The 72,089-nt window shown below is 34.7% G+C and overlaps 1 long non-coding RNA gene across 1 annotated transcript; it reads left to right on the forward strand.

Annotated features, from left to right (window-relative positions):
* Positions 1–41,968: 41,968 nt before the first annotated feature.
* LOC144318013 (uncharacterized) lies at positions 41,969–57,533 on the forward strand. Its single transcript, XR_013383876.1, has 3 exons — positions 41,969–42,142; positions 52,190–52,301; positions 57,309–57,533. It is a non-coding gene; the product is annotated as an uncharacterized LOC144318013 (long non-coding RNA).
* Positions 57,534–72,089: the final 14,556 nt, after the last annotated feature.

Below are 72,089 nucleotides of genomic sequence, written 5' to 3' on the forward strand. Positions count from 1 at the left end.
AAGAAGTTGAGGTTGAAGATGACAAGCAAATGGAATGATATTCTATGCTTATGGATTGGAAGACCACTGTTAAAATATCCATACTGTGCAAAATTATCTACAGATTTAATGCAATCCCTATCTAAATACCAACAGCATTTTTCACGCAGCTATCATAAACAATCCTAAAATTTGTATGGAACCACAGAAGACCCCAAGAAGCCAAAATTATCTTGAAAAAGAAAAAGCTAAGGTATTACAATCCTAGATTTCAAGATATATTACAAAGCTATAGTAATCAAGACAGTATGGTACTGACACAACAATAGACACATAGATCAGTGGAACAGAGAGCACAGAAATAAATCCATAATTTTCTGGTCAGTTAATCTTTGACAAAAGAGAAAAGGCTATGCAATGGGAAAAAGATAACCTCTTCGATAAATTGTGCTGTCCACAACTGGACAGCTATATGCAAAATAATGAAACTGGACCCAAAAATTATACACTTACACTATACCCAAAAATAAACCCCAAATGGATTAAAGACTTAAATGTGAGACCTAAAACCATAAAAATCCTAAAAGAGAGCACAGACGGTATCCTGTGATACTGACCATAGCAGTATTTTTCTAGGTATGCTTCCTCAGGCAAGGGAAATAAAAACAAAAGTAAACTACTGGGAGTGCATCAAGATTAAAAAACAAACAAACAAACAAACAAACAAAAAAGCTTCTGCATGGAGAAGGAAACAGTTACCAAAGCTAAAAGACAACCTACTGGATGGGAGAAGATATTTAAAAATGACATATTTGATAAAGGGTTGGTTAGTATCCAAAATATATAAAGAAGTTATACATCTCAACACATACACACACACACAAAAACAAAGAAATCCAATTTAAAAATGTGCAGAGGACATGAACAGACATTTCTCCAAAGAAGACAGACAAGTGGCCAACAGGCACGTGAAAAGACCTCAACATCACTATCACCATAGAAATGCAAATCAAAACTACAATGAGATATCACCTCACACTTGTCAGAAAGGCTAAAATCAAAAACACAAACAAGTCTTTGCATCATTGGTGTAATGGCAAAATGGTACAGCCACTGTGGAAAAAACTCTGGAAGTCCCTCAAAAAATTAAAAATAGAATTACCTTATGATCCAGTAATTGAACTACTGGGTATTTACCCAAAGAATATGAAAACACTAATTCAAAAAAGATATATGCATGCCTATGTTTATGGCAGCATTATATACAATCACCAAAATATGGAACCAGCCATATCCGTTAGTAGATGAATGGATAAAAAAGATGTAGTATATATACATAGTAGGATACTACTCAACCATAGAAAAGAATGAAATCTTATTATTTGCAACACCATGGATGGATCTACCAGATATAATGGTAAGTGGAATAACTCAGAGAAAGACAAATACCACGCCATTTCACTCATATGTGGAATTTAAGAAACAAAACAAAGGGAAAAAAAGAGACAAACAAACCAACAGACTCTTCACTACGGAGAAGAAATTGATCATTACCACTAGGGTTGGGGGGGGGGGGTGGAAGGATGGGTGAAATAGGTAAAGGGGATTAAAAGTACACTCATTATTATGAGCTCTGAGTAAGGTATAGAGTTATTGAATCACTATATCGTACACCTGAAAGTAATCTAACACTGAATGTTAATTATATTGGGATAAAGATTTAGAAAATGGAATCAGGAGGTCAGGAGGCCAGAAAGGGGAGCTCTTACACCCTTTCACTGGCCATCAATTGCAGATGCCAACAGGGACACATTCTAAACTCTCAACAGGAAGAAACCTATAATGCACAATCCTAACGAGAGAAAGAAATAGCTTGCCTGACAATACTCAGCCAATGACAGACAGACTGCCACAATTCAGTAAATGAAAAGCCACTCTGTATTCTTGTTTACTCAAATTAATTTGTTTATAAAAACCACTTCCAACTCTCCCATTCCTCTATAAATTGGGATTCATCTCCACTGTTCTCTGGGCTTGCCTATGGTTTTACAATAGCTCGCAGGTCCCAAATTGTACTTCTGTGCTCTTCCCGAATAAACTCAAAAAAAAAAAAAAAACTTTTTTTTTTTTTTGCTAGTAAATAACTGACCATTTTAAGATTAACATTGTGCAAATGAATTGATCACAATTTGAGAAAGAAACAGAGCATTGTTTACTATCACATCTATCATATGAATAGGGATATTTGTGAATAGTTTTGACATATACATACTTCTTGAGAGGACCATAGGAAAACATTACCTTGAACTTTTGCTTAAACTGACATGCTATTTTTTTTTTTAATTTTTATTTATTTATGATAGTCACAGAGAGAGAGAGAGAGAGGCAGAGACACAGGCAGAGGGAGAAGCAGGCTCCATGCCGGGAGCCCAACGTGGGATTCGATCCCGGGTCTCCAGGATCACGCCCTGGGCCAAAGGCAGGCGCCAAACCGCTGCGCCACCCAGGGATCCCGACATGCTATTTTTAATAGCATACTCAATGACTGGGGTTTTCACATCTTTCTACATTGTATGCTGGGGCTGGTGTGCTAGAGCCCATGCAGATGTCTTCCTGATTCCATGTTCAATGAAATCATTTTTGTAACCTGAGACAGGTCATGGCAGTGGTCTACACCACGAAACTAAGTGGACTTTCCTCCCACATAGAACCAGTTGTTAGGTTGCACTTTCCAGGAATACTGAGTAAAAATTCTGGGTCCTAATTCCAATGTGTTGGCGGGTACTTTCCCTACACCATCAAGTAATTCTTGGACAGCAGCTGAGGGTCCTACAATTCAACTCAATTTTGACCCTATCTACACAGATATAGCATTTGATTCCATAGGTTACAGGCTCAGTCCCATAAGACTTATCCCTCAAAAAAAAAAAAAAATTATCCCTCCACCCTGTATATCAGACACTCATAAGCCCAGGTGGTCATCTGTGACAGTTGTCTAAATGTGGAAGCTTCCCATGCTCCCCCTCCTTGCGTTCAATTAATTTCTTTGAACAGCTCACAAAATCCATAGGAACATTCAATTTATTAGATTATTCGTTCATTATAAAGTGACATCATTCAGGAATAGTCAAATGAAAGAGATACATGAAACATGGTGTGGGGAAAGGGCCTGGAGCTTCAAAGTTTTCTTCAGGTATGCACTCTCTCAGCACCTCCACCAGGTATTCACCAAAACTGGAAGCCCTCAAAACCCATCCTTTTGTGTTTTTTAATGAAGGGGGTGTTTCATTGGCACCATTGTCTCAACCAGTAGCAGTTAGTAATGGAACTCAAACCCTAGCCCCTTCCCCTCTTCAGAGGTTGGCTCCCCACTCAACCAGCCCACATCTTTAGGTGCCTTCCAGAAGTCCCCTCATTAACATAACAAAAGACCTTGATCAATCTCATCACTTAGGAAATTCCAAAGGTTTTAGGAACTCTGCCAGGAATAGGGCCTAAGATGGAATCTATATTCTCATTATAAATCAAAATACCATATTGGAGCACCACAATTTCTTCTCCCAATAAGCCTGTATTTCTATGAGGTTCTAAATGCTGCAGTGTATAGTACCGTGCCTAGATATTGGTGGGCATGCTTGATGCAGAAGCAGGTCACATCCACTGGTTAACTCTCAGTTCTTACCTTGACCCCTCAGCAGCATTCTCTACAGTTAATGCCATTAATGCACTTTCTTCATATGGCTACACAACCCTCTTCTTACTTGGTATCCTTGATTGTTCTTTCTTGGTATTCTTTGGTGCTTTCTTCTTTTGTTTCCTCTTTCTTATATGTTTGTAGTAAAATCTCATTTGATTTTAATCTGCATTTACTTCATGGCTAATGATGTTGAGCATCTTTTCACGTGCTTATCTGTTAACTGTATATATAATCTCTTAGGTGAAATGGCTGTTCATTTTCTTTGCCAATTACCTAACCCCGTTTGCATAAAGGAGGTAGCTGTGTCCCCACCCCCAGTCCCACAAAATTGGAGTGAGGAATAGACAGAGAATGGCAATAGCTCTATATAAAAAAATATTTTCAAAAGCGTTTTTATCATCTATCTATCCTTCCTTTCTTTATCTTTACTTTAGCTGATGGGCCCAAGGGTCATGGAAGTGGTTTTCACAGATTTCCTTTGAATATCTGCAAGCGAAGGTTTGACACTTCCCTTGGTATTTTATATCCATTATATATCCTTAATTGAGATTCAAAAGCGAATATGTAGTATAAGTGAGAAAAAAATTCCAAATTGTAAAATTTAAAAAGTAAATGACAGCAAATACTTCAAATATCACATTTCAGAAAATAATATTTGCATTGAGTTCCTGACATAAATTTTCTCTGTATATTTTGCCTGAATACTTAAGCCAGTAAAATGCACAAAACTCCAAGGTACAGCTTGATAAATTTTTACGTAGATGTATAATACCCACATAGTCACAACCAGATGAAAATGTCCATTCTCAGCACCTTAGAAGGTTCCTTGTTGCTCCTTTCAGTCAGTACCCATCAAGATTAACACACATATTCTGACTTTTTTCTCCACATCTTAGTTTTGGCTACTTTTGAACTTCCTATAAATGGAGTAATACAGTATGTACTCTTTTGTGTCTGACTTCCTCCCTTTATCATCACGTGTATAAGACTCATTGATGATGTTGTACATATCATCTATTGCACATTTGTACTTAGTTGGAACCTCAATTTTAACATAATATGCTATCATATACTATTACTCTGAGGGTATTATTGTTCTCTCAGTTGCAAAGAAACAAGTCTGCTAGTTTCTGTAACTTATCTATACGATCAATAATGAAGTCTTATATATACTCTTCTGAGATAAGGACCCTTCTGGGTATCTTTTTCCATTCTCTCTGCTATCGTGCTCATTCAGAGCCTTATCATCCCATACCTAGAGTACTCTCATAGACTTTTCTACTTCCACCATCTCCCCTTGAAATTTCTCCCCTGGAAGATTAAAATCTGTGGAGCAGAAATATTTGTCATGCCACTCTCCAGGCTCAAAATAATCAAATATTCTATTTTGTTTGTAAGAAAAAAAAAAAAAGAATCTTGAATAATTGCCCTGCCCCTTACTACCTTCCCCACAGATACTTAGAATTAGTCATGCCCAGGGACAATTCCAACCATCATCCAATGCTCAGTTTAAATCCCACTTCCTCTAGGAAGCTTTACTCCAACAACTAATATGTAAATGAAGTCTCTCTCTTAAGTCTGTACTGTCCCTACTAATTTGACATATTTTACTCTTTGGTGGGTTGTTACTTAAAATGCTTGTTTTATCTCCCTGATGATACAGTAAGTTTCTGAAGAGGAATCATCACTTCTTTGTTATTTTTTAGTTCTACAGAGGACCTTTGGTAGGTTTTAATAAAGAGCCTTACAAAACATTTAAAAGGCCATGGATAAAAGCAATAATGGTTAAAGTGGCAATAGATGAAAAAAATTTTGCTCCTTTCTAAATCTGCTATAATCAACCCTGATAAACATCAGCTAACTCACTAGTGAAGGTCATTTCCATGCTGTTGTCATAAACGTAATTCCTGGTAGTTGACTGAGAAAATACACTTACAGTAGAGATTTATTCCAGTGGTGTAGCTTTGTCAGAGATGTTCTATGTGACTCCTTCTCCTTTCTCACCCTTGAAAGATTTACCCAGGAAGTTATCAAGATAATTTGGTAATGTCTATAATAACTTCTGTCTGAAGAGCTAAAAACGTGATAACCTGCCATTATTGTGAGAATGAAAAGCTAACAACTCAAAGTCCAAATTTAAAATTTAAATGAGAGAATGTTTAGCACAATGACCCTAGATCATCTAGCAACTCTACGGCAGTTTTTAAAGCATAAAAAAAGTCATCTATCTATGCGGAGTCTTACATTATAATGATTTAACTTTCTTTAAAAATAGAACTTTTTAGATTTATTTATGAAACAAAAATATCAAACTACCATCAAGGAGCATAATATAAAAAGAAAATATAATGGTAACCACTGTATAGCATTTCACTATCAATAATTTGGTAAAGTTACATACTCTCGTTCTCACTGATATGATGTAAAATCTAGTTCATATAACATTATCACATATGTTTTCAAAATATAATGCTTCCTTTGTAGAAGGAAATCTGCCTATGTAATATTGGAACAAATTGATTTTTAAGGCCCTGAAAATGATAATATAATACTCTAGAATAAAAATATATCCTTATAATATCCCTTGATACTATGCAAAATTGTTACTGACGAGAGCTCCTTGCCATTCCCACCTCACATTACTCTCTTGGAGAGTAATTCTCTTTGGAGAGAAGAAAACAGATTCCTATGTCAACATCTCTTTTCTGGGAAAATGAGAAAGGGAAGAATAAGTTGTCCATAAACATAATGAGAATCACTTGGCAAATTCCAATATCCTATTGTTCTTATTTAGAATTGCCAAATAAATATCTAGTTCATATAGAACTTTGAGAAAAGTTGAAACTACATGGTTTTGAAATGATCCTACTTCCTTCACCCGGTTTTCTCCCTGCTTCCTTACACACAACCTTTCATGTATTTATTTTGGTGTCCACATTCTTCTTGAAGTATGCTGTTAAACCTAAAACCTCATAAAGTAAATCCTTGCAGTTATGAAAAAGAGAAAGTGAGGTCATTTTGGAGTTGTGTGGCTAATTTACAATCTGAACGCTTTTGCATTTTTCCTATTTTAAAGAAACTTTAGAAACTTATCAATAGATTTCTTTGTGGCTTTTACTAATGAAGTTGTATTTTTTTTCCACCAGTGGTAGGTGTTGAATAATTTGAATGGGAATTTGAAGGTTCATGGCTTCCAAACCAGCAGGAGTTAAGGCTTAATTGCTTGGAAATACATTTTCATGGCTGATACCAGTAACAGAAAAATGTCTGTATGTCAAAAGAGTCTCTGTGCTAATCAGTTAACCATAACATGTGCCACCCCATACCTAGGGACAATGTAACTGTTAACAGCTTGAAGCTATTAAAAATGTACCAATAGGGAACTTTCTTATACTTTTTTCACTAATATGCTTCTTCACTCTAAATAAAGGAATAGAGAAAGTTTGTACTTAACTACTATCAGTGAAAAGGAGGGTACATTCACCTAGTTTGAGCTTCAAAACACATTACATCACATGCCGTTCATTAAGGTAACACTTTGGAAGTCACTCATTTGCTGATACATTTTCTCTGTGTCAACTCAGAAGCTGCCTATTAGATCTGGTTACACTCCAGAGACACGGATTTGATTTCTAGCTCTGGAGATCAGGTCAAGAATTGCAATAACAATTAGTAATTAGTAGTTAGATCTCAATTTACTGCTTTAGAAGGTCATTTCTCTAAAGCATTTGGTCTCATGAGAGGAAAGACATACAGGAGGCTATAAACTGTTGAACCTTTGAAGTCTAGGAAAGACCATAGAATCTCAGATGCTCCTTGAAATCTTTAGACATTCTAAGTATCATGAGGTATTTCTGAAGATCTCACGTTTCTAAAATTAATTCTTGTCTTTAGGCCTTAATTCTGGGTTTTGAGTTAGCATATACTGTGTAACAAAACAGTACTCTTGGCTTAAGATATTTTTGTCATCTTTAACATGGTGATATCCCTGTGAACAGAGATAAAAGACAATATATGAATATGGTTTTAAATACTTCCTACTATCCTCATTGATATATAAGATTAACTTATATATCAAAAAAGCTAAGTAGTATAATGTATTTTAAAGTAGAGTAATACTTTATGGTACGATGCAAATGATTTCTGATAATTTTCATAAAACATAAAACTCTCAGTAAACACTAAGATATATGGAAAATACATTTTATTTTCTAAATTAACTTAGAGGTCTATTATCTAATCTACATCCCATTAAATTAAAACAAACTTAAACTTAGTCACTGTTGGATCTTCTATCCAATCATCACGTTGACATCATGTTCAAGGTTCCTGCTCTGGGTCCATGTAGCTGGATGGGATTTACCTATTTGTGCTTGACCATCAGGTCTGGGAGATATGTTGATTTTATGTGGTGTCTGTTGGTATATGGCGATCATATGTGACAGAGAGTTGTTGATGCCCTTGTTCTTATATCTGAGATACTTTCTGGAGCTTAATCTATCTGAGGTCTTGCTGTCTCTACTAGGACACTGTCAGAAAATAGGGCCCCAGTTCTAACCATTCCAGAACCTATACATCTCTCTCCTCTCAAGAGCTAAGAGAGTCTCTTGAGCCTTATGGCTTTTTCTCATTCCTACTTCTCTAAGACCTATTTTCTCTCAGACCTTATCTTTTTCCTTATACTGAGATTATTAGAAAACAAATTTCAGGACATTTTCTAGGTAACCACTGCTTTCAATGTCTCTACATACTCATTCTGAAGCAATAAAGCACAAGGCCAACTACCTTAGTAGAGAGAAGGGCCAAAGAAAAATGCAGATAGAAGATCAAAACATAAATTAATATTCCCAAATATCATCCAAAGAAAAATGCAGATAGAAGATCAAAACATAAATTAATATTCCCAAATATCATCCAATAGATAATAAATACTTAGGAAGTTTTAAAAATAGCTTACATTAAAAAGTTTTGATTATATAATTCAGTGGAACAACGTGAATTATTGTACTAGAAATTCTATAGATAGACATTAGTGTTACACTTGCAAAGTGGTGGTACTATTAACAATTAAAGGAAGAACTTTGCTACTAAAATCTTTTATAGAAAGTCTTCTGGTTTCTTTGAGATACTAGTAAATCCTAATAGGAAAGGATAGGTTATCTTTATAGAATGAAGAATTGCATGTGTTAATCATTTTTGGATGCAAGAAACAAAGGCCTCACTTAGATTACCTCAAGTAATGAGGTTTTATTGCAGAGATCTTTGGAATTTCCTAATATCAGGAGCTTTTCATAGGATATCTGGTTGGAAAAGAGAGTTAAGCAAGTGGTCTTCTATTTACCTTTCATAACATACACAGAGCTTTTATTTGCATTGTATGAACTCCTTAATCCTACTGATAGGTAATAAAGTTGATAGTAAAATATATTAGTATGTTGACACATAAATAGCAGTAGAAAAATCTGTGACTTTTTGAAGAAAAACAGGTGTAAAACTGAAATAAACCAACAGCACAAAGACAATGAAAGATAAAAATTGGTCAATTTCACTTCATCTGTCTCCATAAAATATAATAGAAACTAAAAACCTGCTTATTTACATAAACAGTATGATATGATATGCCCGTATTTGAACATAAAGTCAAGGAGCTTTAGGGTTAGCACAAGCAAGTAGCAAAATTGTAAGGGCCAAACAAGATGACCCAGGACATTTATCTATTCCTTCTATTTTGATGTCATGTTTCTACTTGGATAAGCCAAATTCAGTAAGCAGCACTGTAGGTAACCCAGAGGTAGTACTGACCCTCTCAAGAGAAGTGCTAAGAGGAAAGACAGATATAGTTAACAAGGGGATAGAAAGCATGGCTCTCTGTATTTTACACCAATGTCTATATCCAATCATATGTACTTGACAACTATGAAGATATTTATAGCAAGTCTTTTCCCAATGGCTGGCTCTGGACAGGTCAATATAGTTGAATGGAAGAAACTATAGGCAGAGGCTTTTCTTTCTTAGGTCCCAGGATTGCAGTGATCCAGACAGTCATTGTCCTTTCCTGACCATCAGCTCTGGGGTGTAGACTTTACTAGAGTAAGTTGAATAGTGAATATTGCCATCAGGGCACAGTGATAGTTCTAGAAATCCAATAGCAGCTTAATATATTGACAATTTTCTGTTACTATATCATCCAGAAAATTATATTCTCAAGCAATTAAACCTTATCTCCTGCTAGTTTAGAAGTCACAAACCATCAAATTCCCTATTTCAGCCAATCAATTTCTATTCTTAGTCCAAAAAGTAATGGCTGGGGAAAGAATGATTTGGTACAGAAAGTATATAAAGAGCTATCTAGATTTGCTGCAGTGCTGCAGAATTTTGGGCAAAGCAGTTTTTCTCCAAAGCAGCTCAGTACATTTCTGAAACCTAAAGTGTAATAGACTACTTTGTAGTACATGAATCTGTAGGAAAAGAAACACAAAGGTATAATAACTGAGAAAGAAATTCCTTTTTTTTTAATAATTATATATTACAGAAGGAACTTAGAATTCCTGAATTAACTTTAAGGCAAAAAATGAAACATGAAACATATAAGGCAAAAGTAAAATTTTAACTTAAAATTTCTTGCCTAAAAGTTCTAGGGGTATAAAATAATTATATTTTAGGTATCTTTGATTAATACAGAAATTCAGTATTAATTGTATATTAATCTTTCAATGTGTAGACATTCAGAACACTGAATGAATTCTGGGCCTTCAATATTGCCGAGTGATACACACACACACACACACACACACACATACACATAATATGTACATATATATACTTCCAAGTTCTATTTAACATGGAGCCTAAAACACTTCCAAGAGTATGTTTCCCTTCAACAAAAAAGCATACTAAAACAGACAAAAAAATCATCAATAGCTAATCTATTGTGCTATCCAGGAGACAATGGAAATGTTCTTTAAAGGATAAATTATTGTATCTCTTTTCATTCCATATTCACTTTTTAATTCTCAGTGATTCTCATATTTTTTTATCTTCAAAATTTCCTCTTTGTCCTATGGTTTGTTTAAAAGTATATTCTTTAGTTCCCAAGTGTTTGAAAAATAAAGTAGCTATACTTTTTTCTATTCCTTCTCCTAAGTACAATTATAAGCTCTGGGCATTACATAAAACAAATGTAAGAAGATTCTGAAAGGTACATAAAAGGTAGAAGACTAGATAGGGACTTTGGGACCCAAAGGAACAATATGGTGGTAAGTTTGTTCTGTTTTCTTCTCACTTCATACATCCCAGACTTAGAGCAGAGAGGTTAGCAACGTAGCCACACCAGAGTGAAGATAAAAAACAAACAAAAAACTAGCAACAATGAAAGTATATTCTCTCTAACCAAATGACTAGTAAATAGGCTAGTTTTTTGTTTGTTTTTTATCTTCACTCTGGTGTGGCTACGTTGCTAACCTCTCTGCTCTAAGTCTGGGATGTATGAAGTGAGAAGAAAACAGAACAAACTTACCACCATATTGTTCCTTTGGGTCCCAAAGTCCCTATCTAGTCTTCTACCTTTTATGTACCTTTCAGAATCTTCTTACATTTGTTTTATGTAATGCCCAGAGCTTATAATTGTACTTATAATTGTACTTATAAGTTCTTCTGTGTGTGTGTTATTTATTCCATTCAAACACTGCAGAAAAAATAGTGCCCTACCCTCACCCATGACAGCAAAGGCTGAGGGGTGAGCTTCCACCCTCCTCATGTTATAACATAGTACTCCAATCCCTCTTCCGGTATGGCATCATGAAAAGTCTCAGGTTTCTTTGGAAGATGACTGAGGAACCTGGAATTTTACACACATGTGTAAAAATGAGGCAACACAACCACTTCTTTTGCTGGGGTGGTATCAAAGAAAGCCAATTAAAATGCTGAAGCTACAGCAGTGACTAAGTGAGATCATGACTCTCATTCCTGAAGCTAATATTCTAGTGAAGATCTGGATCTAAATGTTTGTGATATTTAAAAGAGTGTGATATTAAGGGGATATATGTTAAACAATGAGGGTGCCTTGCTACAAATTACAAGTCAAAGACAGTGCGTATCAGTTGAGCAGATAACAAAAATTCATGTGCCAAGATGAAGGAATAAGGTAAGAGATAAGGACTATAAACTAGATTACCCAAAAGTGTCCACATTTCTTTCTTTTTTTTAATAATTTATTTGAGAGAAAGAGACAGAGATAGCAATAGAGATAATAAGAGAGAACACTAGCAGAGAGGAGAGGGAGAAACAGGTTCCCTGCTGAGAAGGAGTGTGACTCAGGGCTGGATCCCAGGATCCTGGGATCATGACCTGAGCCAAAGGCAAACACTTAACTGACTAAGCCTTCCAGGTGCCCTTGTCTGCATATCTTGATAAAGAACAATGATTACTTTCCAGATAGAATTTCTTTGTCTCCTGCGGAGCATATGTTTTATGGATTATTTATATAACATAGGACAACTGTGCGTTTCAGGAGTCCCGCACAGCTGAATAATTATTGAGTTATACTGATTATTGATATATCCTGATTTCTAATGAAAATATGCTAATTAACATTTTTTTTTCCATAATTACAATAGTTTTTTTGTAACTATGCTGTAAATTTTCCTGTGGACAAGTTGATGTTAACTGTAACTGGTCAATGGTGGGGATTAGAATGAAAAGACAAAATTCTCAATATTTTGAATTATAAAGGAATTATCATCTCCTTTTTCTAAAAGGCGGATCTCTTCAAGATCTCAATCATAAAAATTTATTATGAAATAATCACACATATAATGCAGAACTAATACATGGATTATAAGGATAACATTAAACAAACATAATCAAGGGTATGTGATTATTTTTTAAGTAACATCAAAAGTCAAAATTGTTTTACAATGTGATCTTAGAAGTAAAAAAATGTAAGTCAAGGATAATAAAGACATCAAGAGCCATACATACAAACTACTTTTAGAAAATCTCACTTCCTAGCTTTTCTCTTTAGTCTCTTTCACTTAGAAGAAAAAGACAACAAAGCTCAGTTGTGCAAGTATTATTTGTTCACAGCAAGTTGGAAAACACCTCTTATAGTAACCTTGAAAGTAAAAGAAGTCTGTTTATTTTTAGTGGAATATTCATTAGTAACGTTGATCCTGCAAATTTTAATCCCAGAGAGATAAAAATGTATGAATAATAATATTTTCTGTGATCTTGAAAAAGGAGATGGTTTTAACATAATAAAAAATACACATTAATATATTATCACAGCGTTTTAAAAGTTTCTGTAAACAGGATGAATTGGAAGTCAGATAATTAAAAATAAAAATAGAAGACAAACGATCAGTTAGGGAAAGGGTTTACTGAGGAGCCACAGCTGCTCTTATGTAGCACTGGATGACTGGCATTTAATCTGGAACTAGGCCATGGTGCACTTATGTCCAGAATGAACACGAAAATAGATTCTCATTATTAATCTTGCCAATGACAGAACAAAAACACAGAAGCCAACCTTCCATATTATGCCCATCTCCAACATTCCAGTTTTTACCTTTTTCGGTCCCTCATATCTATAGAGCCATGCCCATCTGTCAATAATGGTGGTATAGGTTTATTCCTAAATCAGTGGAAAATGTTATTGGACATCATTCATTTACCTTCATTCTGCTCGTTGATACTTTATGCTTGTGGGATCTTACCGGATCTTATTCTGATACACTAGAATGAAACTCACATGATATGACTATTTTGTTTAAAGACTTTAACAAAGTTGCCAATTATCTTAAAAACATAGTCCTAATTCTTTGGCCTAGGAGTCAAGTGAATGCCAATTTTTGTTGCAATAGTGTTAATATAGTTATCTTCCACTCTACCTGCTTCCTCATCACACCTTAATCTCCAAAATAGCAATCACGTCTTACATGTGTGCTTTTCCCTTCATTTATGCTGTCATTCCTCTTGCCCTGCACTTTTGTTTCCCCTTCTTTAAATCAATGCCACTTTTCAAGGTCTGGCTCAAATGTCACTGTCTCCAGGTACCTCCTTTCATGTTACCATGAGGATTTTCCTCTGTGCTTCTAGTGTTTTTATTTGCAACACTATTATATCACATTATACTTAGCCTTGTATTAGAATTTTATTTGCTTCTCTCCCCTATTAAGCCTTGTGCTGCATTTGTTTTTCTTTACATTGCATCACCTTTTATAAAGTCATAATAGTTGTATGTTTCATAGTTGGCACTTAATGTCTGTTGATTTTTTTAATTTTTTTAATTTATTTATGATGGTCACACAGAGTGAGAGAAAGAGAGAGAGAGAGGCAGAGAAACAGGCAGAGGGAGAAGCAGGCTCCATGCACCGGGAGCCCGACGTGGGATTCGATCCTGGGTCTCCAGGATTGTGCCCTGGGCCAAAGGCAGGCGCTAAACCGCTGGCCACCCAGGGATCCCCTGTCTGTTGATTTTAATTGAATTTTAGAAATATATATATATATTGCTATTAGAAACATAGATGCTAAAATAAAATACTGAATGGGAAGTTAAGACAAGGTAGTTGTGAAAGATTCATGCCTAGATAAGACTAAATTAAGTGATGCCCAAATATCTTTTCAAAATAAGGAAGAAAACAGAAAATTAAAACATAACATGCAAGTATTTTAGACTCATAATTTAGCCATAGGACAAGATTCTGAGGCAGAGAACACAAGGTTAAATGCCTTTAAGGAACACACAAGTAACAGATATGTGGGAAGCAGGTTGATTTATGATGGATAACCTGCTAAAAGAGGGAAGCCATTATCCCCACCCAATTGGTTTTGCCATGAGCTAACATGAGCCTAACAATACCTAACTTTAGATATTTTAAGAGAAGTCAAAGTCCAGATTTTTATGTGAAAATTCATTTTCTTTTAAAATAGCAAATATTTCCAAAAAATATTTAAGGTAGAAAAAAAAAGGAGAAAAAATCCCAGTGTTAACTGGTAGTCTCTGATCTCTGTTTAAAGCTTTTATAAAAGATTATTGAAATGAGGGGGGGATAAAATTAAGGGCCGCAGCTGGAGATATGTAAAAAAGTCCAATTTACCTGTTCTGAAGTAGAGGCTTGAAGATCGTGAGTGGTTTATGGAAATTTAAAGAAGGAATAATGGCAGATATAGTTGAAGTAATGATGAAAAAGAGCAATTTTGACACCAAAGGTTGATTTTAGGACTATAAGGTTTAATCCAATTATATTAACTAGTCTTTCCTAGCGCTTTGTTTATGTGCCTGGCATTGTAAACATAACACAATATTTTTTCAATCTTCCACATGGGCCTATATTGTGTTACTATTTCACATAAGGAAACTGAGGCACAGGAATTAAAGAACTTTCCCCAAAGTCCTCATCTAACAAGGCGTCAAATCTAGTTCTGGACTACAAAGCCTGCCTCCAATTATTTGGATCTAAAATTAGGTATGTGTATGTTTAGCCGACTAACATGAGCAATTCATGGGGCTCATTGTCTCTAGGAGCTTACAATTAATTTCTTTCTGGGCCTGGGAAACTAGTGACTACTCTTTAGACACTGATGTCTCAACTGAGGTGGCTCAAGGAACTCTATCAGTAACTAGCTGGTACACTAGTTGACACATCTACAATATCTCTAGGACAGCTGCCAGGTAAGACTGGAGGATTGATGACTGAGATTTCTGTACAGTTGAGAGGGGAAAAATGCTGCCCAAAGCCCAGCTTGAAGCAGTCTACCTAAGGATAAATAAAGAAGGAACAAACTTAAAAGATGTATGTAGAATAAATAAGTAGTACTGATTTGGCAATCAGTCCAATGTGTGCAGTAAAAGGAAATAAGAGTCAGTGATTAACATGACGTGTCTCTTCTAGGATTCTACTGAGTAGGATGGAAAGGATGGTTATAAGGTAGTGTGATAAAAGGGAGTATTTTGTGTCAATAGAAGTAGATTAAATAATATACAATACACAGTTTGATTATGTACCATATCGATTCTAGCTATATTGATGTTAGTTGAATAAAAATCATTGTTATCAATTTCTAGTATAATTGAGCTTTCCAAGCAGCTTATTATTCACCTATCACATTTTATTTTTAATCATTAAATCGAGGTTTCTTATTTGAATTGTAAAGTTTGACTTTTATTCTCTTGACAAAACATTGACAAGTTGAGAAAAACATTCACTGAGTGCATTTGATGGGCAAATATGCTTCATGCTGCGTTGGATGAGTAACCTATGAGTGGATTTTGGCCATTCTGTTTTGAGCTGTCAGATAAATTTCTCTTGGGCATCTTTCCTATTGCTGTGCATCTGAGCAAAATAATATTTTATTGTTGGTCATAATTAATAATTCATTGAAATATACCAAATGAATGCACTCAAAATATGGATGTAAATCTTATTAGGTCTCTGAATATAGCAGTCCCAGTCACAGTGTGATTTTTGCAATATGAATTGCAGTTATATGTTAGATCATTCACTATCAGAACAAGTTACGAATTATAATATAAAAAATTGACAGATTCTTTCTGCCTACAAATGAGAAAACAGATTTGTAAAATGTGAAATGAGCCATTCTGGCAAAGTAGAATTTGAGCTTCAAGTGTAAACACTTGAGTTAAGGGCTGGGGTTTCTCAATCTCAGAAGCTCTGGTGCATGGGGAGGGTGAAGCAGAGGTTATGGGAGCTCTTCAGCGTTTTACTTAGAACATCCTTATAGGACTTAATTAGGCAGATTACCTGTTATGCATGGTGTACTGTGCTGAACACTTTTAAACTGGTATGTCCTCAAGGCAAATGGAAGGCAAAGTCACAAGGAATTACACTCTACACAAATAACTCTGAGCATTTTATTAGTGGGCCTCATAGAAATGAAATCGTCCTTGCCAATGCACCATTTAATGTTTAACTCAATTGAGTACCAAAGAGTTTGTTAAATGTTGAATGGCCATCTGGATTTATGGATCCAACCTGACTACCCTTTCCGTGGCTTTTTTTTTTTTTTCCCCCTAGTTACAGCACTGGAGCTTTGAAATAAAACAAAAAAACCTTCCGTTTTTAACACTATGGGTTTTGTTCTAAATTACCAGATAATACTTCCAGCATAACTATTTACATAAAAGACAAATTTGCTTCTTGAAAAACAATATTTTATAATTAGAACTTCAAAAAAGTAAAATTGTTTAAGATAGGCTCATGAGCAGCAACTGTTTGCTAATCATTTCGGGATGCAAATGTTAACTTGATATATATATATATATATATATATATATATATATTGAATTCCTGATTCTATTTAATCACTTTATTCACCTAACCACCTACAGGGAAGGGTCACTATGTCAAGCAATCCTGAATGGTATTTTGTGTGAATTGGGAACAAAGCTTTTAAAGGCCAGAGGTTTAGGAACATAAACCAGATGTGCTCATTTTTAAAAAGTCTACTTAGTTTGGGGGGGGAGAAAGGTCAGCCTCTTAGATCTTTTAAAAATCTTACTGTCAAACACATTCCATGGAAACTAAGCATTTTACTATTCTCAGAGTGCTGCTTTTTTTTCCCCTTTTGGATAAAGTATTTGCACTGATCTGTATTGTACATGAATCTTTTCTACATTTAGAGCACAGTAAGATACTTGAAGATTTTCTTAACTTAAAAACTCTTAAAATATATCAGAATATTTAAACTTTCATTTCATATCAATGTTGAATTATTCTTAAAAATTATAATTCTCAACACAAATGTCTGATTTAAATGTCCATAATCAATTATTTATGGGGCATAATTTAGGTCATAAAATGACTCGTAAAAAGAAGACTTTTATGAAGATATATTTATATAAAGTTGAATAACTACATCTTTAGGGTGACAATACTTGTGTGCTATGCTCATTTTCCATAATAAATTAGATTTAAAAGGAATTTATCGACATTCATACTTCAATATTTTTATAGGATCTAAATTACATTCAGAATTTTTATTTAGATAATTTTTAATACTGTGTATGCAACTCTCATGAATAAATGGGTATTTCTTTATGGTAGCTCCCTTGATCTACATTTTCTTAAATCTTAAAACAAATTATGCTAGTGTCTAAGCTGTTAACCTGGTTCTCATCTAATTTTACTTCCAAAGACAGCATTGTGTGTTTTTAGCAGTATGTGCCTTGATGTCTTATGGCCTTGGGCTGAATCCTGCTTATTAGCTCTATGATCTTGGGTAAATTGTTTAAACACTTTAAGCCTCAATTTTATCAACTACAAAATGGAGATAACATACGTATTTTGTGTGGTCAATAAGAGGATTAAATGGGAAACTGTCCAATATGCTAACCTAGTGCCTGGTACATTGTAAATACTGTAAATATATTTTAGCTACTCCATCCAACCACATAATAAGTTAAACAGTATCTCTCCTTAAGAAATAGTGGTAGAATTTGAAAAGCACTGAGCTTGTCTTCTAGTTTCAACCCTCTGATTATTGGCAAAATCTTTAAAATCCCTTAGCTTTTTAAATGTCCATATTCAATGACTATATTAAAACAAATATTTAGATGCCTGTGTTAAAACTAGCCTTATGACTACTTGGGAAATCCAGTGAGATAGTGTGTGAAATTGCCTAACACCGTTGCTCCATAAAGTTATATAAGCATTTAATTTATAATGCTTTATAAATTTCACTTATATCTATTGTTAAAATAATTTGAATTTAAGCTGAGACTAGATTTACATCTGCATCGCTGGATAAGTATCATGGCAGAGACTACAAGTTGCATCCTGACATCTTCCTCAGTAATAAAATTCTTAGTTTCTAGCTGGCCACATAAATACCTGGAATATATGTTGTATTTTCTAGCCTCAGTTCTCAGTTTATTGGCAGAGAAAAAAGGAGTGCTGAACCTCTAATATGGCACCATAACTGGGGACAACCACCCACTACCTGGTAGTGTTGTTTATCTTGCTCTCCTTTGATAATAGAATAAGTAGCGATTTGCCAGCATTGGAATACATATTTATCCTGCATACAAATTTGTCTTCCCTGACCACAATGTTTCTGCAAACAATATCCATAAACTTGCTGAATGCCTTCATCACTCTAAGAAGACCATATTTCTGACCAAGAATATCACTTTATAGCAAACAAAGTAGAGCAAGGGCATAGTTATGCCACAATTCAATAGTCCTCCCACGTGCTCCATCATCCAGAGACAGTGAGCCTTACAAAAGAACGGAAGACCATATTTACTACTCTGTAATGGTGTCAACTTAAAAATAACCTTATAAGAATTGGTGACGTATGATAATTTTCTTAACCAACAACTGGTGTAATGGTGCTGTTTTTGCCACAGCTCGAACACATGGATCTGGGAAGCAACTCTGAGAAGAGGAGTTGCATCCCTCCCTATTCCACTTTATGACCCATTTACAAAATGTTGCTTCCAATCCCTGTGATCTTGGCCTCTCTGAGTTTAAGGATTTTAGTCCCCAAGGAAGAAATTCTTCCACAAGGGAACATAATGATACCTCTACTAGACTCGGAATTAAGCCTGCCACCCAGGCATTCTATAGTCTCATGACATTTAATTAACATACACGAAAGAAGGTTACTGTGTGGGCTATGGTGATCAATCCTCATTAATCATGGGAAAGAGGGTGGCTGTTGCACATAGAAAAGATTTGGAACCCAGTGAATCATCTGGTGTTTCTGACAGAACTGTCATATCTTCTGCTAAAAAGTTAATGGAAAAACTATAGCACCTCACCATAGAGAGGCCTTCTGAGAGCTCACACCCTCCAGGTATGAATGCCTGAGTCATCCATCCAAGTCAAGAATCATGTGAGGCTCTGGATGAGAAGCAAAGGAAACATGGACTTGAAAGAGGGGGAGTAAGATTATAAATAACCATGGCATCACTATCAGCTGGATGAATGAGGTCTTCAGTAGATAACCACATTTTCTTCCTTGTTCTGTGGGGTATATTTTTTATATTAGCTGCACTTTCCTCCATAGCTTCCTTTGTCCCATAATTTTATATTCAGTGTGGGTAGTGGTTAACTTTATACTTGTATCCTTGGTTTACAAGATATTAAGATATTAAGATTTCTCTAAAAAAGAACTGATCACATAGAGATGGGAACAGAGCTTGATAGGAGTAATTTTCATTTATAAAGGGAAAGTTGCATCATGTTAGCCAGGATCACATTGTAGCTCCAGTTGTTCTTCTTTTGAAACTTAGATTTAGGATGAACAGTAAATAGGATGCAAGTACTTCTAGGAGACGACTTTTAGGTACCATGCATTGGCATGCAACCTTAGCTTCAGATACTCTTTACTGTGCTATCTTGTACTACAGAGGTTGGAAAAATGAAAAATTCTATTTCCCAGTCCCCTCATATCTAGAGTTCTGTTGTAATTTAGTTTCTGCCAAATGCATTTTGTGTCTTAGATTTGGAACTGAGTTATGTGGCAAGAGACGCTGAATATGATGCATCCATTTTGGTGATAAGGTTTATAGCAGAAGCATCAAGGATCCCAATTAGATGACTCCCTGCAATGGTATGGGCAGCATTCCCCATTGGATCAAAGACAGTGATGTTCTATAGCCTGCAGCTTCCAGATTTGGTGGTTTCTTAAAATGGCAGTGGCATCTTTGCTGCTGATATCAGAGGCACTGTGATTTGGGGAACTGGGGAATTTATTTCTTCCATTCTGAGCTTGACCAAATCACTCAGTCCTTGTAATAATTCTGTTTTCTTAAATTACAATATATTTCAGGGTAACAACTATTTATTCTGCATGTATCCCATGCAAAAATGTTAGTACAAAGATGAAGGTGCTGTGAGTCCTTTGTCCGGGGAACTCACAACCTTATAGGAGAGATGGTTACTATGATATATCAGACTCTAACATAATGAAACTAAAGATTAGATGCTAAAGCAACTTTAAAGCAATTAAATATATTTGATATTGGTATTGGGTAATATTCCATAAATATTGAGCCTTGAAAAGGAAAAAAAAAAAAAACCTGAGCTAAATTTGAACAAAGAATTTAAGGTGGCAAGGAAGAGTTTTTAGCATTTCAGGCTGAGATATGAGAATTTTGTGTTCGGGCAAAGGGATTGTCAGACAAATATGATGAATGGTGAATTTGTCCATAACTAGAAAGCCTAGGTTGTGAGAGGGAGATCTCAGGAAATAAGTATAAAAAAAGTACTATGAAGATCCAATTGTATTGAGAATTGAGTACAAAGGGTGTTTAAAGGGTTTCTAGTTGTGAGTTGTTTTGTTTTTTTTTAGGCAACAGAGTAACATATTTCAATTATATAAAGAAAATTGTGGAGTTAGTATATTGATTAAAATCAATGTAAGAAAGAGAAGAGTATGAAGACAGCTAATGAGATTAGCATCATAGGAAAGAATATTCCCAAGAGTAGCAGAGAGATTCCATAGAAACCATAGAGAAAAATTCTACAGAGCTTAGTTTCCTGTTGAACATAAAAGTTGATGAAAAAGTTGGACTTGAAAATGGCTTCATATTTTCTAAATTAAATTACTGGAGGCATAATGATGCCAGTAGCTACAATGGGAAGTAGAGAGGCCAAGCAGATCAGATGGGAAATTTATTGAGTTTCAATTTGCTTCACTGGAAGAACATATGTAAGATCTAGCCAAAGATGCCCCATAGATTTTTTAAAATCTTGAGCTCAAAATTGAATTTAATAGCCAGATATTTAAAAATTGGAGATGGTGCCTCTCTGGCATTTTAACCAATGCCAAACTCCTCATTGCCATTTGTCACAGTAGACTTCACAGAGCACCAACAATTTTTTCAACAGTTAGGAACAACATCCAAGAAGCTTCTAAAAGATTAAAAAGTAAGGGAGAAAACAGAAGTTAATAAGGATGATAAAAGTGCTTTATGTCATTGAGATGCTCTTGATGACTTTTACACAATACTAGGTGAGATTTTAAAGAAAGAACCATTTGAATTACTTTTGTTAATATAGACTTCTTTTTACCCACTAGCTGATAATGTTTGGAAAACCCAAGGCATATTTTTAAGAATACTTAATTTATATGTGCAAATTTCCCTTTTGAACATGTTTCTCATTCTTAATTGATCAACATGTTTTAACAAATTTCCAAAATTCATAGCATTTTCAATGGGTAACAGACACTCATGAATATATAAGTTAAACTTTCTTCTTCTAATTTTGGTTGGGTTAGATAATGATGTGTTCTAACTCAGCCTTCTTAGGGATATCCACTCTTATTTCTCTTACTTTCTTTGATGAAATAGAGATTCCATTTCTCATTTGTTCCTTTTTAGTATTCCAAGGAAAATATAGTCCAAAAAGAACCAAAATGTTGATGACTAAATTATGTCTGATGGTATATTCACATATAAATTAACACTAGATGCTGAAATCCTTTCTCTCTAAAAGAAATTTGACCTACATAACTTACTGTGAAAGAAAATCATAGTTCCAAACTGCTGACTTTTCCATTATTGAAGATTTTGATAGATTTTTGTGTGTATAGCAGTTCAGAAGATAAAAAAAGAACGAAAAAAAATCTGCTGCCTGTGATTTAATTTCAATCAAAGAAATTGCAAAGAAAGGAAAATAATTGAAAACAAGCATATCTAGAAATAAGATATGATAATACAAATCAGCTTCGTGTGTGTGATTTTAATTACTAGTAAATGCCAATATCCACAGAATGCTAGCTAGCAAGGTACTTTGTGCTGATGAAACAGAGCCAAAGAAATCTACTATTTAGTGCCATGGAAACAAAAAATTTTTAGTTTGGAACTTTAGTCGGATACTACCTAGCTCAATACCCTCATCTTATCCATAAGGAAATTTAAGGCCACAGAGGCAATGACTACCCACGGTTTTAAAGCTATTAATGTCAGATAGGAGTTTAATAACACATGTAGGTCAATATTATTACTTCTTCTCTCTTAATCGGAGAAGAGAGTCAGAAATTTATGCTAGAGTCAAATTTTTAGTGACAAATCTGTATGACTCTCTTTTTCCTCAGCTACAATTGGAAGTACCTAAATAAAAATGTCAATTCCAGAAAATTCTCTTCCAGAATGAGAGAGGGCAACTCAAACATGAATAATAGGCTTTGAAGACCAACCCATAAAGTAGTCTCATGGATTCTATACTTCACTAAGGTGCCCTGAGCATCATAAGAAACTCACAGAACCACTATGAAATATTTAAGAATTCCGAAGTATTCCTCTACTCAATATGTGCTGAATACCATGCAAACTGCTAGCCTGAGATAGTTCACAGTTCCAACATTAGATTTTTACTTTCCTTTTGATGATGTTGTATTTTTGCAAAGCTGAGATTTTGGCAGTTCCTGTGACAAAAACCAAGCCCCAAGCAAAATGTGTGATTGAAGGGGAAATTAAGATGGTGGTATCAGTTTGGTTTATACGGGTCAAGTGTACAGGACTCAGGTACAGACATTTATTTATGTTGTATGCGAAAATAAGAATTTCCTTTAGTTCTTATTCATTGGGGGCACCCGGGTGGCTCAGTGGTTGAGCATCTGCCTTTGGCTCAGGACGTGATCCCGGGGTCCTGGGATGGAGTCCTGCATCAAGCTCCCCGCAGGCAGTCTGCTTCTCCCTCTGCCTCTCTCTCTCTCTCTCTCTCTCTCTCTATGTCTCTCATGAATAAATAGATAAGATCTTAAAAAAAAATTCTATGCATTATTTTTTTTTCAGATGCTCATTAAATGCCTTGGACCTAACTACTTAATAAATGAAACTGTCAGGTATTTATTTTGGCCTCAGAGCCATGAAATAATTATTGGAACACCAAAAGCATCCTCAACCTAGAAAGTTTGAGAACATGCTGCCATTCCTCTCTAAATATGGGCCCATCAAGTGTCTACCAACAAGTGAAGTTGGAGACCTGAGAGCAAGCCTTCTATGAAGACATACAGAGCTGAAGAAAGTCAGATAACTCAACACTAAGAAAATCAGAAGCTATAAGTGAAGCTTCATGATAGTAGTTGCTGAAAATGGAGCCAGGGCAGGGGAACAAAACATAGTAGGACCTAGTTGGAGGAAAGATAGAGTTGGTTGTTTCTATCTTGTGCTTATCTATATCAGAGAATATTACATTTATTAGTCTGGTACCCTTAATACCAAGAACAGTACTAAGGTTTTTTTTTATTTTTAAGGAAATGTGAATTAAATCAAACAAAGCAAATTTAACTGAATAAAAGAATTTTGGTAATTGCTTGTACTATATTGTTCATAATGCATATCACTATTTTAGTTAGGAAACATATTGCTGTGAATAATTATGATGGTAGTTACTATTACTTAGTGGTTTTTAAGTTTCAAATACAATAATAAACACTGTATCTAGATTTTTAAAAATTGTCCCTCAACAATGCCATGAGTTCCTTTGTTAAGGATGCAGATGAAAAAACTGAGGTTAACTTTCAAGTGGTGGAGCAGCAAGGTCAGAAATATGCAGTAGAAGCTAAGGCAAAATGAGCTGTGACAGTACATGGTTAGCTTCTCCTTACAGCCCCTCTCTCCAAACATGTTGTTAACTTTCTCTATAAAGTTACGTTATGCAGGACATGCTATTTAGTGATTTCAGATAATCCAAAATATCAAATTAATTTATTTTAAAGAATTAATTCTACTTGAGACTTTTATAATCTTCTATGAAAAAAAGAAACTACTGGGTGACAGGCACTGACGAGGGCACTTGATGGGATAAGCACTAGGTGTTATACTATATGTTGCCAAATTGAATTTAAATAAAAAATGTAAAAATAAAAAAGAAACTTGATGAACTTTGAGAATTTCTAAAGCTGAATGCATTTGGTTTATGACTATAAGACTCCTCTAAAACATGAGTTTTCTACGTGAGGTTTTATTGAAAGCAGCAAAAAATTTGGGAGGAATATGAAACTTCATTAGCAGCACTTATTTCTAGAAGGACATATTGTAAGATAAAACTACAGAAATTAGCCCCAGGTTAATTTTTAGAACTCTTAAATCCATCCTTTTGTCTGCACTTCTTGCATGTTTTTTTTTTTTTTCTTTAAAGACTTTATTTAGGAGAGAAAAAGCCAGTGAGAATGAGAGAGAGAGAGAAGGAGCAGGTGGAGAGGCAGTGGGAGAGGGAGAAGCAGGCTCCCCCTTGAGCAGGGAGCCTAATGCAGGACTCGGTCCCAGGACCCTGGGATCATGACCTGAGTCAAAGGCAGATGCTTAACCTACTGAACCACCCACGTCCCCCTCTTGCATGGTTTTTGTTTGTTTGTTTTAATGATCAAAGAGATGACCATCTCTAAAATCCTGGAGGTGGAAATCGGAAGAATAAATTCAGAAAAAGAATACTTTAGCCATTTTTAACCTGGAGGTCAAAGCATACGTTGCAGGTCTTAATCTTTCTTTAGTTTCGAATGCGTGCCAATTCTTCTGATAATCCTCGAAACAATCAATTTACCCATTAGCACGTTTCAGTTCATATTGAGTTCGTATTGAGAATTTAAAAGTTTTTACATTACTCCATGCTCACTTGTAAACAATGTGTAATTTTTTTCCTTAATATGCATATATGAATATGTTTTAAATGTAATAATTTCTGTGTGTATATATACATAATATATATATATATATATATATATATATATATATATATATATATATAGTTTTGGTTTGTTTTTTTTTTTAATGTAAAACAAAGGTGATCCTGTATCTGCTTTTGAGGAGTTCACTTTCTGGTGGAGAGGCTAGGGATTAGACCATAAGGGCTGACCAACCAGAAAACAGGTTCACACACGCACATAGTGAAATCAAAGTATCCTGGGCAAAGTATTTAGTAAGGTTTACTGATGATGTACAGGAAGATGAAGTTTGCCAAGTAAGAAGAACCATTAGCCATTACATCTATAATTGTCAAATAGGTATTTGGGCAAAAATATTAGCCAGCATACCTGAGAGTAACTCTGATGCAAAAATATGCTTTCTTTATTTATGTAAATAAACACCTATAGACCGAGAAAAATGTCAAAATCCTTCTTCTATTCTGGAAAACAATTCTGGTTTACAGAGAAGTTTCAGGTGCAATCCCAGTACATGGTACACTGTACATGATACACTAACACATAGACATTTCCAGAACTGAAAACTTCTCTAAATCTGAGAAGATAAATTTATGTCAATAAAAGAGACTAAAAGGAGCATCACTTCAAAGGGACTGCATGTGACATGGATGTAGTGAGTGTGGCTCCTTCATAGAGGATTTGAGAATGATGTGGTGACATTTAATGGAAATTAATTTACCAATATGTACCAGGAGCATTTAAATAGCAACTCCTGTTGATCCAGTCGTTCTCTATCTATGAATCTCTTCTCAAGAAAGCAAGGAGAAATTTGGGGGAAAGGAGAAAAATACCTTTTAAAGATGTATTTATAATAACAGAATTTATTTATAATAGCAAAAACTAAATCTAGCCTGTCAAATAGTATGAAAAGCATTAATAAAATATACTACAATTTATAATGGAATACTAAATAGTCTAAAATATTTATAAAGAATAGTTTACCCTTATTCAGCGCGAATCATACAACAGGCATTAAATACTTCACATACAGTCGATAAGTGGCAAAGACAGGAGAAAGCCTAGGAAGATGGACTCCAGAGTCTGTGTTCTAATTACTATATAAGGTCATTAGAAAGTGCTCATGATATGAAAGTACCTGAGAAAAATTTCTAAAGGCAAGAGATGAACTTGTATGTCCAGGATCACCTTGTGATACAAAAAAAAAAAAAAAATACATAAAGGAACAGCTGAAAATAATTGTGCAAATGGGTGCTACTTTACTAGAAAGGATCACTTTTTTGCTTCTTTATATTTTTTCTATTTTCCCCAGTTTTTTAAATAACTCGTGAATATTTTGAATATTCTTGAAGGCTATTTATGCCTTAAAATGACAGCAAAATATGAACCTGATTTAACAAACTGTCTTGACTGAACACCTACTATTGCTCTGTGCTATAGATTGGACATACCTCAAGGTCAGTGGGTTCTCAAGTTTTAGATTGTTCGAATCCTGTATTATCTGTAGATGCTATGTACTAATCAAGTCTCTTAGAGCAGAATTAACATAAGCTTTGTGAAACAAATGGAATGAAAATGTCAGAAACCTTACAGGCAGTATTAAACTATTAAGCATTGCAACAGAGCTTGTGATAGAGAATTTGGCAAGTTTCATGCTTGTTATGAAATTTGACAGAGTTGAAGGGGCAGAAACAGGCAGCATGGCTTCCTTCTCAAGAGTAACTGATTCACTGAATGGCTTAATGTGTACAACTTTGGAAATTTGGGGGCAGAAAGAAGAGAGAGAAAAAAGCAAGAGGAAAAGAAGAATCCCCTGGATTTGCCTAAAAATTAAAACTGAGAGAGAATGAGAGTGGAAGAAGAAAAGCTGGGGAGGAAGTCAATGGGACACAGTAGGAAAGAGCATGCACTTTGGAGCTACCTACATTGAAATCCGATATAACGAATAAACTTCGGGGTAGCCTTCTCTAGTGGTTGTCTCCGTGAAAGAGGTCAAAGCAGGCAGAAATCAAAGCCCATTTTTACGACCACAGTAAATTTACTCTCCTAAAGTCTATAGGGTCCCAGGCACATTCATTACAACGATCACCTGTCAGCACCAAATCTTTAAACATATATGATAATATAAGACCTTCCCATGTTAGGTAGTAATTAACGTAACAAGATAGATTCTTTCACCGCCGTGCCCTTTTCTGCATGACTTCAATTGACAGTACCCAATCATTTCCAGATAAACATTTATGAAAGAGCAGAAACATCAGTTTAACCTGCCATTTTGCAAAACTGACAGTAACATGGGAAAAGAAAACTAGATTTGTGTGTGTGTGAAACCTAAATGCTTACTCTAAGCAGTATGGTATGTTGAGCTGATTCAGCAATACCTTTACCATCTCTTTGTCAATTGAGTCCCAGAATACATCTTTTCTGAGACATTTTAGTTGGATGTTGCAAAAAGGTTACTGTAACAGTATTCATTTATAAATAATTAATGGCATAATAAAGAGGCCTGGGTATGACTATATAGCCATTGAATAAATAAGAACAAAGAAAATTAGCAGGAAGACAATTTGATTTTCATAACATAATGAGAGCTAGTTTTTTAGTTGGATGGCTTTATGAAAATGCTTGTGTGTGTGTTATCTAATTTAATTGTTATGCTGAAGTAGCTAAAAGGTAAAAACCTCATAGAACATCTTTGTGAATTAATACAAATTTAATTTAAAGTAGGATTATATAAACTATGAATTAGTTGGTTCAGATAAGCTCACAGGTTAATTATTAAAAATTCTTATTTAGCACTGATTTATCTTTATGAAGTTGACTTATAAATTAGGTTTGTAACTGAGCAGCACTTAACAGTCAACGTTCTGAGAATAGAAGAGTAAAATGTGCAAAGAGAACCCTGAAATCCTCTGAGATAAGCACAGCATAGGAAGCAAAGTCTTAGTTCTTGGCCTTCTTTTTTTTTTTTTTTTTTTTTTTTAACTAGACTGGCAGTTACAAGTATGATGAGAACTGAGCATCCTGAAAATTTAAAAACAGATTTATTTCTATAATCCCATGACTTACCTTTCTAACTGCATCACATCTAGTTTCTTTTCCTTCCTAAGAAATGAAGTATGGATATTTGCAAGGCAACATTTTAGGGTTTGTATATTCTGTGCTATAAATGCCTAATGTCACTCACTATGATTTTTGTGTAATTTCTGGATGTATCCCCTAGCTTTCTCTATACTGATTTTGTCTTTAAAGAAACACTGTGTGAGGTTATAAGAAATCCCCCAGCTCTTGCCAATGGTGTTAGTTGTCCTATCATTGTATGTCAGTGGTTGAGACAAATAAACACATCAAAGCAATACTAAAAAATAAACAAACAACCAGACAAAATCCTGCTGAATATGTGTTCCAGCAACAAGAAAATGGTGTAACAAATTAAATGCATAAGTTCATGCAAAATGCATGGTTCAACAAGAAGGGATTTGATTTCTCTCTAAAATCTGTGAAATTGGAAATCAAGCTGCCAATCATTTCTCAGAAATGATTTAAAGTAATGTGGTAGAAAGAACAAAAGAACTGAGTACATACAATTTTATTTTGGATTGGGTATATTTTCAGAATCTATATATTGCAAAATATTTCATATTCAAGAGTTAGGGCACCGCTACAATGCAAGCATCCAAGGCAATCACTCCAAATACTTCAGGTGCACTGTTGAATATGGACTTATCTTTACGATGATTTACAATTATCCAAAACTCCTCTTGAAAATTGGACTTTTTTTTTAGTGATTTGGATTGATGTTGTTTTATCCCAAGCAAGGGAATATATTATAGTCCTGCACATAGATACAAAGAATTTACCAACACGTTTTTTTTTTTTTTTTTAATTCCCCTTCAAGTATGAAAGCAGCTTAGGCATATCTCTTTTTATCTATCTAAATTGTGAATTGTTTGTTTGCTGTAAAAAATCAGTGTCCTGAAGATATGTAGGATTTGTAAGATGATAATACAGCCTTTGGCATCTATTTCTAAGTTCGCATTAATTTTACAGCTATGTCTTAAAGAGATACTCTACTACCCATGCAGAATTGGCTCTGACTATCCCCTCCCTGGGGTCTTGAAGAGCTGGCTGTTAATGAACTAGACTGTTTCCATCCACCATTACTTTGTTGCTGCAAAGCTTTTCCTACTGTCACACTGAAATCCACAAACTAGCTCTGTTTGCAAACACAGAGCTTTCAGATTCTACAGGTATAAGCTTGCTATTTTTAAAACTTGATTCTAAAATTTATCCGTAATTTTATTGGGCCATAACGTTCAATACAGCATTCATAGGATTTGAACATTATATGTGCATTTTAGTGGACATGGTTTAGAGAGGCATTCCATTCTGTTTACACAATATTTTCCTTTTCTTTCCATGCCTAAAATCCAGATATTTTATTATTAACCAATTACAAAGAGAGAGAGAGAGAGAGAGATTGAAAGTGACATTGGAGACTGAAACATAGATGAGAAGTGTTTTATTACATGGTGACAAATATAGCTTGTAAGTCTCTAGGGAACTGACTGCACTTCTTCTTTTCTTCTTCTTTTTCTTTTTTTTATAATATTTGTAGACATGTGAGCAGATTCTATACAACCTTCCTGGAAAACTCACCTATAAAATAAAAATGGCTAAATTTCTCCTAATTAGTTATAATTATAAGTTAATCCATTTTCTGTCATCTGAATAAAAAAATACTTAGGTGGTAAAATTTAGATTTCAAACCGACAAAATAATTTAAATGTACCTTTGTGAGGAACAATTATAGTCATGAATTCCTACTAGTGTGCCAAATGTTCCCAATTCTTCTGTCTTCTCATGTTTATCCTCTATTCATTCCTGACTCTAGCCTATTAGCAGAGATAAAAAAATATTGTGTGAATTTTAATTTATTATTTTAACTTGGTCAAATATTGTAAGGCTACTTGGAGGAAAAATAAGATGGAAGCTTCTTTTTATTTCCCCAAAAATATCAGAACTAGAAAAGTAGGAAAATTATTTCTCACTTTGATCATGTAATTCGAAGGTTCCATCACTTCTAATCAACTAAGTCATAAAAAAGACACTAACTTGATAAATCCACACAATGCAACTCTTTGGGGAGTTACAAAGGCAGAGCTAATGAAAGCACTACTAAATTCTTGATAAGAATAATAAATACATTTTGAATTAATAATGACCTGAAAAGTGTTCTTCGTCCTCTAGAAATACACCATAAACCAGAAAATAAAAACTGGCTAGGAATTGGATTTCCAAATATCATTTAGTAGTAAATATCAAGTGGAGTTTGAGGTTAACTTAGAATTACTGAACAGGGTCAGAATGGCCACCCAAATGGATCAAGGTGTAGTGAGATCTTATTATTGGTTTTATGGTATGAATAAGACTACCCATACTTTGAAATGTCTGCTCATAAGAAATAAGTTCTAGTATATCTCCAAATTCCTTGAAAATTATATTCATTTAAATCAGCTAGTATCTTTGGCGGTTGCTGCTTCCTGATTTTAGTGCATGTAAATTGACAGCTAACTCATAGATTTAGAATTTTCTACTTCGATGCTAAGCCAGATATGAATTTATGTATTTTCCCCACATTCTTCCCCTTGTACAGAATTGTTATCCAATTTCATCCACTAGCCTTCTGATTAATACAATGCAGTTGACTTACCAAAGCATAGCCAAGGGAGAGATGGATTAATATGTCAACTAAAATTGACAATTGGATGTCTAGTACCAGTTTGGTATAATTCCGTGGGGTTTTGAGACTTCTGGGTGGATATTTTTAGTCAGGGAAAAAATGTTTAGTAAAGGTACATAATTGCCTTGTATTTTGAAGATTTCTGCATACTGATAAAATGCTTATGTGAAAGGCTAAAACCATTTGGCATTACCCCCGTGTGTTGTTTAGATATTTTTAAAGTTGCTCCTATGTAGTGAATATATTATAGCCCTATATTTGCTCATTTTCCAGTATGGAAGGAGACAGTGGAAGCCAAACACTTTATAAATACACAAATCAATATAAAATGCCTGACACATAGGATTATGGACTTCAGCGGGTTACATGTCTTTAAGCAGGCCTGGAGGATTCCGTCTGTACTGACAATTAGCATAGTGAGGAAAAAATTCAAAACACAAAATACAAAGCATTGGTAGTCCTCTGGACAAACAAATAATAAATACAACTTCACATGTAATATTTTCAAATGATTTGGAGGCTGATGTTTCTATTTCTACAGTTCACTTGCCTGAAGAATAGGATTGAGAGAGCATACAGGAGATGATTGTTGAGAGAAAATTAATCAGTTATTACACAAAACCAGACTGGGCACATACACACTCAATAGAAATTGTTGGAATATACAAAATGATCAGAGAGTATGGCTGCAAAGGTCAGTAGGTATGTAAAGAATTATTTTACAGTAAAAGCTACTACCAGTAGCCAGGCAGTATATTCTAGAAAGCAAAACGTGGATCCCATGTTACACAGGATACTAAATTCAGGGAAACTGCATTCCCTAGTTCCTACTCTCATTCAAGAGGCGCGTAATATACTCAGGCTCTGAGGTTAAAGCACTGCATATATGGTTTTAGAAAACATTTCTAGCTAGATTTTTCAAAGAGCACATTTAAAGAAATCTGCTAGGAGCAATGACAGTCAAAATTGTTCCTACAAAGGAATATAATTATTTGCAGAAGTATGGTAGAGGCAACTAGCATAAATGAAAATGAAGGGTTTAAACAGCGCTGGTAGTTTGCTGCCTCTATTATATGTTCATTCTATCATCAGATGGTCAACATATTCACAGAGAACATGAATGGACAGAGTTGGTTGTGACAAAATTGTAGAGTGCCCTTTCTAGCTGCCTTCTAATTTGTCTTCTAAGAGAAAGATGAAGAAAATAACTGTAAAGAATAAGCTCTAATTATGATGAGGGAAAATTATTCCTCAAGTTGAAGCATAAGCAGTCTCCTTTTTTTCAAATAAGCATTATTTTCACTAAATATTAGTTGCCCTGTAACTTTCCTTTCAGCCACATTTTCCCCCTAGGGGGAAAAAAAATCCTTTGCAAGAGTTTAAAAATGGATTCCAATGCTTCCTAGCAAAAAGGTTTTCCAGAACTTTCTTCTCATCCTTATTTTTAAGAAGGTCATATCCCAAAGAAGAGGTTGTTCAAGCCCTCATAAAAATTTTTTAGACTTTACTTGGAAATAAAAATTCTGAGCTATGGCTACCTTTCTCTTTTCAACGACACATACAATTTCAATGGAATCAATCTGGTCAATATCGTTAAATAACTTAAAAATGCACTGTCTTTATAATTCCATCTTTAATAAAAGGCTATTTATACATACAGTAATTCTTTCATCAAAAATTGATTGAGCAATTAATTTGAGTCATGTACTCTGAGAACAAGGGAAGAAGATGAATATGCCCTTTCTACAAGTAGTTCATGTTTCTGCTGGAAAGACATGTATACAAATAGACATAATAACATGTGAATGCAGATGTCATTACCGCCCACAACATGGTGGTGGGAAATGGTTAAATGGCAAAAGTAGAGGCTGCTTGGCCAGAGAGGTACAGATTAGTACTTCTCCACAAGAACCTGCCTAATAGGCCATCCTGACTTTGGGAGTTCTTTTTTCTGAAAAGGAGAGCTATTTTCTTTGCCTGAAGGTTGGCAAATGGCAGCTTGTGAAGAAATTAAAAGTAGCTGCTCACTGAAAGATACAATTGGTCAGAGACATAAATATAGCTAAAATAATATAGATAGATGATAGATGGTTGATAGATGATAGATAGATGATAGATGATAGATAGATAGATAGATAGATAGATAGATAGATAGATAGAGATTCCTCAGAGCCTCACAAGTGGTAATAAACTTAACAATCTGATGAAAAAAAGAAATAGACATTTCACAACATATTAAATGAAAGTAATTCCTGTTATATACAGAGATTGGAAACTTTGCATTTAACCCCTGAGCAATAGTGATTGGAACTCAGTGACTGGAAGCAATCTTTAATTAGTATTAAGAACCCAAATACAAGAAAAACCAGACTAGTTTAGTTGAGTGTGAACAAAGTACTTCATGGAATTAAAGAAAAGAAAAGAAGGAAGAACACTGTTAAGCAAAATATCAGATCAGGTCAGAGGCCATTTCTTTAGCCACACACCAAGGGCTTCCAAGATTAAATGAGGGTGGGAGATTATAAAATAATATGAGTATCTGCTACTTAATATTTATGGTTTGCTACGTATAATCATGCTTGAATAAGTTAGCCACATATGCAATTCATGTTTTATAGTATGTATTTAATCAATTCTACAATTCCCTTTTTTACCTTTTTTTCTTCTGGATTAATGAATCTTTTGTCATTCTTATGGATAGAAAACTGAGCAAGATGGACCCCAGTTTTTGGTGTCCCAAATGGGAAAAGACATATTTTAGGAAATACACCACAGCATTGTTGACTCATACTAAACAACTGGAAATAGACCATACCAATAAAAACAATGCGTCAATAATTTACGGCCACCTATGCAGACACTAAAGGTTTAAGGTATAGGGTATAAAATAAAATATAAAGGTATAAGGTAGACCTGACTGTTTAGATGTACAAAGAGTACAACTGAATAAAATCAAGCTGTATATTAAAAAAGATGCAATTTTTCTTAAAAAAAATCTATTTGGCTTTCTAGATATGAGAAAGTATGCAAAAAAAGAACCACACCAAAAAAACAAAAACAAATCGAATAATTTTCTTTTTCTGCATATTTTCCCCACATTTTAATTGTGTACAATGTTAATGCTTATGTTCTTCCCACAAAAACATGTTATTTCTGACATTTAAAATCTATTTAAAAAATAAAATTAATGGAGTATCCAAAATGAGCAGAATCTATCTGAAGAAGCTCCTAAAGGATGTTGTGCACCCGTGATCTTGTGATTATCCCCATCGCCTGTGCTATGTCCCACACATACTCTGTAAAGATAAGCCAAGGGGAGCGTGAGATGCAAGTAAGAGAGTAGCCAGCTTGGAGGCGTTAGGCTGATAGATGGAGTTGGACAGGGCAGAGAAGGGGCAGGAAAGTGGGGAAGAGCTCTGAGAGGACACAACTTTTTAAACAGGGGATTAGTCGGACTAGAGCTCACCAAGCAGAGAAGGTTGGCAAACACATTCCAGCCTGATTAAATAGTACTAAAAAGAGCATGGAGGTGTGAAACTTCATCATGTGTTCAGAGAACAGTGAACAATATCACTGTATAATAGGGTGGGTGGGGAAACAGGGTGAAAAACAAGACAGGAAAAGCAGAGTAGATGAGGATCAGACTGTAAATGTGTGAAAGGGTCCCAGGTGCCATGTTACAGACTGGGAAAGTTTTAAAGCAAGACAGGCACTAGCAGACTTATATTTTTGAAGGTTATGCTATTGGCAAGCAGGAAAAAGAATGAGACCAAGGGACTGTTCCTAGATTTTAAAACGTTTTTATTTCAAGATGAGAAGGCCTTTTTGGAGGAGATGTTCAGTAAAAGATGGAGGCAATATGTCCCAGGCTTGGATGGAAATGTTTTTAAACATATGTTTTATCATTAATATCATGGAGCATATGCTCGAATCCTATATACAGCATATTCTTGGCTTTTCACCAAAAATTATTTATTAAGCACCCACCTGCATATCAAATTATAGCAGAGTCTAAATCCCCTGCAAATGTCAAATATACGTTTTAATTTGTGTGCTGCATAATACGCGTAAAGCAGTATAACTCTTTTCTGACCCTCTCCAACATTTTCTTTTTAAGAGTTTTTTTATACAATTCATTTCAATAAAAATTCATATTGTGGAGGCAGGGGGGCAGGAAAGATGTATAGAAAATAAAGAATACATTTACCAGCTTGAGGAAAGTTACAGTGAGGAAGGGGAAAAAAAACCAAAACCTTACATAAGTGAAATCGTTGGTTCCCGAGGCAACATTTAGGCCTGAGTGTGACGGTGAAGTGATGAAGTGCACGCTGTGAAAGCCCTAAAGGGATTCATGCTTAGGAAAGGATCACCATGAGGTAGTTAGTTAGGGAAGGAGGTGAGGTTTGTGTGTGTGTGTGTGTGTGTGTGTGTGTGTGTTTAATACTTTCACTGATAAAATACATCTAAAAGTGCTAACAATTTTAAAAAGCAGACAATACAGAAGAGCCTTTCAATTACCATCCAGATTTGCAGTTCAAAGTGACCTCGATTTGTTAAACTTTAGCATTGAATACTTGGTGTTAATTCAGAAATAGAAAAAATGTTTTTGAACCCTATGTGGCATTTAAAAATGTAATTACTCTCTTATATTTAAAACACAGCAGAATTTCAATTAGGTTGCTTTCAGTTCAGTTATATTTTTCATTTATCAACATGCCTTAAGATGATTTTTCAAATGATCTTTCTTTACAATCATGGTGGAATGAGAGCCAGAATGGTGGCAGAGATGAAGCACACAACATGGTAGACAAATGCCTTCTCTGTAATCATACGATTTTGCTTTTTGACACATCTACTCTTTCACCTACTTTATGGAGTATCTCTCACTCTGTTGACCTAGTATTTATGATTAATGTATGATATTATACGTATGTTTAAGAAGTACACCGGTACGGTCCTAAAATACACCTGTGCCTACAAGGTTCCTGCAGGTTAATGTCTTCTGCTAGGCAAAATGCCCTCATTTGCATTGACTTTCAATGAGCTCCTGCAGGCAAACACCTGAAGCCAGTCATCTGCGGATACCTGCCCACAGGCATAGGTGTGCTATCAGAGAGCCTCTACACCCTTAGGTCAATAGTGTTTACCTTCACAGGCTGTATGTAACTCAAAGTCTGGCCCATTGAGCCAACAGACAGTGAATGCACATCCTTGTGGAAACTGATGTGCCTTTGGAATGGGTGGTGAGGGCATGGCCAGTGATAGAAATCAACTGCAAGATAGAAAAGGTGCTTGGTCTCTAAAGAAAAGTAGTAATTAACAGAGTAAGAAGGAGTTATAAATATGGAAGAAATGAGATAAAGGCGAAATGAAAGCTGTTGTTGTGTCAATGATACAGGGAATTGAGAGGAGATCAGTAACTCGTTTGTTTTACAGAGACATACATTATCGTTGTCTTTCAGTAATAGATTGAAGGGCTATTTTGCATCATTTTTCTCCATAAACATATTATGAAAATTATATTGGACAAGTCACAAAAATTATTTAGACATACTTTTATTCTGCAAGCACTTTTGGAATATTTACTATGTGGTGAGCTCAGGAAAATAAGCTACAAATAAGACGCAAAAATAAACCTATTAGAAAGACATGAAGAGCAAAATAAGTTAACCACAGTATAATGTGACTGGCCTCTATAAGACCTATATATATTCAATATTTTATATATTATATAGAGTGTTATATATAAAATATTGTATATAGAATATATACATAGGCTATATATATAGTAGAATTATTGGGTTTTCTGGTAGTTCATTGGGGGAAGCGATTAGTTGTCAGCTCCTTTTCCTGCCAGTTTATATATGATATAGGGTCCATAAATTTAGTCTTTGAACCTCCCTAGGTAATCTCTATCAATCTTTTGGCTTTTAAGGGTAATCGATACACTGATGAATCCCGACCTCCAAATACATGTATCCAACTATCTACGTGACATTTCCACATTTAGGCCTAGTACGCACCTCAAGGCTATCATGGCTAAAGTGTAACTCTCTCTATAGGACATCTCTACACACAACCTGCTCCTACTCTAGTTGAACACATTCACCCAATCATTCAGGACAGAAATGTCTCTTTGGCTCCTATCTTCTCCTTACATGCCATACCCAATATATCAGCAAGTACTGTAACCTCTAACTTTTAAATTTATCCTGAATTTGATTAGTTTCCATAACTAAGCCTCTATCGTCTTTCATACTTCAATAATCTCCCAGCTGGTCTCCTGGCTTCCATTTCTGACCCTTTAATCTATTCCCAACTTGGCAGCCAACTGACCTTTCTAAATCTTAAAACAGATCGTATCATTTCCTGTCTCAACATTTCCAATGGCTTCCAGGCACATAAAGTATAAACTCAATGCCATGATCTCACAATGTACTATTTCATCTGGCTTCTGCCTCACTCTCCGAGCTCCTCTCTCACTCCTGTCCTCCTCACCACTTCTGCTTTTAGTACTTTTGTCTTTTTTGTGCTAACTTAGCAGCTTTACTTTTGCTGTGACTCAGTCTATCATTCCACTTGGAAGTTTTCTGAACCAGTCTTTCCTGACACTTACCTAGGGTAACTCACTCATACTCTCTACCCTGTAGTACCTTTCTTCATGGAACACAATCTTGCCTTTAAAATTATATATTTATTTGTATCGTCTCTTCCAAAGACAATAAGCTTCATGTAGGTAAAAACTTGTTTCTTATTTTCATTGCTGTTTCCCTAAGTTGAGAAATGTGCTGGAACATAGTGACTACCCAACAGAAGTTTCTGGAGTGCATGAATGAAAGAAATTGAGTTTGAACATACAAGATGAATAAAAATACTGCCCAGGTAAAGGACATTCTAGAAATATATGCTGAGTAAAAGCCTGGAGGTATAAACACCATGGGATATTCACAAATGGCTAACAGTTCTCTGTGGGTAAAGCATTTCTTAAATCATAATAAAGATTGAGATGATTGCGTAAATGCCATTCGCACACAGACTTTGAACCAAATAAAAAGAAGCAAATGAAAAGAATTAACTGTAACCCTTCATAATGCTCTTCATTATTCCTGCAATCTGTAAAATAAATAATAAAGGACAAGGAAACTGATTCCCTCAAACCATTAATGAAGTATACTCTTTTTTTTTTTGAGTGTTCATAATTTGTCTCTAAATGTCATTGACAGATTCACGATGCATATGTAAAGGTGGAACTAAAATCCCTGGGTGTGACAGGTAATCCTAGTGCCAACAAATACCAGCTTGGCCAGGGACACTCATATTTAAGACTCGTCACATTCTGTGGCTTAGTCTCTTCATCTCTCTGGCTGCATGGAGCCTTACTTCAAACAGAGCCGCCTGATGCTGTCCTGTTATGTGCCAGGTGAATCTGTCTGCTGCTGGCAAATTCCAGACTGTGGAGAGCTGTACTGCTGCGTGCTTGCATTTCACTGTCCACCCAGGTGGGGTTTGCTTCAGAGCAACTCCTCTGGCTTCGGTATCCAATACTAATAATACTTTATTAGTGGCATAATAAACAAGATACAGGTGCAGAGTGCCCAGTTGGTCACAACTTGTGAATAATTTCATTCTCTTCCTTGGTTTCATATATGGCATCTGAATGCATTTGAGACAGCAGTTTGGAAATGGAAGACAATGTTTATCACAAGACTTGTTGCTTGATAATTACCTGGCCACGATTTTTTGGTTACGTTTAGAGCAACCCTTCCAAAGGGCTAATGTGATTATGTGGAGTCCTATGTACCAAGTTCACAGTTTAATGAGGTTAGAATTAATGTGCCAGCCTCACTCCGAAGGAAGACATGCCTCTTAGAAGAGTCTGATATTTAGAAAACTATTAATTTTGAGAACTGTAAACACTGCTGGAGCAGACAACTTACTTTTCTCAGGTTCACTCTATTTCTAGAATCTAGCCTTGTCTTGACGTTTTTAATGAACGTTTCAGTCAACTAGTTCAGCTCAGTTTTTCCCATTAAACAGTCTGCTCATTGAGGGTAGGGCCTCTGCCTAAAACTAAACTTAGACAATCACTACACTATTCAATGTATCTCTCCAACGATGAGGAAAATGTTCTATGAATCCTGTGCGGTCCCACACGGTAGCCACAAGATTGTTTGGCTCGTGAGGACATGAAATGCAGTGAAGAACTACATTTTTAATTTCTGAGAATGTTATTTTATAAATAAATATCCCAAAATGACTAGTGGTTAATGTATTAGACAGCACAGATCTACAGTTTTCAGAATAACGGGACCTTTTTTATCTTGTAGTATGCGATATACGCATTTTAAGTGGTCAGTAAACCCTTTTATTATTTGAAACACAACACACATAAAACAGGATTGAGACCTTTTAGAATTGGTTGTGCCTATTTATGGGCAAGACACCTGGAAAAGATTTTTTTAATTTTCCCAAAGGTTTTGCTCGAATTTCCTGTTAACAAAAATACTCCTCGGTATCCACAAGAACCTACTGAAATGGAAATCATACATTTTTTTAGTACCAAATACAGTCATTAATAAAATCATTAAACTGTCCAAACTCCTAAGTTATAAAGCATTTGAGCCAAACAACATATGCCTAATACCTTTTTCCCTTCATTGCCTGTATGAAGAGGATGACAAGGACTGTCTATAATTTTTCCTTCTTGACAAAAAGAGAAAATTCTCACGTGAATGGTGATATGTCCTTCCTTTCTTCTACTAACCTGTTCATCGTAAGATGAAGAGAATGGGGGAAGGGATGTTTTCTAACCCTACTCCAATTTCAAATTGTGAATGAAGACAGTGTGTTTATGAAGTCGTCGGACACGTTCTCACAGTCTCTACTGCAGCTGTACAAACTGCCCCCCTCACCCATTGACAAGTTCATTTTAAACAAAAGTTATGACCTGTTCTCCCTGAGTCCTTTGCTGTAAAATCCCAGCCTGCCTTCTACTTTCACCCTGGGTCATGTAGAATTTTTATTGGAAAAGCTAAGTAAAACCTAAAGTCTCCATGAACTGCTGTGAATGTCTGCCACTTTGTGTAAAGAACTAACCAAGGTTTCCTGGGACTACTCTGGAACACTTAGTTGTTTCACGTCTGTCACTAGGGCTCCTTCGGGGAATTTCACCTTTATGGAGTAAAGATAAGGAACGTATAAAGTAAGTGTAGAAAAGAGGTAACAGAATATTTTCTGGATTTATGCTTCACCAGATATTAAGTAGTTGCACAGCATACCTGGAGCATGTGACAGTCATCACCACCCTTTATAAACAAGTGTTAATCAGGATTCAATTTTTATTTCATTTCACGAGGCATGAAATGTCTGCGTTGACTTCCAAATACAGTTGATTTTAATTTTTTTCTTAAACAAAAATATTTTGCTAAATGTTTCATTTATACCCCATACAGTTTTATGCAACAATTACTGTGAAACAGTAATATTTGGAATAATTTGGGACAATTAAACAAAGCGTTCTCCATATATCATCCTGGTTCTTTGCCAAACATATGATTTCCACTAACACCTCAATGTGTGTGAGTCCCCAAACTCTAGCCCTGACTTTTCCACTAAGTTCTAGTCCAACATTTCATTGGACTGTGAATCCCTTGAAGATAGAACCATCTCCATTCACCGTTCATTTTTAAGGCCCCAGTAGAACGCTCAGGGTCAGGGCTCAGTGTGCACAATATCATGACTGAATTTTTAACTGCCTTCTGGAAAGTGATAACTAAAACCATCACCTTCCTACACCAAATTGCTTCCCTTCCATTTTAATTTCTGTTAGTGTACCACTTTCTTCCAGTCACCTGTGTGAGCAATCTTGAAGTCATCTTCAATTTGATGATTATCTTCCTTCCCTTTGCCAGACACATGTCAAATAGTGACACTCTAACAAAACTGACTCATTGCTCTCATTTATCTTATCTCATTCCCACTGCCACTCTATTTTAAGGCTTCATTAATGCTGTGGACTGAATTGCGTCCCCCACCACCCCACCCCACCCAGACCCAAATGTGTATGTTGAAGCCCTAATCCAAATGGGATGGTATTTGGAGATAGGGCTTGTAAGGAGATTAAATGGGGTCATAAGTATGGGCCCTGATCAAAGAAGGGACACCAGAACTGCTGCCCCTTCCTGTCTCCCAGCCTCCCTCCCTCCCTCCCTCTCCAATCATCTCTCAGAGTAAAAAGAAGATGTTATGTGAGCATGCAGCAAGAGGACAGTGACATGCAAACCAGGAAGAGGGTTCTGACCAGAAAGTTACCATATTAGCACTCAAATCTCAGACTTCCAGCCTCCAGAATTGTGGGAAGACAAATGTCTATTCTTTAAGCCATTCTTCTCTGGTATTTTGATATGGCAGCCAGAGCTAGGACAATCGCTTTCTGCCTGGAATATTATATCAACATTTCTACTGGGATTATAACTAAGCTTCTTAATATCAATCTATTTAGGATTCTGCGATCAGAACTTACAAGAAACAGCACCAACTCTGTCATTTTCTGCTCAAATGTATCTAGTATCTTCTCACGTTTATACAATATAGTAATAATAGCAAATAAATCATTGGTTATTACCCACCAGGCACCAAGTGTTCTACCTCCATTTTTGCATTTGATATTTATCGTTATATTAAGTGTGTGATATCTTTAATCCTCAAGTTGCAGAGACACTAAGTAATTTGCACGATATCACAAAAAGAACTAATAACAAAAATGGTATAATATCAGGCTTTCCCTAACCCAAAGGCTGCAATTTAAAACTATATTATATAGCTTTCCTTGACTTGGCATGCAAGGGAAGTGAAAATTCAATAGAAGGCTATTGTGACGTTCCAGATGAGATGGGTGTCATGGATAGTTGGCAAGACAGTAAACATTGATGAACAGAATCCAAAGACATATCACAGGCAAAAATCAACTAGATCTGAGGATACATTCCAAGTCATGGAGTAAAATAGGATCTACAACAATCTTGATGCAAACCTCAGCATCATGAGAAGCTACAAATTGATGTTTCACTGATTCCTACCACATGCATTGGGTAATATATTACCTTTTAAAATTATGAAACATCACATTTCATAATTGAAGTCCTCTTTTAAGATTCACCTTGATTGTGACATTGTTTTCCTAATGATTTGCTTTCACTTTACCCTTTACTTGGTATAACTAAGCACTGATCACCTTCGGTTTCATTTAGTTAGTACTGTGATATTTAGAAGATTTCTTTACCTATTTATACATTCAGAATCTTGTTCCTGTACTTTCTATTGATTCTTACTCAATCTCTGCTTTATGACCAGTGCTCAATGACTGTTAGGAATCAAAGGATATAGTAAAAATCTTTGGTTTTATCCTTAGTAAAAATGTACGACTTGAGAAATAATAGATTTGCTAATAAGTTATTGAAAGAAATACTTTAATATTTTTCAATCAAAATTATTAACTCATTCTTATATAAATGAATGCTATTAGGACTTGTATTTTTTATTTTTTGTATAATCCTACAAGTATCCTACTGCTAACATGTTTAATGATATCCTCCCCAATTTTTCAAAGAAAATTTATTATCTAACTGCAACTAAAATTATCACAAATGGTGAAATATCATTGGTGTTATTGGTGAAATATCATTGAAATTAAGAGACCATAAACACACCTTAAGGGTATTATCACTCACGATTGGTATGTCTGTCAGGAATTATAAACAGTCACATAGAAGAGAATCCAGGCCAGAGGCCATTTTTTATTACTTTGTCCAGAAATTATTTATTTTAAACATTTTTATGTAACTAAGACTTCAAGTATTATAGTATCGTGCAGCACAAATATTGCCAAAGGAATATGGAAAATTACTTTGATCAAAAAGTCAAAATAAAAAAGCAATTTCTTCCAGGAACACTTAGGAACAATTCTTAGTTCAGAGTATCTGCTTGCCTTGCAAGAAAAATACTTTTCTCCAATGAATTCTTTTATTGATAAAACTCAAAACTGATAAATTTTCAACTGGACAGGAGAAAAATAGCCACTTTTCTTTTCAATTGCTATTACTTCTAGCCACTGAAACTCATACCAGATATGAGTGCCTCATATAACCACCAAAGGATATCTGTCTAAAGTTGTGTTCTAGAAAATATCAATACTGACTGTAAAACTCATTACTTATATTCAGAACATTAAGGTGTTATACATGGATATGATTACTGAGAATACTTTTCTAAAGCCAGAAAAAATAGTCCCTACCTCTCATTGATGCTAATATTGCTATAGCTACTTAGAAGAAATGTAAGCCTCATTAAACATTCTAATACTGTTAAAAGCTTAAAACAAATCTAAAAGCTGAAAACAAAGAGTAAGCCTAACATAGAATTTCAAAACAAGAAGAAAATAAACTTAAAGAGCTGGAAGAAGAAAAAAAAAAAAGAACACAATACTAGAGACCACGGATCCATTTCTACTCATCAGAGCAGAAATAATATGTATGTTCCCATTAAGGCTGGAGTTATAACTGTCTTGCATGCTACTCTATCTCCAGCTCTGGCACAGAGCCTAAAACATCATGGATTTAAATATAAATATAAATGTTTGCTAATTGAATGAATAAAACAAACGAGATGTTTTTAGACTCTTTTTTTTTTTTTCTACAACATTGTTAGGCTCACAGTAAAATTGGGAGAATGGTACAAAGATATCACATATACTTTTGCCCTCACACACACATAGACTTTCCCATTATCAACATCCCCCACCAAAGTGATACATCTGTTACAATTCACAAACTTGACACTGTTTATTACTCAAACTCCATAGTTTATATTAGAGTTCATCCTTGGTGTTGTACATTCTATGATTTTGGATAAATTTATAATGGAATGCATCTACCATTATAGTATCATAGAGAATATTTTCAATATCCTATAAATCCCACGTTCTGTTTATTCATCCTTTTCTCCCCACTAATTCCGGACAACTAGTGATCTTTTTACCATCTCTATAGTTAACCTTTTATAGACTGTCATATAAAAGAATCATACAGTATTTATATTTTCAGATTTGTTTCTGTCAGTAATATGCATTTAATTTCACTACATGTCTTTTATGACTTGATAGCTCATTTATTTTTGGCATGGAAAGAGGTCCAATGTATGAATGTAACACCATTTACCCATTCACCTTCTGAAGGACAGCTTGATTGCTTTCAAGTTTTAGCAATCGTGAGTAAAGGTGCTATAAACATCCGTGTGCAGGTTTTTGTAGGGAAGTTTTTATGTTTTCGACTCATTTGGATAAATACCAAGGAGTCTGATTGCTGGATTGCTGGATCATACGATAAATGCACATTTACTTTTGTAAGAAAACACCACACTGTCTTCTATGGTGACTGTCCTATTTCCCATCCCTACCAGAAATGAATGAGTTTCTGTTAAACATTTTCACCAGCATTTGGGTGTTGTCAGTGTTCTGGATCTGACCATTCTCATCGGTGTATAATGGTAGCTAACTGTTTTAATTTGCATTTGTCTGCTGATATATGATATAGAGCATCTTTCATATGATTATTTGCCATCTGTATTTCTTGTTTGGGGATATGTCAGTTCAGGTATTCGGACCTTTTTTTTTTTTTAATTGGCATGTTTGTTTTCTTGATGGGCTTTAAGAGTTCTTTGTATACTTTGAATAACAGTCCTTTATCAGATGTGTCTTTTGCAAATATTTTCTCCCTGTATGTGATTTGTCTTTCCATTCTCTTAACAGTGTCTTTCCCAGAGAAGAAATTTTTTTTTTTTAAAGATTTTATTTATTTATTCATGATAGTCACAGAGGAGAGAGAGAGAGAGGCAGAGACACAGGCAGAGGGAGAAGCAGGCTCCATGCACCGGGAGCCCGACGTGGGATTCGATCCTGGGTCTCCAGGATCGCGCCCTGGGCCAAAGGCAGGCGCCAAACCGCTGTGCCACTCAGGGATCCCAGAAATTTTTAATTTCAATGAAGCTTATCAATTTTTTTCTTTCGTGGATAGTATCCTTAGTATTGTATCTAAAAAGTCATTTAGATATTCTATGTTATCTTCAGCAATTTTTATAGTTTTGTGCTTTGCATTTAGGTCTGATTCCCTTTGAGTTGCTTTCTATAATACAAGTAAGTTGCCTGCCTAGATTTTTTTTTTACATGTAGATGTCCAGTTTTTCCAGTATTCGTTGAAAAGATTATCTTTCCTCCATTGTAAATGCCTTTTTGCTCCTTTGTTAAGGATGAGTTAATACATGTACACGTGGGTCTATTTCTGGGCTGTCTATCCTCTTTCACTGATCCTGTTTGTCTATTCTTTTGCCAGTGCCACGCTGTCTTCATTACTGCTGATTTACACTACATCTTGATGTCAGTGGTATGTCTTTCAACTTTGTTTCTCGCCAATATTTTTTTAAAAATATTTTATTTATTTATTCATGACAGACACACAGAGAGAGGCAGAGACATAGGCACAGGGAGAAGCAGGCTCCATGCAGGGAGCCTGATGTGGGACTTGATCCCGGGTCTCCAGGATCACACCCTGGGCTGAAGGCAGGCACTAAGCCACTAGTCACCCAGGGATCCCTCTCAATATTTTGTTGCTATTCTGAGTCTTTTCCCCCCTCAGACAGATTTTAGAATCAGTCTGTCAATATCTTCAAAGTCATTTGAGGGGGATTACATTGGACCTATAGAACAAATTGGGAAGAACCAACATTTTGACAACCTTGAGTATGCCTGTCTATGAATATGAAATTTCTCTCCATTTATTTAGTTCTTCATTTCAGCTGTAGGCTTATGCTTTTCTCATATAGATCGTGTACATACCTTGTTGGATTTATACTTAAATATTTTACTTTTGGAGATTACTAATATAAATACTGTGATTTTAATGTCAAATTTCACTTGTTTATTGCTCGTATATAGGAAAGAGATTGATTTTAATGTATTAACCTTGTATCCTGCAACCTTTCTATAATTGCTTTAGTCCCAGGAGGGTTGTTTGTATGTGTGTATATTTATTAATTCTTTGGAGTGTCTATGTAAACAATTATGTCACATGTGAACAAATTCAGTTCTATTTCCTCCTTCCTAATTAGTATATTTTTAAATTTCCTTCTTTCTTATTGCTTTCAGGTAGGACTTCAAAGTTGAAAAGCAGTGGTAAGAGGGGACATCTTTCTTTGTTATTGATCTTTGGGGGAAAACTAGTAGTTTCTCATTAAGTATGGTGTTAAATGTAGATTTTTTTAATGAAGATATTTTTTATCAAGTGGAGGAATTTCCCTTTTATTACTAATTTTTTGAGAATATTTTTTATCATGAATGTGTGTTGAATTTTTTCAAATGCTTTTTCTGCATCTATTTTTATGATTATGTGATTTTTCTTATTTAGCTTATTGATTGGGGGATTACATTGATTGACTTTCAAATGTCAAACTAACCTTGCCCATGTGGATTACATCTTATTTGACTATGGTGTATAATTCCTTTATATATTGTTGGATTCAATTTACTTATTTTTTGTTAGGGATATCTCATGTATATTCATGAGAGATATTGGGCTGTAGTTTTTCTTGTAACATCTTTGTCTGGTTTTGGTAATAAGGTGATAGTGGACTTAGAAAATGAGAGGGGATCTCCGGGTGGCTCAGCAGTTTGGCACATGCCTTTGGCCCAAGGCATGATCCTGGAGTCCCAGGATCAAGTTCCACATCTGGCTCCCTGCACGGAGCCTGCTTCTCCCTCTGCCTGTGTTTCTGCCTCTCTCTCTCTCTCTCTCTCTGTGTGTGTCTCATGAGTAAATAAATAAAAATATTTTAAAAAATGAATTAGAAAACACTCCTTCAGCATGGATGTTCTGAAAGAGATTTTAGATAATTGGTATAAAATCTTCCTTTAATATTTGATAGGATTTTTCAGTGTTCCCATCTGGGTCTTGTGCTTTCTATTTTGGAAGGTGGTTAATTATTGACTCAACTTATTTAATAGATATAAGTCTATTCAGCTTGTCTTTTTCTCCTTGTGCTTCAGCAGATTGTCTTTCAAGTAAATGGTCCATTTCAGATAGGTTATCAAATCTGTGGGTATAGAGTTGTTCATATTATTCCTTTAGGGATCTGTAGTGATGTCTTTTTCATTTCTAATATTAATAATTTGTGTCCTTTCTCCACCTCTCCTTTTTTTAAGTTAGGCTAAACACATTAATTTTATTGATCTTTTAAAAGAACCAGCTTTTAATTTCATTTATTTTTTTCTATTGATTTCCTGTTTTCAATTTCATTGATTTATGTTCAGATCTTTATTTCTTTTCTTTTGCTTACTTGGATTTAAATTGAATTTAATGCTTCAGATTTTGATTTTTGTTCTTTTTCTAGTTTGCTAAGGTTGAAGATTAGAGTTTAATGGATCTAGTTTTTTTTTTCTTTTTTAAAAAAATAAATACATTTAATGCTATAAATTTCCCCTTAAGCGCTGCTTTTGCTGCATCTCACAAATTTTGGTAAGTTGTGTTTTCACTTTCATTGTGTTGAACTTTTCTCAAAATCTCTTCTTCAGTCATGTGTCATTTAGGAGTATATTGTTTAAACACCACGTATTTAGGGATTTTCCAGGTGTCTTTCTGTTGTTGATTCCTATTTTAAATCCATTGTGATATTAGAGCAGTCTCTGCACAACTTCTGTTTTATTAAATTTGTTTAAATCTGCTTTACAGCCTACAATGTGGTCTATTTTGGTGACTGTTTCCCATGAGCTTCATAAGAAAGTGTACTGTCTTATTGTTGGATGAAGTATTCCATATATATCCATCACATTTTGTTGATTGATGATGTGGTTGAGTTAAACTATGTCCTCCCTGATTCTCTGCTGTGTGGATCTATCAATTTCTGAGAGGAGTGTTGAAGGCTCCAAATGAAAATAGATCCATCTAGCTCTCCTTTCAGTTCTATCAGGTTTTGCCTCATGTATTTGATGTTCTCTTATTAGGCACATACACGTTAAGGATCAGCATGTCTTTTGGGGGGAACTGACCCCTTTATCATTGTGTAGTACCCCTCTTTATCCGAGATAACTTTCCTTGGTTCGGAGTCTGCTCTGTCTGAAATTAATATAGGTATTCCTGCTTTCTTTTGATTAGTATATCATCGTCTATCTTTCTCATCTACTTAGTTTTAATCTTTATCTATCTGTGTACTTTGAAAAGGGATTCCTGTAGACAATGGACACTTGGACCTGTTTTTGAGTCACTCTATCAGTCTGTCTTTTAATCAGTGCACTTAAAAACTGATATTCAAAATGAGTACTGATATAGTTGGATCAATACATATTATACTTGTTACTATTCTATTTATTACTCTTTTTCTTTGTACCTCTTTTTGTCTTACACTCTTTTTCTTCTATGGTTGTAATTGAGAATTTATATGATTCTATTTTTTGGATGTCTTACCATATCAGTTATACTTTCTTTTTCATCGTTTTTAGTGATTGCCCTACAGTTTGTAAAATACATTTACACTCATCCAAGTCTACTGTCTTTTTTTTTTTAATTTATTCATGAGAGATACACAGAGAGAGACAAAGACATAGCCAGAGGGAGAAGCAAGCAGGCTCCCTGTGCAGAGCCTATTGTAGAACTAGATCCCAGGAACCTAGGATCATGACTTGAGCCTAATGCAAACACTCAACCACTATGTCACCCAGGCTTCCCCCAAGTCCACTTTCAAGTAACACTACCATTTCACAAGTAGTGCACTTTAAACAACAAAATAATCCTACCTGCTCTTTCTAGTCCCTTGTCTACTTGGTTTAATTTCATTTATATGTAAGCATACATAATCTATTTCTGTTACCATTATTTTTAATATACTGTTATCTGTTAGATTAAAATATGAAAGAAAGTTTTTATTTTAACTACTTGTTTTTTTTTTCAGTGTTCTTCCTTTGTTTATGTAGATCTGAATTTCTAATGTAACTTATTTTTCTTCTTTCTAAAGAACTTCTTTTAACTTTTTTTTTTTTTTTTTTTTTTTTGCAAGGCAAGTCTATCAGTAACAAATTCTATCCATTTCTGTTTGTCTGAGAAGGTTTTTCTTTTTCACTTTTCAGGGAGAATTTCACAGGGTAAGAATTCTAGGTTGGTGTTTACCTATTTTTTCCCCTCAACACTTTAAATCTTCCTGCTATTTGCTTGCATGTTTTCTGAGAAGTCAGATATAATTCTTATACTTCCTCTTTCATAAGTGAGGTGTTTTTGTCCTCTGGCTTATTTCATATTTTTTTAATCTTTCATTTTCTGTAATTTGAAAACAATACACCTAGGTGTAGTTTTTGTCTGTTTGCTTGTTTTGGCATTTATCCTGCTTGTTGTTCTCTTAGCTTCCTGGATCTGTGGTATGGAGTCTGACATGAATCTGGAAAAATTCTTGGTTGTTATTATTTCAAATATTTCTCTTGTCTCTCTCTTTTTTTTCTTCTAGTTCCCAATTGCATATATGTTAAATCTTTTGTAGTTATGCCAGTTTCTATGGATATTTTTTCAGTCTTTGTTCTCTTTGCTTTGCAGTTTTGGAGGTTTCTATTAAAATATCCTCTAGCTCAGAGATTCTTTCCTCAGCTGAGCCCAGTCTACTAATAAGCCCATCAAAGGCATTTTTCAATTTTACTGCAGTATTCTTGATCTCTAGCATTTCTTTTGTGTTCTTTCATAAGATTCTCACCTCTGTACTTAAATTGCCCACTTGATCTTGCATGCTGTCCACTTATCCATCAGCATTCTTAACATATTACTCCTAGTATTTTTAAATTTCTGGCCTGATAATTGCAACATTTATGTCATATCCATGACTGATGCTTGCTCTGTCTCTTCAAATTGTGAGGTTTTTTATTTTTGCATTTTTTATTTTGCATTTTGGTGTGCCTTGTAATTTTGTTCTGAGAGTCAGACATGATATGCTGAGCAGAAGAAACTGCTCTAAGTAGGGCTTTAGTAATGTGGTGGTGAAGTGTGGGGAATGGAGAAGCGGTCTAAAGTCTTATGAGTAATGAACCTTTGTCTCTGGACTTTGAACTCTACAAATATTTCTCAGAACCTGCCCACCCCGCCAGGAGGGATAGGATGACCAGAGTGGCCTATAGTTAGGTATGTATCTTCCCTCACGTGGAAAGTTAGAGTGGGCAAGAGTTGAGTATTCCCTTTCCCTAAGGCCAGTTATGCTCTAATAAAACCCAATATGTTAAGTTCAGGTTAACTACTGTCTCTCAAAGACAGTCTTTGCTAAGAAAAACTGAGTGCTCCGGCACATTCAAAATGTTTCCTTTTTCCTACTTTTGCTAGATGTGTAAGGGAATTTCTCTGACATTTACTGTGAGAACCTAGTCAAGCTCCCATAAGTAAAACTCACAAAAGTGTCCCAGTCCACCCTAATGAGTGGGTCCCGTTGGAGTTTTCAACTCAGACTAATCCACATCTAGCTTTCAGCAATTCATCGATTTGAGTTCAGGTTTTCCTCCCTTAGCACTGACTATCATGGAGGTTTCTGTTCCTGTATGTTGTGAATCTCTCTATCTGCCTCTCTACCAAATTTTGGAGCAGTGATTTGGCCTGTGACTTCATTTCTCTAATGAATCTAAAAAGTAGATTTTTCAATTTGTTCAGCTTTTTACTTATTTTTAGGATGTGGTGATGACTTCCATACTTATTTCATGCAGAAGCAGAAACCAGAAGAGATGTTTTTTAAAGGAGAGGGATGGGGCAACTGAGTGGCTCAGTCAGTTGAACGCTCAACTCTTGGTTTTGGCTCGGGTTGTGATTTCTGGACTTTGGCATCAAGCCCCGAGTTGGGCTCTGTGCTCTGTGTGGAGTCTGCTTCAGATTCTCTCACCTTCCTGCTCTCTTTCTCAATCTCAAATAAATAAATAAAAATCTTAAAAATAAAAAAAAAAAAAGGAGAGAGAGAGAGAGCATGCTATAATCGAATAAGTTTCACAAACTGCCTCCACTTCCAGTTGGAGATTAACAATGCTGATCAGCATGCTGCAATCAATCTCTGAGAAGTCTACAAGTCTACGCTAAATAATAGCAACAATGATAAAGAAGACATTTGTTCAATGTAGCCATCTTCTTTGCCCATATTGCTTTCAGGCCTTGATTCATCTGGTTCCCCACACATTCTCCCCCAAGTGATTTTCTTTGTCCTTCCCTCTTATATGCCATGTCCAGGTCTTGGCTCTTAAATTAAATCTTCACTTTCTACACCATCATAACTGTTAATTATTCTAAGATTAGGGAAATAACATTCTTTGGGGATGAATCTATCACATGAATTTGTGCTAAAACATGAATAATTATGCATTATCACTTAGTATTCATAAGAATTATATGGTTTAGATCTATCATTCTCTCAAAGATAGGAGCCTGAGATTCCCAGTCTACGGTTCACTCAGAATAACACATCTAACAAGAAAATAAAGTCAATATATATTGAGTGCTTATACCTTGACATTTTTTAATAATGCTTTAGATAAGACCACATTTAATCCACATATCAATCCTGTGATATAGTACATTAATTTCCTCTTGCTACATAACAAATTACCACAAATTTTAGTGGCTTAAAACAATATTCATTTATTATCTCACCGTCCTGAAGATCAGAAGTGCTGGATGGTTCAACTAGATCTCTGCTTACTGTTTCACAGGGCCAGAATCAAGGGTTGGCTCTTCTCTACAGGCTCTGGGGGAAGAATTCACTTCCAAGCTCATTTGGGTTTGACAAATTTTGTTCTCGTGCCTGTACAACTGAGGTTCCCCTTTTCCACTGGGTATCAGCTGTGACCAGTCTCAGCTCCTAAAGGTCGATATTCCCTGGCATATGGCTTTCTCCAACTTTAAAATGAGCAATGGTACATCAAATCCCCTTCATGTATAGACTCTCTGATTTCCTCTTCTGCCACCAGCTGAAGAGCACTCTCTGCTTTTATAAGGTCTCATGTGATTAAATTAGGCCTACCAAAATAGTCTCCCTTTTGCCATATAATTTAGCACAATGACAAGAATAATATCTCATTGTATTTATAGGTTCCGCCCACACTTCAAGGAGAGGAGATTTCATAAGGATGTGAGTTTTCAGGGATCACTTTTAGAATTCTGCTCAGCACAGTTAAGTTCTGCTATTGTGGCCACTCTTCAGGTGAGGAAACTAAGGCACAGGGGAAAGTCAGAACTTGCTTCTTCATTTAATCATGATTTGATTTCTGTATTTAAGTCCTACTTCTAAAAATATTGATTTATATTCCCTTCTACATACAAGCTTCTGTAGGTCATTTTCAGAATTTCTGGAGCACATGTCAGAGTGAACAGATTATTACACAGCTAAATGTGTTGTTTTCCACCTTAACACCTCTCTGTTTGCAACACCAAGAGATAGTATCAACTCTCAGCCATCTTGTTTGTCCAATTGGACTATAAACATTCATGACCTCCTTTCTTCTTTGCTTCCAGAGTCTCTGAACTACTTTTAAAAGAGACGTGTCTTATTACTATGTCTGTCTCTGCTGTATCTATTTTATGCAGGGATAATTCTGTGAAAAATGAATAATTCCTTTTTCAATACACCTGGTTTTTGTTTGTTTGATTGTTTGTTTGAAACATCTTTTATGTTCTGAATATTTAAACAAGGTTTGGTATAAAAAGGTAATAAGAAAAACTGAACTATATCCTGCAAGCTAGATTATAGAGATCACTGTGTATATCTCAGATTAGCACAATCTTGATCTCCTAGAATTTACTTTTGCCAATAACGCTTCCAATTTCTTTTTAAAAGTATCAATAACTTAAAAAGTCAATAAAATATATATTGTAGTTTACCAGATAAATACCACCCAGGCTTAATGTAGAATGCAGTTAAAACAACAAGCATAGCACAATCTTAATTGAAAGAAATTAATGCTGATTAATGTGATACATGAACATATATCATGTGTCAGTTCTGTGTTTATTCTTTACATATATTCAAACTTTGAACCTGGTCTAACTGACTTTGGGATACTGAATAAAGCATTTAACCTCTTGACACCTTGGTTTTCTCGCCTACAAAAAAAAAAAAAAAAAAAAAAAAAAAAAAAAGAATAGAAAGGATTGTCACAACTCTCCAATTTTTGGTGATAAATATTACAATAAATTCCAGGCAGAGAATAGAGAAAAAAGAGGGCCAAGAATATTGTGTCAAAATAATAGCACATATTCCAATTAAAATATTAGAAAATAAGTCTATTGGAAAATATATCATTTCTTCAAGTGTATGATAAATAAGGGATAGTTATTCATGTTTTCCTCTGCTTTTGAATCCAGGATCAGGATAAATGGTTGCTATAGAAACAAGGGGTTAAAATTTGGTGACCATTCCCCTCCCTCTACTCAATTTCTGAATTGATTCTGTTTGAGTACCCAGAGTTTTTATTTGTCTGCTTGAATATCAAACTGAATTTTCTTTAGGTAAGTAAAACATGTTGTTTGATATTCTATACTCCAACATGCTTACTTAGCCTGCTCTGCTCATTTAAGTCACCTATATGATCGTGCCATTGTTGAGTATGGGATAGGTGATAAAACTAATGAAATGCTGCCCATTTGGATATTAGCAATGTTTTCATTTTCTTGATAGTATAAGCACCAAAAGAACTTACTAGAAAGTAACTGATACCATTGTTTTTTCTAGAGTATTTCAAATAAGGATAGATTCTAAACTGAAAAGTTGTTTCCAGAGGAAGAAAATATTAAATTAATGCTTTAAAGCTTTTGGCTTAAGATATCTGTAATAAACAATATGATTCATTTTTAAATAAACTATTAAAATCTGCTTCATGGGTAATTAAAAAACTTCTACTGTACTTGAGTGACAACCCAACAAGTGATTATGATGGAGACTAATACATTGTTGTAATATTCACTATAAATTAGAGAAGACATGTTTAAACCAAAAATGTTCAGTCCACTGCAATTGTAATGTTGAGAACAAACATGATCTTTGATGTAATAAAATATGAATTTTTACTCCATTTATTCACTTTCATGAACTACTCTTGAAAGTATTTTCCATTATACTATTTCTTTACTTTGAAGTGGTTTGTGACCTACATGAAATAATTATTACCATGGCAAGTATCCAGATTGCTAGATATGGAAACTGAAACCTCATATATGAGAGCAGTCCCTGAACACCTTTATTATTCACATTGGAATCAATGACATATTATTTACCTACTGTAGTTTGTAAAACCATCAGGTTTGTTCTGCTTGGAACAAAGGAACTCATTTTTGTCTTCCTAGTTTCTCCTTTGCAACAACAGAGTTTTTGTTAGGATCATGTCAACATATAATTTACAAATTCGTTATAAAAATGGACAGAGTCCACCAGCTGAAGATTCAGAAGGGGAGGGGGCACCAAATGGAGTGGGATTTACAGGTAGTTTGGAGAAGAGAAAGCCAGAATACTGAAGTGTCAGCAAAGATCACTGATGATTCCTTTAGCTGTGAGAGAATAGGACTCAATGGGGTCTTTGCCCAAACCCTGTGAGTGATATTTACAATGTTCAAGTTGTATTTGAAACTCAAAAAATGAATTACATAGGAAAGCAGCATGAAATGTTTTTGGTTTATGTTATTTCTTTAGATTTATTATAACTCTGAGTTTGAAGCTTATATATAATAAGAAAATTTTCTGTGAGCAATATGATGTTAACACAATTCAAAACACAGTGTGGGAAAAGTAAGCATATGAGTCAGTATGACATGTCCTTGACCAATATATCATGCTTTAAAAAATAATTATTTTCACTTTAACAAAGATAATAGTAAAGAAAGCATTGGCAACTCAGTTACATAATATCTAACTGTATGGATATAATTACAAGTTATCTGTTATATTGAAATGTACTAAGCTATCTATCTTCTGTTATGCTTGGGAAAAACTATTCAAACTAATGAATAGATAATCACATTAAAAATTATCCTAAAAACTATCCTTTGATAATTTTAATGTTAAAAATATAGAAAAATATATTGTAGAAAAATATATTTATATATTTAGAAAAATATATTGGATAAACTACCTTCGACAATTTCACTAAAACAATAACAACAACAACAAAACAAACCAAAAAATTTATCTCATCCCTACAAAATACCTAGCTCTAAAAACATATATTTTTATAATAAGCTTTGGTTTGTTCTTCAGACTTTTAACACATATGTCTTAGGGCATTATTTCCTTTTATTTTTATCTTAGTTAACTATACTTCCCTTGGAGCCTTAATTTTAAATCATTTATAAGCTTATTTTAGCCTACTCAGATTACATTTTTAAAATACTGCATATATGATTTTTTTTTTAATTTCCTAAAAAGTACTAGACTTGGAAGGTAGAATATGTTTCCTTATGGAATACTTGTTATAAATGTATACATATGAATTTTAATCAGTATTTAAAATATCAATACCTGTAAGGCCTAAATGAAATATTAATTTTATTTTTTGTCCCAAAATAGCACTGCTAAAAATAGATACGTGCTTCATTCATTTATTGCACATATTCTTCACTCAACATACATGATTTGAATGAATTTTGAATTTTACCATGTTATAAATATTAGGGGACGATATTGTGAAAGCAATATTTGGATTTTTTAAACTCTATAGATTTAAAAAGTTAAGTCAAAAGCAATTTAAGAGATTATTAAAGCATACATTTTATGATCTCAATTTTTCATGCAAAATCATGACAAAGAGTGTTGTGGGTCATAGAAAAGAGGAAGAGCTGTCATTTAGTCCAGTGGTGTGAGTCCATAGCAGCAGCCTATAGGATCATTAGCAATGGCCTGCCTTCCCTCAGACATTGAGCACAAATGCTATTTATTATTAATGCTCCATACCACATCACATGGCAGACTAATTCTTAAGCACCAAATGGGATTGCTTCAGTCATATTGAGGAATTAATTACAAAACTAGAGGCACAACATAATTACATTGAAGAAAAACATGTGCTGAGATCTTACTATTAACAAATTAAGAGAATGTCGCATTGTTGATAACATGTAGACAGCTCCTCTTAGGTGGGAAATGGAGCTTTACATAAAGCTCCTCCCTTTCCATGATTTTTAACATAATTATTCAGCCATATTCACAAACTGTTCTAGAGTTACTTGCAATAATCTACTGTCTTGTCTTACTTTGTTAGAGAGTCTTGTCCTAATACCTCCGAACTCTCAAGGCTACATTTCCTAAAGGTAGACCACACTAGATAAACTCCACAGGCTGCTTCATTTCCAGGATCTGTCTTGGGCCTTTGCCCTTGAGAATAATAATAAGGATCTCCAATCCAAGATAATAAAATCCCAGTTCATAATGAGAGTCAACTCAGTAGGGTGGCTTTAAGAAGAACAGATGGGCTAATCATTTTTGTCAAAAATTCATCCCTGACTACCTATTAAGACTTATTATCTCAATTTTATATTTAAGCATCTTGTCTCTCAATATTCTCCTTGCTCCTGTCAAACTCTCTACAATTCCTAGAATAGACATTTTTCTTCTCCAAACTTCTGTCACATTATTTGCTCCATCTAACATTTTCTCCTACTTCTATGCCTTCCAAAGTCTAGAAAGCCACATTCATGAAGGATGAATTAATTCCTATCTTTTATGCCAAACCTTTCTTATCTTTAAATGGGTCTTTGGCTCTAAGCAACACTGGGCTTGTTATTAGCCCTACTTTTGACTCTAAAATGCAGATCTCATTGTATCATTCCTTTGACATATTTTTGAATTAACTTGCTTTTGTCTATTTTTTGCAGTCTTAGTCTGTGCTATAACTCTAATTTGTGACAATGAGATGAGTGCCAGGAATAATTTTTTTAAAAATCGAGGATATCAGATAGAAAGTATGATGGGGAGAATTAGCATAAATAATACAAGAAATGACTGAGTGGTTATTTTACCTAGGGTTGTCATGCTTACCCCTGCAGTGATAGCCATTCAAGTGTCCTCCAATGACCACCACCTCCTGGTGTTCATACTCTTCTTATATTAATATCCTTGCTGAAATGTGGACTAGATTTATTGACTCGCTTCCAGTAAAGAATACAGCAAAAATGATGCGATATCATTCTGAGATTAGGTTACAAAGATGATGGTTCTGTCTAGGACTCACTCTCTGGAGAGCACATATAGCAAGGAAGTAATATCTCTGGCCAACAATCCATGAGAACCTAACACCTGACAAGAGCCACATGAGTGAGCTTGTGAGAGTATCCTGCTCCAGTTAAACACTGAGATGACTGAAGTCCTGGCTGACAGTGGGATTGGAGCCATGAGAGACACCAAGACATTCACCCCGTTAGCTGTATCTGGATTCCTGACCTATGGAAACTAGAGGTAATTACTATTTCTTATATTCTAAGATGCTAAGTAACATGTTTGTTATTGTTTATAGTAAAGTGGAAGATAAGAGGGATAAATAGAAGGAAGGACTGGTAAACAAAAAATGTCAGGACTTGATGGTTTGAGAATTCTTAGCCTTTCCACACAGTAAGTAATAATAAAAATCAATAAATGCCTTTGAAAAGAACAAATACAAGTTCTGCCTGAAAAACATTATGTAGAGAAGAAGCTGACAGTGTGACTGTGAAACTTGTTGTTGTCAAGAATGGTGAAAAATCAAAGGTTTTGCCACAGCATACTAGTCAGTTACAAAAAAATTAAAGATGTGCCTCACAGATTCAGTTAATCAATAGGTCCTTTAAGAAACCAAAGAATGTTGTCTAGCAGCCATCTCTTGGAGGACCCCAAGGTAGGGAACAAGTGTCAGAAGAGTTTTACAGATGTGGCTTCAGAGTAAACTCCACTGAGATTTATAGGGCCCCACAGGTTTTGAAAGAATTAAATTGGCAGACAAAGTGCCGAAAGAAAAACAAAAAAACTTATAACCAAGAATATCCTACCCAGCAAGGCTATTATTCAGAATAGAAGACAAGATAAAGAGTTTCCAAGACAAACAAAAGTTAAAGGAGTTCATCATCACTAAACCAGCTCTACAAGAAATGGTAAAGGGGACTCTTTGAGTGGAAAGAAAAGATCATAAGCAGAAATAATAAAAGAAGCATAAAGGAAGTATATCTATAAAAATCAGTCATGAGATTCACAAAATACAAGGGTGTATAGCATGACACCATATACTTAAAACATGGTAGGGAGATAAGTGAAAAGTTAGTGCTTTTAGAATGGTTTCAAACTTAAGTGAACATCAACTTAATATAGACTGGTATATGCAGAAGATGTTATTTATAAGCCTAATGGTAACCACAAATCAAAAGCTGGTTATAGACATGCAAAAATAAAGAGAAATGAATCCAAGTATATCACTAGAGAAAGCCAGGAAAAAAAATTAAAAAAAAAAAAAAAAAAGAAAGCCAGGAAACTGTGAAAAAAAAAGAGATCAAGAGAAGAAACAGAGAAGAACTACAAAACAACCATAAAACAATAACAAAATGGCAATAAGTACATACCTGTCAATAATTATTAAGAATTTAAATGAACTAAACACTCCAATCAAAAGACAGAGGGTTGCAGAATGGATGAAAAAGCAAGACCCATCTATATGCTGCCTATAAGAGATTCATTCATTTCAGACCTAAAGACATATACAGATGAAAAGTAAAAGGTGTAAAAGCACATACTATGTAAGTGGAAGTGAAAAGAAAGCTGAGGTAGCAATACTTAATTAGAGAAAACAGCCTAAAACAAAGACTATAGCAAGAACAAAGAATGACACTACATAATCATAAAGGGAAGAATTTACAATTGTAAATATTTATCCATCCAACATGGGAAGCACCCAAATACGTAAAGCAACTAATAACAAACATAAGCAAAATAATCAATAGTACTATGATAATAGTAAAGGACTTTAACACTACACTTACATCAATGGATAAATAATCCAAATCAAGATTCACCAACAGAACAGTGGCTTTGAATGACACATTGAATTAGTTAGATCTAAAAGATATATTTAGAACATTCCATCCTAAAACAGCAAAATACACATTCCTTTCAAGTATACATTGAACATTCTCCAGAAAAGATCATGTTAGTCCAGAAAACAAGTCTCTACAAACTCGAGTAGATTAAAGTCCTAGCATACATTTTTTTTCCCCAAACATGACACTATGAAACTAGAAATCCACCACAAGAGAAAAACTGGAAAGAACACAATACATAGAAGTTAAATAACATGTCAGTAAACAATGAATAGGTCAACCAAGAAATCAAAGAAGAAGAAAAAAAAAATACATGGAGACAGAAGAAAATGAAAATGCAACAGTTCAAACCTTTTGGGTTACAGCAAAAGCCATACTAATCAGGAATTTTATAGCAATACATACCTACCTTAAGAAGCAAGAAGTATCTCAAACAAACAACCTAAACTTATACCTAAAGGAACTAGAAAAAGAACAAACAAAACCCAAAAACCAGCATACAGAAGGAAACAATAAAGATCAGAGCAGAAACAATCAAATCGAAACTAAAAAAATAATAGAACAAATCGATGAAACCAGGAGATGGTTCTTTGAAAAGATCAACAAAATTGATACATCTTTATCCAAAAAAATAAGAAAGGGAGAGGACTCAAATAAACAAACTCAGAAATGAAAGAGGAAAAATAATGACTGACACCACAGAAATACAAGGGATTAAGACAATATTATGAAAAGTTATATGCCAAAAAATAGAAAACCTAGAAGGAATGGATAAATTTTAGAAATATAATGCCCAAAACTGAATCAGGAAGAAATAGAAAATTTGAACAGACTGATTACCAGCAATGAAACTGAATCAGTAATCAAAAGATTCTTAACAAACAGAAGTCCAGGACCAGACAGCTTCACAGCCGAATTCTATCAAACAGTTAAGAGTAATACTTATACTTTTCAAACTATTGCAAAAATAGAAGGAAAATGAAAGCTTCCAAATTTATTATATGAGGTCAGCATTACCCTGATACCAAAACCAGGTAACAACACTACAAAATAAGAAAACTACAAGCCAATATCTCTGATAACCATAGACACAAAAATCCTCAATAAAATATTAACACTGAATCCAATAATACATTTAAAATCATTCACTATAATACATTTAAAAATAATTCACAATCACATTTAAAAAATACAATATTCACAAATCAATCAGTATGATACACCACATCAACAAGAGAAAGGATAAAAACCATATGATCCTTTCAACAGATGCAGAAAAAGCATTTGACAAAAGTACAACATCCATTTATGATAAAATCCCTCAACAAATTAGGTTTAGAGGTAACAGACCTCTACCTAATAAAGGCCATGTATGAAAGATTTACAGCTAACAGCATACTCAATGGTAAAACTGACAGCTTTTTCCTATGATCAGGAATAAGACAAGAATGCCCACTCTTACCACTTGTATTCATCATAGTACTAGAAGTTCCAGCCACAACAATCAGATAAGAAATGAAAGGCATCCAAATTAGTAAGGAAGAAGTAAAACTTTCACTATTTGCAGATGATATTATATATAATATTTCTATATTACATATAGAAATATTATATCTAGAAACCCCTAGAGACCACCAAAAAACTACTAGAACTGATAAATGAATTCAGTAAGGTGACAGAACACAGAATCAGTATACAGAAATACATTCCATTCCTATACATTAATAATGATGTGGGAGACAGAGAAATTAAGAAAACTGTCTCATTTACAATTGCACCCAAAATAATAAAATACCTAGGAATAAACTTAACCAAGGAGGTGAAAGACATGTACTCTGAAAAGTATAAAACATTGATGAAAGAAACTCAAGTTGACCCAGATGAAAAGATATTCCGTGCTCATGGACTAGAAGAATAGGTATTGTTAAAATGTTCACAGTATGCAAAGCAGCAATCTACAGATTTAATGCAATCCCTATGAAAACACCAACGTTTATACAGTACTCAAACAAATAACCCTAACATCTGTATGGAACCACAAAAGACCCTAAATATCCGAAGCAATACTGGAAAAGAAAAAAAGAAAAAAAAAAAAAACTGGAGGTATCACAATTCCAGATTTCAAGATATACTACAAAGCTGTAGTAAACAAAACAGTTTAGTAGTGGTACAAAAATAGACACATACATCAATAGAACAGAATGGAAAGCCCAGAAATAAACTCACAGTTTTATGGTCAATTAATCTTAGGTAAAAAAAAAAAGGGGGGGGGTCAAGGATATGCAATGAGAAAAAAGTCTCTTCAACAAATGGTACTGGGAAAATTATAGCTACATTCTAAAGAATAAAAGTGAACCATTTTCTTATACCCTACACAAAAATGAACTCAAAATGAATTGAAGACCTAAATACGAGACCTGAAATCACAAAAATCCTGGAAGATAACAGAGATAGTAATTTCTCTAATATCAATGGTGGCAACATTTTTCTAGATATGTCTCCTGAGGCAATGGAAACAAAAGCAAATATTAACTATTGGGACTACATCAAAATAAAATCTTCTGCACAGACAAGGAAATCAACAAAACCAACAGGCAACCTAATGAAGGAAAGAAGATATTTGCATACGACATATCTGACAAAGGGTTAGTGTTGAAAATATATAAAGAACTTATGCAACTCAACACAACAGAACCCAAATAATCCAATTAAAAATGGGCAGAATACATGGACATGTCTCCAAAGAAGACATACAGACGGCCAACAGACACATGAAAAGGTGCTCAACATCACTCATCATCAGGGAAATGCACATCAAAACCACAATGAGATATCACCTTACACTTGTCGGAAGAGCTGAAATATGGGCAGCCCAGGTGGCTCAGTGGTTTAGCGCCGCCTTCAGCCCAGGGCCTGATCCTGGAGACCAGGGATCAAGTCCCACCTCAGGTTCCCTGCATGGGGCCTGCTTCTCCCTCTGCCTGTGTCTCTGCCTCTCTCTGTGTCTCTCATGAATAAATAAATAAAAATCTTAAAAAAAAAAAAAGAAGAGCTAAAATAAAAAATACAAGAAAGAAGTGTTGGCAAGGATGTGGAGAAAATAGAACATTCGTGCACTATTGGCAGGAATGCAAACTAGTGCAGTCACTGTGAAAAACAGTATGGAGGTTTTCAAAAATTAACAATAGAATTACCATATGATCCAATAATTGTGCTACTATGTTTTTACTCAAAGAATATGAAAACACTAATTTAAAAAAAAAACATAAAAAAACCATACGCACCTATAGGTTTATTGCATCATTATTTACAATAGTCAAGTTATGATGCCGACCAAGTGTCCATCAATAGATGATGGTTAAAAAAGATATGGTATGTATATACCTGAGGTATTAGCCATAAAAAAGAATGAACTCTTGCCATTTGCAATAACATGGATGGATCTACAGGGTATTATGCTAAGTGAAATAAATCAGTCAGAGAAAGATGGATACAGTATGATTTCACTCATATGTAGAATTTAAGAAACACATGAAGAAAGAAAAAAAAAAGAGACGAACCACAAAACAGACTCAGCTATAGAGAACAAACTGATGGTTACCAAAGGGGAGATGGGTGGAGACGATGGGTGAAATAGGTGAAGGGGATTAAAAGTACACATCTTAGAATGAGTACTGAGCAATGCGTAGAATTATTGAATCACATTATTGTAAACTTGAAACTATAAAAGATTGTATGTTAATTATACTGGAATTGTTTTTTTTTTTAAAATGAACCCCTCACTCCCCTCAAAAAAGAATTAAGTCAGCAGAAATACTCCTAGTGTGGAGTGAAGGAGACCAAGATAAGATAAAATGTAAAGAGGATCCCCTCAATTCTACTGGCAGGAGATCGGCTAAGAAAGCTATTACACTGCAAAGATGAATATCTTTAAAGATGTCATCTTGAGCTGGAAGACAGGGCTCTCCCTCTCTTGATGGCTCATTCTGAGGGAAATCAGCTTCCATGTTTTAAGGAGCCCTGTGAACGAGCCCATGTAATGAAAAACTAATGTCTCTTGCCACTATTTAGCGAGTAGTACCCAAGTTCTGACAACAGCCACTCGTGAGCTTGGAAGTGAATCCTCCCCTAGTCGAGCTTTGAATTGAACTGGAGCCTTGGCTGATCCCTTGTGAGAGAGAGACCCCGAGCCAGAGGCACTTAAGTCACTCTAAGCCATTTCTGACCCACAGAAAATGTGATGTAATACACATTTGTTGTTTTATGTGACTAAACTATTGTATGATTTGTGACACAGAAACATTTAAACAATACGGTTTACCTAAGGAGAAAATGTTTAAGGAGAGCTATACATTATGTGAAGGAGACGTAGAAGCACACAAAAGAGCATTCTAGATAAAGCATACAACTAATATAAAGACCCTAGAAGAATTACAAATACATTGGAATCAGAGCCAGAAAGCAGGTTGATATGGTTCATACACTGAGAGAAAATAAAAGTGGTATGAAGTGAGCTTGAATAGATAGGAAGAAGTCAACTTACTTAAAGCTATAAAGATCATGGCTATGAGTTTGGATTTCTTCCAAATTTGGTGGAAAGCCGGTTGATGGATATTTTAGCAGAGAAAGAATTTAGCTTGAAAAATTTACTCATGCTGTTTTCAGAGGCTGTATTAGATGAAGGAGGGGAGCAAGGAAGAGGGGGACAGTGGACGCAGATATCTTTTAGAAAGCTTTGGCATTATTCCTGGAGAGAATGATGGAAACTTAGAGCGGAGTGTTTGCAAAGATATGAAAAGATATGAAGTCGATTTTAGAGGTCACACAAGAGGACTTCCTGATAAAATGAATGAAAGGAGTAAGTATACAAGATAATTCACTAGAGCTGGTAGATGGAAGACTCGTTTTACCTTATATACTGAACTAAATTGCAAGCACTTTACATCTACCGTCCTCATATGACATGTCTTTCAGAGCCACACAATTCCTAATACAGAGGGTTTTGCTGAATATACCACACTTACACGCAGATTAAATAAATCCCATTAATTCTGATGGGCATGCATTCTTGCCAGTACTTTTCATGAGCACCTAGAAGTTGGTATTTCTGCCAAAAATGAAGAGTACTAGTTAAAAACAGAACAATTATTGAACACGGTCTGTAGCAAAAGGAACTTAAAAATGTATAGGGCTATATAACAACAGTGAAGGCAGCTAAAGGAAAAACGGATTATACGTACCTCGGTTGGCTCCTTTAGTGAGAGTTTGGTTATGACCATACCTGTTAACATTCCTTTCCTTGGTCTCCCCAGTAGGATGTATTACCTGTGTATTCTGATTGGTTCTATATCGTTAGGACTGCAGTTTCACAAAAGTGCCAGGTGTTATACATGAACCTGGATAAAATTAAATTAATAAGGTCCCCCAAAGAGCTATTGATTTTGTCTTAACAATCTCCCTACAGGGTGATTTCTTCCCTTATGCTTCTTTTCACTATTTTCCATCAAACGCGGGATCTGTATTTTCTATCCTTTAGAAATCTCCACTTAAATCCACATGTGACATTTGCCCCTAACACTAATTAACATGAGGATTTCAACATGGACTAAAGGAGAGGAAAACATTTGCTACTGTGCTGTTAGAGCACCTAATCATAAGCTTTCAAAGACTCCAGGAGAATTTACATACGCCACCATTTGGTGGTGTGAGTTTGAGTACTTTCAGATGTCTCCATTTCATTTGGTGTCATTTCTTCACAGTAATCATCACTCAGCTGCTTCCCATCAAACGTAGATTGCAGGTTAGACAAATGATTCAGCCTAATTCCTCTCCTTGCATTTTGCAATTTTGAAAAAATTCAGGGGCAAACTTCTGGTTTTCTTTCTTTTATTTAAAATAGTTTTCCATGATTCTAATGTTTGTTCCTTAAACACTGTTATTGAGACATATATATCTTTGTCAACACAACACCACATTATGATATTAAGCCACCTTAGAAAAGTAACCAATTTATTAACCAGAGAAGACTTTGTCTTCCTATTGCAACTTAATTATAAACTTTACATATCTCAATTAGGCCTTTAAACGTACAATATGTGTCCACAGAGGAATTTCTTTGATTTTTTTTTCTCCAAAATGGCATTTAGTGTAGTTTTCAGCATTTTATTAACTAACTGCATGAGCTCTTGCTAAAAATCTGGAACTGAATTTTTTGTTAATTTTTTCTATAAGCACAATAGTTTTAAACTTTCAAGTACTGAAAAATTAGTGCTGTTATCAATGGCAATAAAATTATTGAGAGCATTAAATGTAAAGTTCAAATTAGCATTATGATTATATATCTCAGTAGGGTTTGCCAGAAGGTAAAGTTGGGATATTTATAATAATTTTTAAACACTGCAACCTTGTATCAATGTAGCATTCACTTAAGAATTTAGAATTAGGTAAGCTTTTGGATCCATTCAAAGGGAATCTAATTATTGCAGCCATTCTTTTCTAATTCATTAATGTATTCATTCAATAGACATTTTGGAACATCCATGATATTTAAATCATTTTTGCAATAAAATGAGAGATATAAATATGCATGAGCTTTTAAAAAGCTTATAATTTATGAATAAAGGTAATACATAAAAATATAAGAAGACAGGTAAAAAATGATAAATTTTCAACAAAGGAAATGTGAAATTGTGATGAACTATAAAAGATAGGGAGAAGTTGTTCTGGTGTAGTATTTAGGGACTGAATTATAAGTCCAAAGAGCTGGATTCAGATCTGACATTTTTCTTGTATTGTATATCTTGCTTTTTCTGAGTCTCCATTAGTTCTCTCCAAAATTAATTTTAAAACACATATTATCAATAAATAGTGCTATTAGTAGCTAGATACTTTACCTACAATACACTTAATTCCTCTAATAACCCTCTGGAAAATACATTACTACCCACATTTTATACATGAAGAAGCAGTAGCTCATAAATATGATATATCATAAATATGCTAAATTTATATATTAAATATGCTTTAAAACTACTATGAATAGGTGAATGTGGTCAACTAATGTTTGATAAAGCAGGAAAGAATATCCAAAGGGGACAAAAAAAGACAATCTCTTCAACAAATAGTGTTGAGAAAGTGGACAGCAACATGCAAAAGAACTAAACTGGAACACTTTCCTACACAAACACAAAAATAAATTCAAAATGGATCAAAGACCCAAATACAAGACAGGAAGTCTTCATAATCTTGGAGGGAAACACAGGCAACAACCTCTTTGACAATGGTGTAGCAACTTCTAACTAGATACATCTCCTGAGGCAAGGAAAACAAAAGCAAAAATGAACTTGATGGGAGTACATTAAGATAAAGTTTCTGCACAGCAAAGGAAACAATCAACAAAACTAAAAGGCAACCTTTGGAATGGGAGAAGATGCTTGCAAATGACATGTCTGATAAAGGGTTAGTATCCAAAATCTATAAAGAACTCTTCAAACTCAACATCAAAAGACCCCAAATAATTAAATTAAGAAATGGGCAGAAGACATGAGTAGATATTTTTCCAAAGAAGACAAATAGAGGTCTACCAGGAAAAAAATTATCAACGTCACTCATCATCAGAGAAATACAAATCAAAACTGCAATGAGATATTACCTCACACCTGTAAGAATGGCTAAAATTAACAATACAGGGAGCAACCAGTGTTGGCAGGGATGCATAGAAAGCGGAACCATCTTACACAGTTGGTGGGAATGCAAACTGGTGCAGCCACTCTGGAACATAGTATGGAGGTTCCTCAAAATATTAAAAAATAGGGGTGCCTGGGTGGCTCAGTGGCTGAGCATCTGCCTTTGATTCAGGACATGATCTTGGGGTCTGGGATGGAGTCCCATATCAGGCTCCTGCATGAAGCCTACTCCTCCCTCTGCCTATGTCTCTGCCTCTGTGTGTGTGTGTGTGTGTGTATGTGTGTATCTCATGAACTAATAAATATTTTTTAAAAATGTTAAAAATAGAACTACTCTTTGATTCAACAACTGGGCTACTAGATATTTATCAAAAGGATACAAAAACACTGATTTGAAGGTACTCATGTACCCCAATGTTTTTAGCAGCATTATCAATAATAGCCAAATGATGGAAAGTGTCCAAATCCCCATGGACTGATGAATGGATAAAGAAGATGTCCTGGAATGGAATATTACTCAGCCATCAAAAAAGTGAAATCTTGTCATTTCTAATGACATGGATGGAGCTAGAATGTATTATGCCAAATGAAACAAGTCAGTCAGAGAAAGACAAATACCATATTATTTCACTGATATGTGGAATTTAAGAAATGAAAAAGAAAAATATGAGCATGGGGGGGATAAAAGAGGCAAACCATAAAACAGACTATTAACTATAGAGAACAAACTGAGAGTTGCTGGAGGGTGGGGTGGGGAGGTGAGAGGTTTAACAGGTGATGGATATTAAGGAGGGCACTTGCTGTGATGAGCTATGGTCGTTATATGTAAGTGATGAATCACTAAATTCTATACTGGAAACTAACATTATGCCATATGTTAACTGATATTAGAATACAAACTTAAAAAAAAGAAAATGACTACGAATAAGTGAATAAAGTGGGGTTAGAAATCAAATCTGTATAATGTTAAACCCATACACGTTCATTTCCCTGTACTACATAACACACATTAAAGTTGTTCACTGCTACTCTTGTGACTCTTTGTCATAATTCCTCCCCTACTCTGCTTCACTGAATTTTCCACTGTTAAATTGATCATTTAAAATTTGAGTTGGTTGAGTTGTTAATTAGATTATTGAACATCCTCACTGTTCAGACTCATACAAATTTTTAAAGTAGCACCTCACATAGATTTTGGTTTTCTTCTGAATGCATTATTTATGTATATATAATATCTACTAGGTATATATGTGTGCTTATATATATATATATATATATATATACATATCTTCAAATAAAATAGTATAGAACATTGTAAAAAATAAATTACCATCTATATCCTAAGTTTTACATTAAAAAACAGTTCAAGATTCTCTTTTCTATCTAAAAACCCAAAAATGTTCCCAAACTATATTGTTCTTTTTCTTCTAAAGTTGATGATGGGCATATTAATATTTCCTTTCATATAATGTAATGATTATACATTAAATCATCCTGAAGATAGTCATGTCTACCCTCATTTACGGTTCCCAAAGTTAGTTAACTGACATACACTTTTGTTGTTAGATCATATTTTTATTTTTAATTTTTTAAACTGAATTCTTCACTACCAATCTATGTCTTTTTAAACTCTGAAACATGTCATTAAAGCCAGACTCATAATTCTAATATTTCTAGTTGAAAATATATAAGGATTATACTTCATCTTACATTTTATAAACCCCAGCTTATATTGACATATATTGAGTTTTAAGTCACAAAGACCTCTTTCATTTCATTTCATTTCATTTCATTTCATTTCATTTCATTTATTTTATTTTTATTTTTCATTTTTGTGCAGAATGATATAGCCATTAAATTCCTCATTGTTCATTTTAAGAAGTCTTTTTTATAAGTGAGAAAGAAACAGCGAATTTTGAATGTGCTATAATGTATCATTATGTATCTCAATGTATCATTTTCATTTCTTTATTCTGCATCTCATCCACAATTCAGGGTTTTTTCCAAGTTAAAATATAATTTAAATATATCAACCTCATTTAATAATTTTAACAATAAAATATGACTCATATTTTGCAAATCATTAAATATATTAGATAATATGAAATATTTGGCAGCAATTTTATGGTCTTTCCATGAAAACCTACAATCTAATAAAATGATTCACAAGCTTTTATAGATCCTTTTTGATCTAATAATGTAATCTAATAATTAAGAAATAATGAAATGTATTTTCTTCTGGTTTGTATCTTCATTAATATTGTTTCATTGATTAAGCACTTTCTGTAACTGAACTATGATTCACTCATAAAAATTCGCAAAAATATTACTATTTGGTATGCCAGTAGGTCCTCACTTGTTTTTTGGGAGATGGTACTCAATGGACCTAAAAAAATATACTCCACAGCTAAATGTGCTTGGCAAATACTACATTATTGTATAGCAACTTCTTGATTTATAATATATATATTTGTCTAGCCAGGGCTTTAAGAAATACTGGAGTAGGGACGACTGGGTGGCTCAGTGGTTGAGCATCTACCTTCAGCTCAGGGCGAGATCCCAGGGTCCTGGGGTCCTGGGATCGAGTCCCACATTGGGCTCCCTGCAGGGAGCCTGCTTCTCTTTCTGCCTGTATCTCTGCCTCTCTTTTTGTGTCTCTCGTGAATAAATAAATAAAATCTTAAAAAAGAAAAGAGATACTGGAGTAAAGAAACTTGTTTTGCTTTAAGAACTCCCTATCAAAGTAATATGAAAATGGATCAGTGTTTTAATACTATAGCAGGCCACTATGATGGCAAATGCTGAACTAACTGGCCATCAGACAAAAACCACTGAGAACCTAGATACCCCATTTCCTGCATACAGGTCATATGAACCAGAGAGAACTTATTTTTAGAAAAATTATTTCAAACACCATTATGTTTTTGCAGAAAATGTGTAGTTTTAAGTATTTTTGTAATGTCATGGTATAAAGAAAGGTCTGTGGTAGAGTAAATGGAGTTAAATAATAAAATCTCTAAAGTGTTTAGAGAAATAATTCCAGAGATTTAAGATTTGGCTAGTAACCCTTTCAAGCTTGCAAATCGTCTGTCAAATGTCTCTAAGCTTGACATGTGAACTATATCACAAATCTTTCCACTTAACTGCTAGAAGAATGATGTTTTTCTAGTGGCCATGTGGCTTGGTCTAGTTCTGAAAAGAGCCTTCCCCAGAAAAGATGAAATTGAAAGCTTCACAAAGTAGAGGACCGCAGACTAGGTAAAGAAACTGTGTGAAGTGAACTGACAAAAATCTCATTTGGGAAGAGTTGGTAATGACAGTAACTGCTACCATTTGTTCAGGGTTAACCAAGTGCCAGACAGTGTTTGAACCAGGTACTGATCAAGATCAAGGGAAAAGGGAGAAACTTCTGTTTGGGCTGATATTGATAAAGTGCCACACTGTGTTTGCCTCATGCCATCTAAAACATGGCTCTTGTAATTAGTGTTTCAGAATGATAATCTGACCTCAGATGAAATTACAACTACTATGTAACTCAGCACCTGTCACTGTTTGAAGATATAATAGGGGAAGGGACAACGTAGTGATAAGAATTTTTATTTTAATTTGTTCTGCGTTAGACAATTTTTCCATCTACTTCGAATCATGCACCGTGTAGCTTTGGCATGTTGCATTTTGTTGTAATGCAGAAATGGTATCCAGTGTCACAACAGCATCATGGGAATTAAAAGAGTATTTATCTCTTTTACTCCCTGCCAGGAACTCAGTTGGAAGCCTATGTTCTTGAACTAATAAGTAAAAGAAGCTTCTTCTAGGGTATCTCATTACTCCTTCCATCTTCTCCCATTTGTATCACTGACCTTGAACTATACATGTCCAATGTTAATGGGATTTCCTTCAGGAAATTTTTCTGAAATAGAATTGTTCCAAAAATGCTATGACTTTTATTATTATCCTGGTTATATGAAAGCATTTTCAAACTTTATCAGATAGGGATTTATATCTTTAGTCATAAGGGGTTAATGGTTTTTTTGTTGTTTTTTTGTTTTTTTTGTTTTTTTGTTTTTTTAAGAAGCAAACCTCTGAGTGAGACCAGTTTTCATGTCTGAGAAAAGAATTCTGACTTTCTGATTCTAAAATAACAGATGAAATATTATCAAATTTAATTTAGGTGATGTTTTTAGTAGGAGTTGGAGAGAGACAAACCTGGATTTGTAACTGTATGAAATATCAATTGGCCACATTAACCAGAATGCTAATTAAATGCTAATTAAATTAGCTAATTAATTAGCTAATTAATGCTAATCAAAATGTCCGTGATACAGTGCTAAAACTAGAGCAAGATCTGAGCATAATCTGAGTTATAACCTGACCTTGCCACTTTTTAATGGGTGTGGCCACGAAAAGGTCATTTATTCTCTGCAGTTTGGGTTTTGTCATTTGTAAAATGGCTTGCCGTGTATGTCGAAGAGTTTAAGTGAAGGTATTATTTATTTGATGGGGTTTTGTGAACTCTCAGTACTTTGTAAACTCAAAAGAAGTATACAAGCAAAGGCACTGGTTAGTACTAGCAGTGATTATTTCTTCAAGTAATTAATCACTTTGGTCAGAACACTTTATTTTGATCAGAACATTTAAAAGGGACTGTTCACACCTTTCCTAATTTATAAAAGTCTTTACAAGTGCCCCTTTTCTATTAAAAAATGGAACATTTTATATAAAACTAGTGAATATATTGTTTCCCTCATCCCTTCTATTTTTTCTGCATTCCTTTTGCTCCCTCATATACAGTAAATATAACGAGGCAATTTATAAACACTTTTTGAAACTGAAATTTCAAAAAGCGTATCAAACCACTACTTTGAAATTTTTGCTGTCTCTGTGGGAATGAAGAAGACTATAAAGAAGAAAAGGTTAATGAGCCAAATGGACACATTGAAAGTTCCACTTCACTTTTCATCTTATTTATCCCATCTCACCATCAGACCTGCTGTGGCCTGATAATTTTAAAATTCCAGTTTTGATGGAGACAAGGTCAGAAAGAAGAAACAACTACCTTCTTTACATGGAAATATAGTTTCACTTGGCATCGTGAGTTTCAAAAATTCAGTGAAAATGTGAATAAAATGCACATATGGGTCATTTCATCAATTGTCAATTCCATATTTTAAATTGCTTTGGCTGGGGTACCTGGGTGGCTCAGTGGTTGAGTGTCTGCCTTTGGCTCAGGTCGTGATCCCCAGGTCCCAGGATCGAGTCCC

The sequence above is a fragment of the Canis aureus genome, chromosome 8, assembly GCF_053574225.1.
Source record: "Canis aureus isolate CA01 chromosome 8, VMU_Caureus_v.1.0, whole genome shotgun sequence".
In the NCBI taxonomy this organism is placed as follows: Eukaryota; Metazoa; Chordata; class Mammalia; order Carnivora; family Canidae; genus Canis; species Canis aureus.